Raw genomic sequence first — 69021 nt, forward strand, 5'->3', positions numbered from 1 at the left:
CCCCACATTAAATATTTTTTGATGCTCACATTGTTACATATTTGGCCAGCAGAACCCTTTCAAGATGGTTTACTTCTTTGGACAAGCTTTTATAAATCTCTGAAAGTTTCCTTACTTTCTGACATAACCAGATCTTCCATGGTCACCAGCTCATCATTTTACAAGCTATGCAACCTAGAACAATTTTCTTAAACTTTCCGAGCTTTAGCATCCTCATTTATAAGATGGAAATAGTAGTACCTACGTCATAGTATTAATAGGAAGAATAAATGTGATAGTGTTATTTGCTATAGTAACTGGCATTCAGTAAGTAAAAAAAAACATAGTTATTGTTTTTATTATTGGTCCAAGCTCTGCGTAGTTTGGATAAAACATGTAGCCTCACCTTCTCTTTCTATACAATGGGGGATTTGGCCTATAAACTTCCAATATTCAATGATTCTCTTTTCTAACCAGATCAGTGGTTCTGTACATACCTGGCAAAAACAAAAACAAAAGGAAAAAAAAAAGGGAAGAGCATATATGAAAACCCACAAATAAGGGGTGCCTGGGTGGCACAGTTGGTTAAGTGTCTGCCTTCAGCTCAGGTCATGATCCCAGGGTCCTGGGATGGAGCCTGCATCATGTTCTTGCTCAGTGGAGAGCATGCTTCTCCCTCTCCCTCTACTTGCCGCTCTGCCTACTTGTGCTCTCTCTGTGTCAAATAATAAAATAAAATCTTAAAATAAAAAACCCCACAAATTATACCATATTCAATAGTGAAAGACTAAAATCTCTCCCCTTAAGATTAGAATCAAAATTAAGACTTCTTTCGTCAATGCTATTCAACATCATACTAGAAGTTCCAGCCGGAGCAATTAGGAATTGAAATGAGGTGAAGGAGCAATGAAGGAGTGTCCTAGAACTGAGCCAATGTGCAAAGACTAGGAGAGGTGTCTCTCTTTGTGTCTTCCTCTCATTCAGTTTCTGGGATTCAAGGAAATCTATTAAAACACTACCTAAATATAAGCTAAAGAAAGAGAGACTTTGGAGATCACTTATAACAAAGATCAAAGACTTTACAGAATACTTTAGAAAAGTAGGCAAACAAATAGCTGAAGCTTACAGAAAACAAAAATAACAAACACTAAAGGAGTAAACAATCTGATCTTTTGGAGTTGCCACATTTTAATATTCAAAATGTTCGGTTTTCAAAAAAAAATTATGAAGTATAAAAAGAAACAAAAAAGCATGACCCATTCACAGAAGATATGAATGTACCTAGGGAAGACATTGAACTTATTAGAAAAAACCTTTAAATAAATTGTCTTTAATATTCTCAAAGAACTAAAGGAAACCATGAACAAATGGTAAAGAAACTTTCTCCATACAATATGGAGAAAGAGAATATTAACACAGAAATAGAAATGATAGAAAAAGAGCCAAACTGGATTCTGAAGCTGAGAATACCATAACTGAATGAAAAACCCACTAGAAGGTTTCAATAGGTCTGACCAGGAAGAAGAAAAAAATGGCAAACTTGAAGATACATCAAGTGAAAAAACCCAGTTTGAGGAACAACAACAACAAAAAGAACAAAGAAAACTCAACAGAGCCTGAGAGATGTGTAGGACACTACTATAAGGTTCCAGAAGGAAAGGCCAGAGAAAAAAGTACACAAAGAATATTTGAAGAAATAATGGTATCACACTCCCTAAATTTGATAAAAGACATGGATTTAAACACTCAAGAAGCTCAATACATTTCAAGAAGGATAAACACAAAGAGAGCCACACTGAGACACATAATCAAATTGTCAACAAAGACAAAGAGAACCTTGAAAGTAGCAACAGATAAGTTGACTAAGTATATAAAAAGGAGGCTCGATAAGATTAAAGCAGATTTTACATCAGACACGTGGAGGCCAGAAGTGAGTGACATGACATTTTTTAATGTTCTGAAAGAAAAAACAAATTAACAAACAAACAAACAAAAAACCTTGGCAGCTGAGAATTGTGTTTATGGCAAAATTACCCTTCAAAGATGAAGGAGAAATTAGGACATTTCTGAATAGACAAAAAGGAATTTGTTGCCAGTAAGACTGCCACACAAGAAATACTTAAAGGTGTTCTTTAGGTTGAAATGCACAGACCTAAGCAGTAACTCAAAGCCGTTTGAGAAATATAGCTCTCTAGTAGAAGTATGTAGGTAAATATAAAAGTCAGCATTGCTGTATTTTTGGTTTCTAACTCTACTTTTATATCCTACATGACTAAAAGACAAATGCAGAAAACAATCACTGAGTCTATGTCATGGGTGCACAGCATATAAGGATGTAATTTTTGAGGGGAAAAAAATCTAAGAAGGAAATGGAGCTGTATAGGAGCAGAAGTTTGTATGCTATTAAAGTTAAGTTGAAATCAATTCTAACTAGATTGCCATTTAGGATGTTAATTGTAATCTCCATGGTAACCACTAGGAATATATCTAAAAATTATACCCAAAAGGAAATGAGACAGGAATCACAATGGTGTACTATGAAAAAATTAACGACCACCAAAGAAGGCAGTAATGAAGAAAACAGAAGAACAAAAAAGGTATAAGATATACAGAAAACAAATAGCAAATGAAAAAGTAAATCTTTTATCTATAGTCACTTTAAATGTAAATGAATTAAACTCTCCAACAAAAGGCAGAGATTGGCAGGATGAATTTAAAAAACTATGATCCAAATGTGTGTCGATTATAAGAGACTCACTTTATTTTTTTTTAAATTTTTATTATTTTTTTTAGTTTCTGGTATAGAATTTAGTGATTCATCACAACACTCAGTGCACATCACAACACATGCCCTCCTTAATACCCATCACCCATTTAACCCATCCCCCCACCCATCACCCCTCCAAGAAACCTCAGTTTGTTCTCTATAGTTAAGAGTCTTTTCTGGATTGCCCCTCTTTTTTCTTTTTTTCCCCTATGTTCATCTGTTTTGTTTCTTAAATTCCACATGAGTGAAATCATATGGTTTTTTATCTTTCTCTGACTTATTGCACTTAGCATATACTCTCTACTCCATCCACATCATTGCAAATGGAAAGACTGCATTACTTTTTATGGCTGAGTAATATTCCATTATAGATACAGATATCTATCTATGCCTCTATATATCTATAATGGAAGATATATAGAGAAGATATATATATATATATATATATATATATATATATATTCTTTTTTTTTTTGAAGATTTTATTTATTTGTCAGAGAGAGAGAGGGAGAGAGCTAGCACAGGCAGACAGAATGGCAGGCAGAGGCAGAGGGAGAAGCAGGCTCCCTGCTGAGCAAGGAGCCCGATGTGGGACTCGATCCCAGGACGCTGGGATCATGACCTGAGCCGAAGGCAGCTGCTTAACCAACTGAGCCACCCAGGCGTCCCTACACACATATATTCTTTATCTTCTTTATTCATCAGCTGATGGACACGTGAACTTTTTCCATAATTTGGCTATTATTGATAATGCTACTATAAACATCAGGGTGCATGTATTCCTTCAAATCTGTATTTTTGTATCCTTTGGGTAAATAACTAGTAGTGCGATTGCTGGATTATAGGGTAGTTCTATTTGTAACTTTCTGAGGAAGCTCCATACTATTTTTCCGAAGTGGCTGCAGCAGTTTGCATTCCCACAAATAGTGCCTGACGGTTCCCCTTTCTCTGCATCCTCACCAACACCTGTTATTTACTGTGTTGTCAATTTTAGCCATTCTGACAGGTGTGAAGTGGTGTCTCATTAAGGCTTTGATTTGCATTTTCCTGACGATGAGTGGTGTTGAGCATCTTTACATGTGTCTGTTGGCCATCTGGATGTCTTCTTTGGAAAAATGTCTGTTCCTGTCTTCTGCCCATTTCTTAACTGGATTATTTGGTTTTTGGGTGTTGAGTTAGATAAGCTCTTTATAAATTTTGTATCACTAACCCTTTATCAGCTATGTCATTTGTAAATATCTTCTCCCATTCCACAGGCTGCCTTTTAGTTTTGTTGATTGTTTCCTTCACTGTGCAGAAACTTTTTATCTTGAAGAAGTTACAATAGTTCACTTTTGCTTTTGTTTTCCTTGCCTCTGGTGACATGTCCAGTAAGAAGTTGCTATGGCCAAGGTCAAGGAAGTTGCTACCTCTGTTCTCCTCTAGGATCTTGATGGATTCCTGTTTCACATTTAGGGTCTTCATCCATGTTGAGTTTATTTATGTATGTGGTATAGGAAAAATGGTCCAGTTTCAGTCTTCTGCATGTTGCTGTCCAGTTTTCCCAACATCATTTGTTGAAGAGACTGTCTTTTTCCATTGGATATTCTTCCCTGCTTTGTTAAAGGTTAGTAAACCATATGGTTGTGGGTCCATTTCTGGGTTTTCTATTCTGTTCCATTGATTTATGTGCCTGTTTTTGTGCCAGTACTGTACTGTCTTGATCACTACAGCTTTGTAACATAACATGAAGTCCAGAATCATGATGCCTCCAGCTTTGCTTTCTTTTCCAAGATTGTTTTAGCTATTCAGAGTCTTTTGTGGTTCCATATATATTTTCGGATTGCTTGTTTAGCTCTGTGAAAAATGATATTGCTATTTTGAGAGGGATTGCATTAAATCTGTAGACCACTTTGGGTAGTATAAACATTTTAACAATACTTGTTTTTCCAATCCATGAGCATGGAATGTCTTTCCATTTCTTTGTGTTCAGTTTCTTTTATAAGTGTTTTATAGTTATCAGAGTACAGTTATTTTATCCTTTTGGTTAAGTTTATTCCTAGGTATCTTATGGGTTTTGGTGTAATTATAAATGAGATCAATTCCTTGATTTCTCTTTCTGCTACTTCATTATTGGGAATATAGAAATGCAACAGATTTCTGTGCATTGATTTTGTATCCTACAACTTTACTGAATTCGTGTATCAATTCTAGCAATTTTTGCTAGAAATTGCTGTGTGGGTTTTCTATATATAGTATCATGTCATCTGCTAATAGTATAAGTTTGACTTCTTCCTTGCTGATTTGGATGCCTTTTATTCATCTTGTCATCTGACTGCTGAGATTAGGACATCCAGCACTATGTTAAATAACAGTAGTGAGTGTGGACATCCTGTCTTATTTCTTATCATAGAGGAAAAGCTCTCAGTTTTTCCCCATTGAGGATGATATTAGCTGTGGATTTTTCATCTATGGTCTTTATTTTAATTTAAAAATTTTTTTATAAACATGTAATGTATTTTTAGCCCCACGGGTATAGGTCTGTGAATTGCCAGGTTTACACACTTCACAGCACTCACCATAGCACATACCCTCCCCAATGTCCATAACCCCACCACTCTCTCCTGACCCTCGTCCCCCCAGAAACCCTCAGTTTGTTTTGTGAGATTAAGAGTCTCTGATGGTTTTTCTCCCTCCCAATCCCATCTTGTTTCATTTATTCTTTTCCTACCCTCAAACCCCCCATGTTGCTTCTGCACTTCCTCATATCAGCAAGATCATATGACAGTTGTCTTTCTCCGACTGACTTAATTCACTAAGCATAATACCCTCTAGTTCCATCCATGTCATCGCAAATGGCAAGATTTCATTTCTTTTGATGACTGCATAGTATTCCATTGTACATATATACCACATCTTCTTTATCCATTCATCTGTTGATGGACATCTAGGTTCTTTCCATAGTTTGGCTATTGTGGACATTGCTGCTATAAACATTTGGGTGCACGTGGCCCTTTGGATCACTACATTTGTATCTTTAGGGTAAGTACTCAGTAGTGCAATTGCTGAATCATAGGGTAGCTCTATTTTCAACCTCCATGCTGTTTTCCAGAGTGGTTGCACCAGCTTGCATTCCCACCAACAGTGTAGGAGGGTTCCCCTTTCTCCACATCCTCGCCAGCATCTGTCATTCCCTGACTTGTTAATTTTAGCCATTCCGACTGGTGTGAGGTGGTATCTCCTTGTGGTTTTGATTTGTATTTCCCTGATGCTGAGTTATGTGGAGCACTTTTTCATGTGTCTGTTGGCCATCTGGATGTCTTCTTTGCAGAAATGTCTGTTCATGTTCTCTGCCTATTTCTTGATTGGATTATTTGTTCTTTGGGTTTTGAGTTTGCTAAGTTCTTTATAGATTTTAGGATACTAGCCCTTTATCTGATATATCGTTTGCAAATATCTTCTCCCATTCTGTCAGTTGTCTTTTGGTTTTGTTAACTGTTTCCTTTGCTATACAAAAGCTTTTGATCTTGATGAAATCCCACTACTTCATTTTTGCCCTTGCTTCCCTTGCCTTTGGTGATGTTCCTAGGAAGAAGTTGCTGCGGCTGAGGTCTAAGAGGTTGCTGCCTGTGTTCTCAAGGATTTGGATGGATTCTTTTCTCACATTGAGGTCCTTCATCCATTGAGTCTATTTTCATGTGTGGTGTAAGGAAATGGTCCAATTTCATTCTCTGTATGTGGCTGTCCAATTTTCCCAACACCATTTGTTGAAGAGGCTGTCTTTTTTCCATTGGACATTCTTTTCTGCTTTGTTGAAGATTAGTTGACCACATCTATGGCCTTTATTATGTCGAGGTATGTTCCCTCTAATCCTATTTTGTTGAGGATTTTTATCAAGAATCAATGTTGCACTTTGTCAAATGCTTTTTCTTCATTTATTGATTCATTTATTGATTGATTATTAATTCATTTATTGGTTCTTATCCTTTCTTTTATTAATGTAGTGTAGTACGTTGTTGATTTACAAATATTGAGCCACCCTTGCAGTCCAGGAATAAATCCCACTTGGTCATGGTAAATGATTCTTTCAATGTACTGTTGGATTCAATTTGCTAGTATTTTATTGAGAATTTTTACCTCCATGTTCATCAGGGATATGGGCCTGTAGTTCTCTTTTTTAGTGGAGTCTTGGTCCAGTTTTGGAATCAGGAAAATGCTGGCCTCATCAATGAGTTTGGAAGTTTTCCTTCCATTTCTATTTTTTTTTGGAATTGTTTGAGAAGAATAGTATTAATGCTTAGTATATTCTGCCAAAGCAAGCACAGGTGTTGACTCTTCTTTAAATGTTTGATAGAATTCCCTTGTGAAGCCATCTGGCCCTGCACTTTTGTTTTTGATTATTTATGAAATTTCTTTGCTGGTTATTGGTCTATTCAAGTTTTCTATTTCTTCCTGTTTCAGTTTTGGTAGTTTATATGTTTCCAGGAATTTATCCATTTCTTCCAGTTTGCCCATTTGGTAGCATATAATTTTTCATAATATACTCTTATAATTGTTTGTATTTCTGTAGTGTTGGTTGAGACTTCTCCTCTCTCATTTGTGATTTTATTTATTTGGGTCATTTCTCTTTTCTTTTTGACAAATCTTGCTAGGTATTTATTAATTTTATTAATTTTTTCAAAGAACAAGCTCCCAGATCTTGGTTTCATTGATCTCTTCTGTTTTTGTTTGTTTCTATATCATTTATTTCTGCTCTAATCTTTATTATTTTCCTTCCTCTGCTGGCTTTAGGCTTCATTTGTTATTCTTTTTCTAGCTCTTTTAGTGTAAGTTTAGGCTGTTTGAAATTTTTCTTGCTTCTTGAGGTAGGCCTATATTACTATATGCTTCCTCCTTATGACTGCTTATGCTGCATCCCTAAAGTTTTGGACCATAGTGTTTTCATTTTCATTTGTGTCCATGTAGTTTTTAATTTCTTCTTTAATTTCTTGGTCGACCCATTCGTTCCTTAGTAGCATGTCCTTTAACCTCCATGTATTTGTGGACTTTCCATATTTTTTCTTGTGGTTGACTTCAATCTTCATAGTGCCATGGTCAGAAAATAAGCATGGTATAATCTCAATCTTTTTGTACTGGTTGAGGCCTGATTTGTGACCCCATATGTGGTCTATTCTGGAGAGTGTCCCATGTGCATTTAAAAAGAATGTATTCTGCTGCTTTAGGATGAAATGTTCTGAATATATCTGTTAAGTCCATCTGATCCAGTATGTCATTCAAAGCCATTGTTTCCTTGTTGATTTTTTGCTTAGATAATCTATGTGATGTGAGTTGAGTGTTAAAGTCCCCTACTATTGTATTATTATCAAAGAGTTCATTTATATTTCTTATTCATTATTTTATACAAGTGGGTGCTCCCAAGTTAGGGGCATAAATATTTACAATTGTTAGATTTTCTTGTTGGATAGTTCCCTTTTTTATGATATAGTGCCTTTCTTCATTTCTTGTTACAGTATTTGGTTTAAAAACTACTTTGTCTGATAGAAGTATTGCTACCCTGGCTTTCTTTTGCTGTCCATTTGCATGATAAACGTTTTTCCATCCCCTCACTTTCTGCAGGTGTCTTTAGGTCTAAAATTGTCTCTGGTAGGTAGCACATAGGGTCTTTTTTTTTTTTTAAATCCATTCTGACATTGTATGTCTTTTAATTGGAGTGTTTAGTCCATTTATATTCAGAATAATTATTGATAGATATGTATTTAGTGCCATTTTATTACTTGTTTCATCATTGTTTCTGAAGATTTTCTCTGTTCCTATCTAGTCTTTCTCACTTTTGGTCTTTTCTTCTACTCAAAGAATCCCTTTTAATATTTTTTGCAGGGCTGGCTTAGTGGTCACAAACTCCTTTAGTTTTTGTTTGTCTGGGAAACTCTTTACCTACAAGACAGTCACTTCAGATCTAAGGACATGCATAGGTTGAAAGTGAAAGTTTGTAAAAAGATATTCCCATGCAAATGGTAAGCCAAGCAGAACTTTATGACAATATGAAAATCAGGGGGGAAAATAGATCTTAATTCAAAAACTATTATGAGACAAACAAGGACATAACATATTGGTAGAGGGGTCAATTCATTAAGAAGTTATAATAATTACACACACCAACCAACAAAGCCCCAAAGATATGAAGCAAACAGTGATAGAAGTGGAAAATAGTTCTATGATAGTTGGAGACTGCTATATCCTACTTTCAGTAATGAACAGAACATCTAAACAGAAGACCAATAAGGAAACAGAATAAGGAAATAGAACAACATTGTAAACCAACTAGACTTAACAGATATATAGGATATTCCACCCAATAATAGCAGAATACACATTCTACTGAAGTATACATGGAACATTCTCCAGAAGAGACCATACATTAGGCAATAGAAAAATCTTACCAATTTGTTTAACCATTTATGCATTGAATGACAGCTAAGTTGTTTCCAACTTTTTTGATTATCAATAAAACTGCTATGAAGATTCATGTCCAAGTTTTTATATAAACACAAGTTTTTAATTCTCTTGGACAAGTGCTCAAAATTGCAACTACTGAGTCATAGTTGTTTCATCTGTTTGTTTTTTTTTTAAGATTTTATTTATTTATTTGAAAGACAGAGATCACAAGTAGGCAGAGAGGCAGGCAGAGAGAGAGGAAGGGAAGCAGGCTCCCCGCTGAGCAGAGAGCCCAATGTGGGGCTCTATCCCAGGACCCTGAGATCATGACCTAAGCCAAAGGCAGAGGCTTAACTTATTGAGCCACCCAGGTGCCCCGCTTCTTCAGGTTTTATAAGAAAATGCCAAACTGTCATTCATGATGATTAGAACATTTTTTATCCCACCAGGAATTTATGAGTAATCCTATTTCCCTGCATTAAAAAATTTTTTTATTTATTTAAGTAATCTTTATATCCAACAAGGGGCTCAAACTCACGACCCCCTGATCAAGAGTCATGGGTTCTTCCAACTAAGCCAGTCAGTGTCCCTTTCCCTGCATTCTTGGCAGCATTTTGTGTTGTCAATATTTTTATTTTAGTCATTCTAATATGTATGTAGTGGTACTCACGATGAGTTTAATTTGCAATTCCCTAATGGTTAATGATACTAAACATCTTTTTATATGCAATATTTGCCATCTGTAGATTCTCTTCAATGAAGTGTGTCTTGCCCATTTTTAATTGAATTTTCTTTTCTTCTGAGTTTAAGAACTCTTTATATATTCTGGATACTAGTCCTTTGTTGGATTTGTGTTTCACAGATGTTTAGTCTAAGCCTGTAGCTTATCTTTTCATCTTTTTAATAGGGTCTTTTTTGGAAAAAATTTTATTAATTTTGATGAAGTCCACTTCATTCATTTTTTCCTTGTATAGTCATGCTTTTGGAGTCAAGTGTAAGAATTCTTTGCTCAGTCCTAAGTCCTAAAAATTTTTTTCTATTTTTTTCCCCTAAAGTTTTAGAGTGATCTATTTTGAGTTAATTTTTGTGAAAGGTGTGAGGTTCAGGTTGAGTTATATTTTTTAACCTATGGATGTCCAATTGCTCCAGCTCCATTTCTTGAAAAGGTTACTCTTTTCCCACTGAATTGCTTTTGCATTTTATAAAAAAAAAAATTGGTTGGGTATATATATCTGGGTCTTTTTCTGGATTTTATATCCTGTTCAATTGATCTACATGGCTATCCGTCTGCTGCCAATACCACACAGTCTTGTTTCCTGGTTATTTTTTAAAAGCTCTGTACTAATTCTAATGTGCTGTGAGGACTGAGAACCACTGCTAAAGCCAGAAAAATGGTCTGAAGAGACTGTCTAGTATGATTATCTCTTATACTCTGGAGAAATGCAGTGAAAAGCATGTTGTACTTAGAAGCAAAAAAACATGTGTTTTGTGATCTTTGTAAATGAGGATGTGACTAGGTGATCTGACTGAATCTTTTAGCCCGAGTCTCAATTTTCTTATCAATGGAACTGGGATACTAATACATATTTAGTCTTCCTTTCTGGTACACCTGTGAGTATAAAAGGAAATATAGAGTCTGTAAGGTTTAGACTAAAGCCAGTATTAAAAAACAAAGGCTGAGTATTTGGGGGTGGGGGTGGGGAAGGAAAATGAGATCCAGAGAGATTAAAATCTTTCTTACCCAAGGTCACCTTTTATTTGATTTGGTGGCATTAGCTAGGAAATTTCAAGTTATTCAACAAATACTTAGAGAGCACATTCTGCCAGACACTGTGAAAAGTTCCTGGGACACAAACACAAAAAGACACGGTCCCTGTCCTTAAGATTCTTCCCATTTAGTGAGGACATATACCATTTTTCAAAAGTTAAGTGAATTAAAATTAAATTTGTAGTGAGAACTCCTTTAGAATTCCAGGGACCTTTTAGGTAGAAGAATTCATAGGGCAATAAATCATCGTTCTGACATCTCTGTAAGTGACCAGCTATATTCTCAGACTTTCACAGGATTTTGCATGCTGACTTTGTAGAGACAAAAGGAAAGAGGGAGGGTTTCCCTGGAAAGAACTAAAAACATTCCTAGGCTCACATGCTTGCACCTCCTTCCAAGCTCTTCTCATCCCCATTCCAAAATTTCTTTGCCATCCATTTATTAAAACAAAACAAAAACATTCCATGAAGCCAAGTCAGAGGTCCTGTATTGTGAATAAAAAATACATTTGCCTACCTCAGGTGGTACAGCACCTGCAGAAAAAGGGTAATTCCAAGGGTCAAACTACTACTTCTGTGTGCTTTCAGGTCTCATTTTACAAAGTGATTTCAGCCCAGGTCTGTCTGTAATGCAAATGCATATCGAGTAGCTTTAACAATTAGAGGAAGACTGGATATGCAACATTCCTCCAGACAGCCTAAACTGAAGAAAATCACCCATGGAGAATAAAGGCTAGTATTATAGAATCATTTTTAGAATTATTAAATGCTATTTGGTGTGTTAAGAGTTCAAGGCATGAGAATAAATCAAAATGCATGCTAGCAAAACATCCTCTAGCACAACAAGATCAGAATCCAGTTCCCAGACCCCCAACTGGAGAGATGCTCAGAAGTGCTAGCGAGGTCTAGCCCAGCCATTGGTGAGGCTCTGCTGCCCCCAGGTGGCTGAAGTCATTTTCTGACAAAACCATAGGTGATCTTGCGCTAGTAAGGGCTATGATGAGTTTTAGAGTGGTTGAGTGGATGGATGGGTAGGGAGGTGGGTGGATTCATTCATTTAGTAAATATTGAATTTCAACTATTTTGCCAGGTACTGTGCCAAATGCTCTCAGGAAGTGACATTTAAGATTTGATATCTGAAAATTGCTTTGGCATTAAGTAAACCAGGGCTATGGTCAGAGCTGCCCTATGCATTGGTTTCAGGAGAATAGTGGAGATGGGGGCAGGACTTCCCAAATATGCTTCATTCTTCAGGGAGACAAACATAACTCTGCTAACCTTAGTCTACTAATTCAAATTCACTGGGTTAATAGGAGAAAGAATACAGAGCAGGCAGATCATGATCCCAGGGTCCTGGGATCAAGCCCCATATCAAGCTCCTTGGTCAGTTGGGGAGACTGCTTCTCTCTCTCCCTCTGCTGCTCCTTCTATTTTTGTTCTCTCACTCATGCTCTCTCTCTCAAATTAAAAAAAAAAATACAGAGCAGGTAAGTGTAGGCTTTAGATACACATTAAGAGTATAGAGGAAGTTCTAGGTGGGGGAAGACAGGGAGAGTAAGCAGAAGTCTTTGCATCACTGAAAAACAAAAGGAAACAGATAGAAGAACAAGATACCATGTTTAACATGGTTGATCCTCAAAGATGATGACATCAAGTATTAGTAAGTCATTATGCAATTTATTTTATTTTTTATAATTCTTTTTTTTTTAAGATTTTATTTATTTGAGAGAGAGAGAGAGTGAGAGAGAGTGAATACAAAAGTGGGGAGTGGCAGAGAGAGAAGCAGACTCCCTGCTGAGCAGGGAGCCCAATGAGGGACTTGATCCTGGGACTCTGGGACTATGACCTGAGTCACCCAACCAACTGAGCCACCCAGGTGCCCTACTTTATATTTTGAAAGAGAGAGAAAGAAAGCATGCACAAGCAGGCAGGGGAAAGGGGCAGAGTGAGAGAGAATCTTAAGCAGGCTCCACACCTATCACAGAGCCTGATGTGGGGCTCGATTGCATGACCCTGAGATCATGACCCGAGCTGAAATCAAGAATCAGACACTTCCAACTGAGCTACCCAGGCGCCTCTTAAGTCATTACACTATTGATGGGTATAGGAATTGGTGCATTTCATTTGACAGCAATTCCACAATTAGAAATTTATTGTCCAGAATTACTTGCAGGGATATACAGAGAAAAGAGCAGATGAGACCAGTGCCATTCCTTCCACCTGAGCTTAAATAATGGCCTCAAAGACACGTAAGAGCTGAGGAGTTTCTTGATAATGCAATTTGTGCTGGAAGTTGTCTCTGCAGCTGAATAACTTAGTTCCTTTCAGGATTCTGTAAAAACCTACAAAAAAATTCTCAACCTTTCAATTTCCTTTGAACTCAAACATGCATTTATTGAGCAACCTATGAATGCAATATTTTGCCTGGGGTGGGGAGAGTGCAACGCAGGGATAACTTAAATCTGCTTTTCTGACCTCAAAGACTTTGGTCTAGAGAAGTCTGAATTGTAAAAATAAAATAATAATTAAATGAAAAAAACAGTAATTAAATGAAAAAATAGTATTGTGGGAATATGGGGAAGGGAAAAATACCATACAAGGAAGGGGTGGCTTCCTAGCAGATATGGCATTTGGGCCTTGAAACACAGTGGATTTTAATAGATCTGGGAGATTCAGAGGAAGGACAGGTTGGTGTCTCTTCCTTTAGGCTGGAAGAGCATGAACTGTAAATTTTTACTGAGCACCAACAAGAAGCTGTGTGAAATGGAGAAACATAAGAACCAATATAAAGGGAAGATACAATACATTTCTGAAAAAAAATCATATAATATTAAATGATACTGTGTGATTAAGCATCAGAACAGTGTAAAGACTCCAAAGGCGAAGCAGAGATACAGGCCAAAATACATTTTTTGGGGGTAGTGAATTAGTCACTTTAAAAATATTTCAGTGAAGGGCTCCTGGGTGGCTCAGTCAGCATCTGACTCTTGGATTTCAGCTCAGGTGATAATTTCAGGGTCGTGAGATTGAGCCCCATATGGGCTCCACACTGGGCATGGAATTTACTTAAGATTCTCTCTCTCCCTATCCTATCATATCTCCCTCCCTCCCTCTCCCTCTCTTAAAAAAACATATTTCAGTAAAGCCAATAGGAGAAAGCAGAAGGCATAAGATGCATATTACTTTTACTACTACTTCTCCTCCAAGCTTCTAGATTTTGTAAAAAGTTTTTATTTTAATTACATGATAAATGCATAATATATAATACAATCTTGTTTGAAAAATTCAACAGAGGGGTGCCTGGGTGGCTCAGGCGGTTAAACGGCTGCCTTTGGCTCAGATCATGATCCCAGGGTCCTGGGATTGAGCCTCACATTGGCTCCTTGCTCAGCAGGGAGTCTGCTTCTCCCCTGCCTGCCACTCCCCCTGCTTGTGCTTGCTCTCTCCCTCTCTCTCTGTGTCAAATAAATAAATTTTTAAAAATCTTTAAAGAAGAAGAAGTAGTAGTAGTAGTAGTAGTAGTAGAAGGAGAAAAATTTAAGAGATAAGGGGAAAAAAACAGAGTAAAAAGAAAAATTCTCCCTTTAAAATCTCCACTTTCCCACCCAATCTCATTTCTTTTCCTAGAAGCAAGCACTGCTATCAGCTTGCTGTGTTTTCTTCAGAATGATTTCTGGAGTATTCATGTAAGTATATAACTGTGCTATGGTTTTACATAAATGGACATGTGCTTTTCTGCATTTAAAAAAAATACTCAATACCTTATTTTGGAGGTTTTTCCTATGTTAGTACATAGATCATAAAGTACACAGAGTTAAAAGTCATTCTTGGTAACTAAAATCCCACAGTAAGGATATACTTTGACTATTTCACCATGTCCATTTGTTTTTCTTTCTTTTTTTTTTTAAGTTTATTTAAGTAATCTCTACACCCAATATGGTGCTTGAAGCGACAACCCTGAGATCAAGAGTTACACTTTTCTGACTGAGCCAGACAGATGCCTTTCAACATGTCCATTTGGATGATCCATAAGTTGAAAGCCACTAAGGTCTTACCTGATTTATATAAACATACAAAAAAGCAAAAATCAACCCCAACTCTGGGCCTAACAAACCGACATTTTCTTTGAACCTCTCACTAACAGCCCCTCACTCAATTCGGGAGATGTAAGTTATCTCTGTAAATTGCAATCAGTGGTGGGGAAACAGATTATACATCATCCTGAAACCACCCCCAATCTATGATTTATGCTCTCCTGTCCACCAGTATCCTTGGCTTTTGATATTCAAAGTCAAGCAAGCATGTCCACTAAAAACACAAACAAAACAACAAAAACAAAAATTTTCAGCTAAGCAGCAGTTCCTATAAAAGTGATTTAACTTTCAACCCCATCATGAACTGAAAAAAAAAAAAAAAGAAAGAAAAGAAAAGAAATTCAGCCTGTCTTTTGACTTCTCTGTTCAAGATTCTAGCTGTCCTTCCCTGAAGCACATGCATTAAGGTGACCACAGATATCTCAATGGTAGAATGAAAGGTAGTGGGACAAGGAAGCTCAGGGAAGGTGAAACCTCAATTAATACCTCAAATATAATCCACTACAATGGAAAGATTTCCTCAAATTAGATATACTTTATGAGCACCATTTTATTTATTTATTTTTAAAGATTTTATTTACTTATTTGACAGAGAGACAGAGAGAGAGCGTGAGAGGGGAGAAGGTCAGAGGGAGAAGCAGACTCCCCACAGAGCAGGGAGTCTGATGCAGGACTCCATCCTGGGACTCCGGGATCATGACCTGAGCCCGGGGCAGTCACCCAACCAACTGAGCCACCTAGGTGTCTTATGAGCACCATTTAATAGTTGCCCAGTATTCTAGCCAAATTAGATGTGCCTGATGAACACCATTTATAGTTGCCCAGTATTATAACAATATTTTAGAATGTTTATTTAGAAACAAACTTTACCATTCTCTTATTTTTTTTAATTATATTTTAGATGATTATCCAATATGGCTATCTTAGGACATATCCCCCACTGAATTTATTTTATGTAATTTACATCATAGTATTTATATTATGTTAAGGCTTTTGTTACATATTCCAAATTGCTTTCCAAATAGTTGTAAGTGTTTGATTCTAGAAGAGCTCTGGTAGGGCACAGCCCAGACTCCTGCACCAACCTTGAAAGAGTTGTCTGTATTAGCTGTCATCATTTCCTAGGCTCTTAGTCATTCCTCAACTCCTGTAGTCTGGCTTCTGCCTAAACCACTACACTGAACTGCTTCTGTCAAGGATCCTGCTGCTGAATGAAGTTCTGTTTGACTTCTCAGAAGCATGTGACAGCCTTCAACTCCTCCTTTCCCATAAAGCTTCCATTCTCTCCTGCTTTTCCTCTCTCCACTTTGTTTTCCTTTGCTCGTCCTCCTTCTAGCCTGCCATGTTTTCCAGGGATCTAATGTACCCCTAAAGGCCTTCATCTCTAAAAGCTCTCTTCAGGCAATCCAATCACATATCCCCACTTCTAGGTTCTGATGCCTCCTACACCTCTCTCTTCATCTCAGCTTTTTCTAGGGCCCCACATTCCTCCACTCACTGGACAGGCCCGGCCAGTAGGAGGTCCCAAGCCCATCTCAACAGAACAATGCTGAGAATAAACTTCTCTTCCTCCATCTCCCCCAACTCCTGTATTCCCCATCTCACACCACATGCAAGGTGCTCAAGCCAGAAACATGAGCATGATCTCCTCCCTCAGTCCTCACATTCAGACAATTTCCCAGTCTTGTTGATTCTAACTCTAAATGTCTCTCAACTCTGTCCACGGGCCCCATGTGCTCTGCCAGTATGAGTCCAGGTCTCTGTCAATCCGTGCTTGGAGTACCAGAACAGTCTCCTAACTTGGCTCCCTTCCTTTTAGTCTTGCTTCCTTCCCTCCAACCAGTTCTTGACACAGCAAGGAGAGCTTTCTGATATGCAAACCTAATTACACTTTTCCCAACTCTAAACCTTGCACTATTTCCCCATCACTTTTCCCAGCTCTAAACCTTGCACTATTTCCCCATTGCCTCAGAATAAAACCCATGCCCTTTGCTTCCTGAAGCAGAGATATGGGTGCATATAGATTTTTAAATATTACCCTATAGTAAAACTTAGTCTTGGTGATGTACAGTTCTGTGACTTTTAACACGTGTTTAGATTCTAAGGCCACCACAACTATGTGCCACTCCAAATCACTCCCTTATGCTATCCTTTTATAGCCACACTCTCTCACATCTCTAACCCCAGACAATCACGGATCTATTCACCATAGTTTGTCTCCATAGCTTGTCTTTTAAGGGAGGGAGGGGGATGTTTTGGAAAAACAAAACAAAACAAACCCAAGCCCCTTAAAGTGGCTTTAATGACTACCTAGCTCTTCTACCTCACCTCCAACACCTGCTCCCCACCCCATCGCGGCAATTAGACTGGACTTTTCGGTTCCCCGGGAGCGTCTAGCTTTATTCCCTCTGGGGAGACTCCTCCCAGCCCTTCTGGGTTGGAGGGAACCTCCTCTGTGGTCCACAGTGCCGAGTGCTTCCCCCACTACAGCACTTCCACGCGGCTGTAACTGCCAGGCTATTCGTCTGTGTTTTCCATCAGACAGCTCCATCCGCGCAAGGGCGGTCTTTCAAGCACCACCATACGCCCATCCTTCGCGGAGTCCCCCCCCCCGAAACATCCCAGCACTCACAGCTCCGGGAGTTGCCCGGGCGTCAAGTTCCGAGTACCTCGCGCGGGCAGTTTCCGAAACCCGAGCGAGCAGGCGCACCGGGGCGCGGCTGAGCACTGTCGCCCCGCCTCCTACACGCCTCTCCAGGAGGGGCGGGCCTCGGCCGCTCGCGCTCCCCTCCCCCCACCCCTCGCTGCGCCTGCGCGCTGGGGACAACCGTTGCAGGGCGCCCACGGCCCTGAGTGGGGGACAGTCGCCCTAGGCACCCTCTCTTTTCGGCCCTGAGGTACCCGGCCTGGTGGCCCAGGACGTTCCCGTCGCATGGCGGAGTGCTGCGGACGATGCCCATGAAGTTCTTAGTCCTTCTAGTCGCGCTGTTGCTATGGCCTTCGTTCGTGCCGGCCATTCCGAGTGAGTGACCTACCTGCGGCGGCAGCGACCCAGGGAACAGTCCTGGGGGAAGTCCCAAGTTTCGGGGCCCGTCGGAGACCCGGTCCTGCACTCCTCCCACATCTCAGTGCCCTGGGTCCTGGGCCTCCGTTGCGGAGGTGTGTCCCTCTCTTACTCGCGCCTTCCCCCGCCGCGACCTGCACGCCGCCGCCAGCGAGGCAGGTGGCGGGTCTTAGGCGTGACCCGGGAATGCCAGGACTCGAGGGTGTGACTTCCTCACCTCTGGTGGACACATTCCTTGACGTTAACCCCCACCCCTTTTTGCCGGAGTCTGTGCATGTGGGATAAAGCAGGGGTCTGCCAACTGCGGCCCGCGGGACAAGCCGACATTCTGGCTATCCAAGAATGGTTTTTACGTTTTTAAAGGTGAAAATGAAATATAATCTCCCTGACATGGGGAAAGCTATGAAATTCCAGTTGCATTGTTGATAAACAGCCATGCTCGTTCCTTTATGAGTTGTCCATGGCTGCTTTAGGCATCTGAAAAGCCTGGTTAAGTAGTTGCCACAGAGACCGTTATGGGCTGTGAAGCCTAACATATTGACTGTCTGGCCCTTTACAGGAAAAGTTTGACCCCTGTGGTGAAACATGGAGAGCATGGGGATTGTGGTTCCTGTCTGGAACACTTGCGATCCGATCCCCCCAGTGTACTCCCACAGTGCATCCCACAGGATTCACAACCTTATTTAAACAGAATTGAAACTTTCCACTTGTTCCTGTCCCTCCCCAATAGCTGAAAATCAAACCTGCTAAGACTACCATATTAACATGTGGACACTTTGAGATATTTAACTGGAGTATTCAATGTCTGATATTCTGCGTAAGACTATGAGGCTTGTCCATCTAGTCTAACAAGTTCATTGTAACATTAGCGATGTTGAGGTTGGTTTAGCCAAATAAAGCTTAACAGGTAGGTGTGAAAAAAAAGTACCAAGAAGCATGCCAGTTATGAAGAGCTATATTTCAGAATTGTTAAAAGGTCTTAGTTAAAAATTAGATTTAAAAAATGAAAATACAGCACAACCTAAATCATGAGTGGTAGTGAGAAAAATTCTGGATAAAGTGTCATAGATAACCAAAGTTAGCCCTGTAAATGCTAGCTGGCACTTATGATTGTTAGCTATTTTAAAAGAGATCTTTGTAAAATGTTTCTTCTTTGCCGTAAGGAAACAGACACCCTGAAGATATATCTTTTCTTGATTTCTGATGTTCATTATTACTCACATCAGTTATTTCGTTTTGGTAGCTATAGGTCAGTAAGTCACAACTTACTGACATGCGTGGAGACTTTAGTTGAAGTGACATCAATACAGTCAGAGAGTACACTCTGGGATTGCTGGATCCTCGCTTAACTCAGTGCAAGCTCCTGCCTAACTGCATCATTTTGTGGCCTGTTCTCTTTATGCACTCTTCCCTAAGCTTTCTTAAGGCTTGTACGAAAAGAAAAGATAATTTTCTAGGAAAAGAGCTGTTTTGTGTTAAATGTATAGATGACACAAGGCATAAGGAAAATATATACAGATCATAGAAGATATCTTGAAAATGTAATTTACTTTTCCACAGAAGTGGATTAAGGGAATGCGGATCAGTGTTAACATGGCTACTTTCTCTCTCTCATTCTTTTTCTCTAAGTAATTTTAATTTTCTTTATTAATTTTTTTTTGAATAAGTACACCAAAAGAAATCAGGCTTATCCTTGTGTTTGATTTAAATAAGATTTGTATTTATTTTACATGGCCGGTATTTCAACATTTGTTGGTGAGAGAATCATATAAAAAATGCTGTCATGCCAAAGAAAAGGCACACAGGTTTTTATAATGAAAAGTGCAGCACTGACTTTTTTTTCTAGAATACAAGACAGGGTGCCTGGGTGGCTCAGTTGTTAAGCATCTGCCTTCAGCTCAGATCATGATCCCAGTGTCCTCGGATCAAGCCCTACAACCAGCTCTCTGCTAGGTAGGAAGCCTGCTTCTGCCTTTCCCACTCTCCCTGCTTGTGGTACACACACACTCTCTCTCTCTCTCTCTGTTAAGTAAATAAATAAATAAAATCTTAAAAAAAAATAGAATACTAAGACAGTTTTGAGGTCATCTTATACAGACATCATGGGTATTGTATTAAGTAATTACATTTATTGAAAACCTCAGTATTCTTTTAACTGTCCACACCATTCTAATATGCCCAACCCAAGTTTAGCTAGTACCGGTTTAATCTAAATTCAGTTTGACATGAATAAGGCTTGGGTATACAGCAGTCTGTGTTCCTGTACATGCATAAACATCCTGACGGTGCAGGATAAACACCTTTTTACTATATACTTAAATTTATATACATTCAATTTTCTTCTCTCTGATTTTTCCATAGTTTTAGTTTTAAATATTTTCCAAATTTAAAAGTCATACCTCTTTATTGTATTTATAGTATATAACTAGCTTTACTTCTTTTTTTTTAAAGATTTTATTTATTTATTTGACACAGAGAAATCACAAGTAGGCAGAAAGGCAGGCAGAGAGAGAGGGAAGCTCCCCACTAGCAGAGAGACCGATGCACGGTCAGGGGGCAGTCCCCAGACCCTGAGACCACCACCTGAGCCAAAGGCAGAGGCCTAACCCACTGAGCCACCCAGGCGCCCCATAACTTGATTCACTTCTTAATGAGAATGCTTGTTGCTTTAAAAAAATTATAACTTCTAAAGTATCATTTATATAATAGTTATGTATTAAAATATTATTCAATTATGTTATTTGCCTTTTATAATTTTAAGTCACCAAATCTTCATGAGTTACAAACACAAGAATGTGAAATACTAGCTTTTGGGCTCTTTTTTATATCTCATGGATAAATTGTTTTTTCCTGGCTATCTCTTTGGATCAGTCAGCAAAAGTAGAGTTAATGATCCAGGATTGTTTTAAGCTCGGGTAAGAAAACCTCTTAACTTGCTTCTCTAGGTTGGTGTTTAAAGAGAGCTCAATATGTGCATTTTTGGCATATATCTTTGTCCTTAGGAAGACCTTTGTCCTAGTACACCACAGAAGGCAAGGGAAGTAGTAAAGCAGCAAACAGCAATAACTGTTGAAATGTATTGGCAAGTGCATTAAAAAGAAAAGCAGATTCCTTTTATCTCAAGTACATTCAAAAGATAAAATTCACTTCTGATGCTGCATGTTTACTTTACAGTGTTTCAAGGCCCAAGGCTATAGCACTGGGAGGGTCTCTCAGACCTATAGATGGAAGGCCATGACACACTTCATTAATGTTTTAGGTAATGAGGAGCATGTCACCTAACATGTGAATGTCCAGAGAGCTGCCTTTAGGGGTGTTGCAGTGGTTGCATTAGACTTTCCTTTAATGTTTTATCAGAAAAAAAAGCCATCTTTCCGTACTTTTGAGCTGCTTTTTGTGTTCTTTTGATAGGATCTCATGTGTTTTTAAAGACTTGTTTTCTGATGTTAGCTGGTTGTCCCAAGACCACTTTGTATTTTCCCTACTCTGAATGGGTTCAGCCATCCTTCTGAGGAGACAGTAGAACATGGTGTTAGAAACCAAAGTACCTGGGAGATGTATCAGACTTATGTGCTCAGGTGATAGTTATTTAGGTCATTTTATTGAGCAGAACTAGAAGAGATGTATTTCAAAGATGTGTTGTGAATTTGTTTGGGTTCCAATTCAATTTTAACATTACTCCTGGGATAACCCGGTTTTTAACTCTTTACTGGAACTAATTTGTATCCCTTTTTAAAAATATAATTTGGCATGCATGGTTGGCTAAGTTGGTGGAGCATGTGACTCTTGATCTTGGGGTTATGAGTTTGAGTCCCATCTTGGGTGTAGAGATTACTCAAAAATAAAATCTTAAAATAAATAAATAAAAATATAACTTAATGAAGCTGTTTTGGTTATGTATTGCAGCATACAGACCACCCCCCAGATTTATTATTTCTCATGGTCAATGGACTGACTGGGCTCAGCAGGGCAGTTTTGTCTATATGGTGGATTTGAGGTCACTCATTCAGCTCTATTCAGCTAGAAGCTCAAGTGGGACGAGAACATCCCACGTGGCCTCTTATCTTCCAAGGTCTTTCTCTGCACGACTTCTCATCTTTTAGTAGTCTTGCCCAAGTGTTTTTTTTACCATGGCGCCTTGCTTCTTAGAGGGAGCTTTACAAGCCCTCAGTATGCAAGCTCTTATCAAGCTTATGCTGTGTCAGACTTTCTAATGTCTCCATAGGCCAAGACAATCACATTAGGCAAGCCCAGATTCACTATGGGAATACACTAACCAAGAACATAAATACCAAGAAGTGCAAGGTCATAAACTTTTTTTTTTCTTCACTCCCCACCCCCAGCTTTATTGAGCTATAATTGAAAAAATGTAATATATTTAAAGTATATGATATGATCATTTAGGGGCTTCTGGGTGGCTCAGTTGGTTAAGGGTCTGCCTTCAGATCAGATCATGGGTTCTGGAATCGAGCCCTTTATGGAGCTCCCTGTTCAGTGGAGAGCCTGCTTCTCCCTCTCCCTCTGCTGCTCCCCATGCTGTTCTCTCTCTCTTTTTTTTTTTTTTTTTTAAGATTTTATTTATTATTTGACAGAGAGAGACCACAAGTAGACAGAGAGGCAGGCAGAGAGAGAGAGTGAAGCAGGCTCCCTGCTGAGCAGAGAGCCCGATGCGGGACTCAATTCCAGGACCCCAAGATCATGACCTGAGCCGAAGGCAGCGGCTTAACCCACTGAGCCACTCAGGCACCCTCTGCTGTTCTCTCTTTCTGTTAAATAAATAAAAATCTTCAAAAATATATATACAGTGTGATGATTTGATGTATGTCTACATTGTGAAAGGATTCCCACCATTGAATTAATTAGTCTGTCGCTTCACATAATTACCTTTTGGGTGTATGATCAACAGTAGTCACCATGTTATACATTAGATCCTCAGGCCTTACGCATCCTGTAACTGAAAATTTGTACCCTTTTACCAGACTCCTTCTATTTCTTCCACCCCCAACCCTAAAGTTATATTTCTTTATCTGGAACACTTAAATAATATGAACAAAATTACTTGTTTTGTCTGTCAGCAAAAATTTAAATTAACAAATTATAGGGAAACTGCTAGATGAATAACAAGATAAAATGTTTCCCTTTGTGTCCAATCTTTGCGTGTACCCCACTAATGAAGCACAGTTATTAGAATTTTTTTTTTTTAAAAAGATTTTATTTATTTATTTGTCAGAGAGAGAGCATGAGCAAGAGCGAGCACAGGCAGACAGAGTGGAAGGCAGAGTCAGAGGGAGAAGCAGGCTCCCTGCGGAGCAAGGAACCTGATGTGGGACTCGATCCCAGGACGCTGGGATCATGACCTGAGCCGAAGGCAGCTGCTTACCAACTGAGCCACCCAGGTGTCCCAGTTATTAGAACTTTGATTTAAGTTGCAAGTACCTCATCTTATTTATGTTCATTTTAATTTGAACATGTTGGTGTGTTAGCTGGCAGTTCTTACATGATGACAGATTTCAGGTATTCTTATTTGTATCACTTCTGTAGACTAAGGGATGTCTATTTGTGTTTCCCCTTAATGACATGGGTGGAAAATACAAAGAATTTGTTCTCCAAATTAAGGATATTCAGCCAGTCTGGTCCACCTGTACATATGCTTGGATATATGTTAAGCTTTATGTATATGAGGTTTTTTTTTTTTTATCAATAAAGCCATTCCATTTTTTCATTCTTGTAGTAATAAAAATCCTAGTTATATTCGGATCTTTAAAAAAATGGAGCATCTATGGTTCTTGGCTAAATTTTGATTGTAATCACCAGATGCCATAGCAAGCTTATAGGCCAAGGGCAAAGTAAAAACACATTTCTTAAAGAACAGAGACCAGAGGCATTCTGTTGAGCTTTTACTTCTTTGTCTTCATGTGAAAGTTAAAAAATTTATCTTTTCCTCCTTACTGAGCTACCAACTTTCCTCCAATGATATGGAACATTTTACTACTACCTTTAACTTACCACACATTTGAAAATTAACAGTATTATTGGGCTTTAAAGTCTTTGTTTTTTAAAACATAAGTTGTATATTAAGCACATGATCAGATAGCACCCATCTTACATTGAGAGATGCAGATTTTTTTAGAATTTCCTCTAATTTGTGCTGTTTTTGCGTGTATGTCCTTGAATAGCCTACATATTACTTTATGTATATGTAAGTTATTACAGTCTATTGGTATCAGTATTTTACCAGTTTGAATGAAATATAGAAACCTTACCTTTCTTTAGGTCCTTTACCCTCTCCCATTCACAGTATGATTGCCTTAAGTATTTCCTTTACATACACTGAGAACCACATCAGAGTATTATAAATTTTGCTTTAACTGTCAAACATAATTTGAAAAACTCAAGAGAAGGAAAGTCTGTTGCATTTACCCATACTTTTGCACTTCAATGCATTTACCCATACTTTTGCACTTCAATTTTATTCGTTCTTTCTTCCCAGTGTTCCAGCATTCCTTCTTGTATCAATTTCTTTTTGTTTAATGAAAGCCATTTAGCCATTATAGGGTAGGTCTTTTGGCAACAACTTCTCTTAATTTCCCTTCATCTGAGAGGTGTTGATCATTCTTATATTCCTGAGGGATACTTTCCCTTAATAGAGAATTCTAGGTTGACAGTCTTTTTTTTTTTTTTAAGCACTTAACAAATACGCCATTTTTCTTCTGACCTCCATGGTTGTTTGTTTGTTTGTTTTAGAACAACTCAGCAAAATAAAATTCCGGTTTATTGTTGGACAACATTGTTTCACACATACATCAAACAGGCCAAAAAAAATAAACAGCAACTTCATAGACAAAAAAGGAAAAAAAGAAACCTTTTATCTTTGGCCTTTTTAACCATCTCATACAAACCAACTACTTATAGTACAGCTAAATACATACAGAAAAAAAGTTACTGGAATTCTCGGAATAAGATTGTTTTCTTGTTGTTTTTGCTTTTTTTACAAGGGTTTTTTTCTCCTTTGAGATTATAATGAACATGGTCGCACCACAAGTAAAGTCAGAAGTAGGACAGAGAACACTCCTCCGAAGGCTGATTTGGTCATCCGAGATCATTAAAAATGGCTGACCCCTAACAATATGTACAAAAATATAAAATGTAAATAAAAAATACAAACAAATTTTCCTTTTTAAAGTACTTTTAAGAAAAAAAGCAGGGCCTTGGGAGTTTTGGTTCTTTTTTCCTCCCCTGTTGCAAATTCACGTTGTGGTTTTGGTTGGGTGGCGGAGAGCGTGTGTCATCTGCAGGTGGCACTGCCCGCTTTGGGCAGGCGGGCGGGACTCTCTACTAGAAGGTGAACACGTTTAGATTCTGAGACGGGAAGTGGAGGGTGAATAGGTCACGGTGGCCTTTTTTTTTTGTTGTTAAGTTTAACTTTTCCTTTTTTGCTGTCTAGTCATCCTCATCAGTCTTCTGCTTCTTGGTGTCAACATCATCATCCTCATCATCTTCAGCTGCCCGTTTGCCCGTAGCTGCCTCAGCCTCCTCATCTTCATCTCCATCCTCTTCTTCACCATCACCTTCCTCTTCTTCCTCCTCCTCTTCCCCACCTTCTTCCTCTTCTTCATCTACCTCATTGTCGGCCTCCTGCTCCCCATTTTCCTCATTCTCAGCGTTCCCATTAACAGGTGCATCTCTTCCATTCTCTGCCTCCTCCACAACTTCCTTCTTCTCCTTTAAGTCCTTGGTGGTGATCTCGGAGCTGGTGTCCACGGCCACGTCTGACATCATGGGGCACGCCGGTGATCCGATGCAGCGGATTAAAAAGAAAGCAAGTGTTGGAGGACTCTGGCGAGAAAGCTACCGGAGTCCGCGGTGGCCGAGGTGGTTGCGGTGAACGAAGAGCCGGACACAGGAACAATGCAAAGATGGCTTTTCAGAGCAGCCAGTAGGCTGACTTCCATGGTTTTGCCTGAGAATTCAAATTGTCATTCAAATTTTTTTCCACTATAGATAAGGTGTTATTTCTCTCTTCATTCAAGATTTTTTTCTTTGTCTTTAGTTTTCAGAAGTTTGATAGTATGTCTTGGCATGGATTTCTTTTGGGTTATTCTGAGTTTCACTTAGCTTTTTGAATCTGTAAATTCATGATCTTTGCCAAACTTGGGATTTTTTTCAGCCATTATTATGTCTTTGAGTACTTTTCTAGACTCACCTTCTTTCTTCTTTCCTTCCAAGACATGGATGACATGAATGTTAGGTCTTTTTGTTATAGTCTCACACATCCCCAAAGCTCTGTTCATTTCTTTTTCAGTCTGTTTTGTTTTTCACATTGAGCATTTGCCATTGTTCTGTCTTCATTTCACAGATTCTTACCTCTGTCCCCTCCATTCTGTTGTTGAGCCTACCCATTAAGTTTTTTTTCATTTCAGTCTTTGTGTTTTTCAGTTCTAAAATTTCAGTTTGGTTTTTCTTTATATATTCTTTTTCTTCCCCCCTTTATTTATTTATTTATTTATTTATTTATTTATTTATTTTTCTTTATACAATTTCTTTGCTGAGAATTTCTATTTTTCTTTTTCTTTAAGATTTATTTATTTATTTTAGAGAGAAAGAGTGTGTGTGAGCCAGGGGGAGGGGCAGAGGAAAAGGGAGAGAAAAAGGGAGGGAAGCAGACTCCCCGCTGAGCAGAGGGCGGGAGGCAGGACTTGATCCCATGACCCTGAGATCATGACCTAAGCTGAAATCAAGAGTTGGAAAGGGGCCTACTGAGCCACCCAGGCATCCCAAGACTTTCTATTTTTCATTTGTGTCAGGAATGTCCATAATTGCTTGTTGAAGCATTTCTCTGATGCTGCTTTTAAACCCCTGTCAGATGATAGTAACATCTGTGTCATCTTTGTGTTGTTGTCTGTTGACTGTTTTTTCTCATTCAAATGGAATTTTCTTGGCTCATGTTGTGACCAGTGGCTTTTGATTAAAACCTAGACATTTTAGGTATTACGTTGTAAGACTCTGGATCTTACTGATTTATTACAGATTTAAATAGGCCTCTGAGCCTTTAACATCACTTGAGTGGTGGAAGACAACTGTTGTCTTGTTACCACAGATCCCAGCTCCTCATACAGCCTTCTCTACTGGAAGAGAATGTATTAATTCACACTTGGTAGCAACATTTCTACGGGATAAGGGCAGAGAGGTTGAAGCATGTTGCTGCAGCCTGATGAGGGTAAAAGTCTGGGCTCTATACTCAGTGTTTGCTAGTGGCTATAGGGCTACAAAGTTTTCTGTGGTGTTTGACTGGAATAGAGTGGTTATTGCCTAAAAGTTTTCTTTCTTTCTAGGCTACCCTTTTACTTGTCCTTCGGCTCTAGAAAGCTGTATTTTCTTGGAGATTTTTTTGGCTATGTCCATTGGTGCATTGGTGTTTCTGGGTTGCTGGCTTCTCCAGTCTGGAGTATTTGTGGCAAAAAGAAAACCCAGAGAACTCTCTGCTGTATCATTCTTTGGATCTTGAAGTTCCTAGTTGGTGTGTCTTTTCTGTGCCTTTCAGAATGCACGTTTTGAATCTGACTAGTGATTCATAATACTCCACCTAAATAACTTACAGAGATTGTAAATAAATTCAATGTTTTGAGTTTGTTTGACGTTCTTTAAGTTTTCAATTTTATAGGCAATTAACCAGTGTACATTACTTTCCTAGCAACACTCCTTTTAATTTACAAGCAGTTTGATGCCAAACCTTAGTGTTTTTCTTATAAGTCTTTAGCTAAATACATGTTATTAGTTTAATGTTAGCTTATAGGGTCATAATTAAAAATGGCATGAAATATAACCAAGTTAATGTCAAAATAAAATATAATTCATATTCAATATTGTCAGAGAATTATAACACTTAAAAAACTCTACATAGGACATTTTAATTGAAAAATTCTAATCATTATAATCTTATAATATGTAGGTTTCATAATAACTAATTTTTAAGACACCAGATACTTGGTCTATAGCACATTTCAAGTGAAATTGCATATTCACATTATAATTATTATATGTTTTTCACTATATTTCTCAAAAAGTTTAGATACATTAGCTTAAGTGCAAAAATCTAAATTCTGCATAGATTTAGATATGCCCTGTTTATTTTCTGGTTTTGTGTTCTGTAATAACAACATGATCACCACACAAATGAAACACATAAAAAATGCTTTGTTAAAAAGTAAAGTTTTTTATAAGACCCAAATTTTACCAATATTCTTCTGGAATTTTAAATTGTAGCAGTAAGTAAGAAACTCCCTGAGGAAATATTAAAATTACCTAGTTTTATTGTAGACCTGTATTTTATTATTCTTTAAAGTAAAGATATTTCATATGAAAGTTCCCAAATTTGAATTACATATAAATTTTTTAAAAAATTATATTCCCCCTCCTTTTTTATTGCTTCTTTGCCCAAGATATAAGGTGACATGTTTTTCTTTCTTAAAACTTTCGTTTCAAAGAAACTAGGTATGCTACCGTATAAGATTTTTAATATTAGCATTTTATTACTATCATTACATTTTATTGTAATTTTTGGCATGCTGTTACTTCTTAGGAACATAGTCTTTTTTCTTTTTTTTTTTTTTTTTCATTTTTGAGTGAAAGGTTTTTCTGGAAAAAAAAATTGTTAGTTAAAACAGTTAATGCAGGGACCCCTGGGTGGCTTAGTGGGTTAAAGCCTCTGCCTTCGGCTCAGGTCATGATCCCAGGGTCCTGGGATCGAGCCCCACATTGGGCTCTCTGCTCAGCAGGGAGCCTGCTTCCTCCCCTCTCTCTCTCTGCCTGCCTCTCTGCCTACTTGTGATCTCTGTCTGTCAAGTAAATAAATAAAATCTTAAAAAAAAAAAAAACAGTTAATGCATAATACCATTTTAACTTTACCAATTAGGAAACTTCTCCAGAAACAAAAGTGTAGTTTTTTGCATTTTTACAAAAAAACACATCTATGTATAGCCACTCTTTTAAATAGACACTGTAGAAGAAATTATTTGGTTTGTTACACCTGTTACCAATTGAAGTTTCACATATGCTACTAGACATTTTAATTGATGCTTGATCGTATATTTTTAAGAACTTGAGACTTCCAAACATCATTTTTAAAACTTAATTAATGGGCACCTGGGTGACTAAGTCAGGTAAGCTTCTGCTTTCAGCTCAAGGCATGATCCTGGGGTCCTGGGATCCAACCCCATCTGGGACTCCCTGCTCAGTGGGGATTCTGCTTCTCCCATTTGCTCTCCCTCTGTGTGCTCTGTCTCTTTCTCTCTCAAATAAGTAAATACATAAATCTTTAAAAATACAATAAAATAAATCTCAGTATGCAATATATCTGCATAGATAATAGAACACAAGGTTTTCTTGGGATGGTTTGTTATACAGTTTCATTAAAAAAGAAAATAAGCCATGTAATTTACACGTGTTAAAACCATTATTTGTTCTTTAAAATGACTGACTAGAGCTAAAAATCACATTTTTTAATTTTTAAAACTTTGTAATATCTCTGGCCATAGAAATCATAGTTTCTCTGCTGAGACAGGAGACCCAAATCACTTCTAACTCTTTGGGAGAAGAAAAAGTCTTAAGAGCTGTACCATTATATCTATAATCTTAAATTTAAGAGATATTATATTAATTTTGTCTTAGTTCAAAGTAATAAAATTTATGGCATAACAAAACTGGGAACTCTAGCTTAGTTTCTAGAATGTCGTCAATTAGTTCTACTAACTGAATGAAAATAACATCTATTGATAAAATCAAATTTTTGTAAACTAGTTCTTTAAAAATGATTTTTTGTTTTATCTTTATGTTAATGTCCATAACTATAATGCAGAACAGAGTGATAAGCATGATATTTTAAATATATACATACAATGAAGTACACAAATCAGAGGCTTAATGAATTTTTATGGTTAATGCCCCTGTGAAACCAATGCCTGAACTAAGTGACAATATATTACCAGCCTAGACTAGTTTATAAGTATTATGCACACAACTATTTAAAATCTTGCACAGAGGGGTACCTGGGTGGCTCAGTTGGTTAAGTGACAGACTCTTGATTTTGGCTTAGGTCATGATCTCAAGGTTATGAGATTGAGCTCCATGTCAGGCTGAGCCCATAGTCTGCTTGAGATTCCTCTCCTTCTGTCCCACCCACTACTCACTTATGCTGTTTGCTTTCTCTCTTTCTCAAATAAATAAAATGTTTATAAAAATTAAAAGTAGATAAATACAATATTGCATAAAATTTAGGTGACTGGACTTTCCTAAGTTTCTTGAAAATTCAACTAAGGAGCAGGAGAAACTGTTTTCAGTCATATAGATGACAAAGGACTGGTCTCCAGAATACATACAGAATACTTAAAACTCAATAATAAAGATAACCCAATTAAAAAATAGGGAAAGTATCAGAATACTGATTTCTCCAAAGAAGATATACAGATGGCCAACAGGCCTGTGTAAAGATGTTCAGTATCATTGGCTATTAAAGAAATACAAGTTGAAACTACAATGAGTTATGTCAACACCAACAAGGATGGCTATGATTAAAAATACAGATAGTAAGTACTGGGATGATACAGAGAAATTGGAACCCTCATATATTGATGCCAATGCAGTTGCTTTGGCAGTTCCTCAAAGGTTAAACATAATATTACCAAATGACCTAGTAATTTTGCTCCTGGATACTTGTTCAAGAGAAATGAAAGCATACATCCACACCAAAACTTGTACATGAACATAGCAGCATTACCCATTATCACTAAAAAGTAGAAACAAGCCAAATGTGTAGCAACTGATGAATTCATAAACAAAATGTGGTATATCCATAAAATGGAATATTATTTGGCCACAAAAAAGGAATGAAATACTGACATGTGCTACAATATGGATGAGTTTTAAAAACATTATACTAAATGAAAAAAGACAGTCACAAAAGAATGCATATTATATGATTCCATTTATATAAAACATCAAGAATAAGCGAATCCATAGAGACAGAAAGTAGTTTAGTATTTGCCTAGGGCTGAGGGAATTGGGGAACGGGTTTATTTTGGGGATGATGAAACTGTTTTAAACTAAGATCATGGTGGTGGTTGCACAACTGTGAATATACTAAATACCATTTACAATATACTAAATACCAAATTGTATACTTTAAAATATGTAAAAGATAAGTTATGAAGGTATTTTAATCCTAGTAACCCTTAGGGATTTTAATTCCTAAGATTATAATTTACTGATCTAAATTTATATTAGGCTATTTAGTAAGGGCCAGTTAGAAGAAGTGCAGAACCTTTCTGAAAATTGGAGCTATTTAACTACAATAATTATGATGTTGTTGTTGATAAACTTCAGACTTAGAAATTAAAAAAAAAAAATGAAAACTGCCTTCTTAGCCTAAAATAAGGGAACTTTTGTCTTAATGCCCAGATTTTCTCCCTAATAATTATTAGACTATTATTTAAGAAATAAAACCAAACAAAAAACTTAACAAAACCAAAACAAGACAGTTTTTATACAAGCAGATTTATTTTAAACATAACATGACATTTAGTTTTCTTCTACTGCATTCTTACAGAATTTTATAGAAAATTTTCTTACCTGTGATTATTTCCTTAAGATAAATTAGTGGAGGTACAATTAATTTACATACCTGCCAGACTTTGGTTCACTCATTCAGTCATTCAGCTAACAAACGCTTTTTGACTGTCTGCTATGGCTGTAGGCATTGAGTAGAACAGAGGATTTAGAGAGCAAAGCAGACATGGTCACAGCTTTCAAAGAGCTTACAATATGTAGTCGTTAAAAAACATTAAACAAATATATATAGTTAAGTGCTACTGAGAAACTAATGAAGAATGTGAGGATCAGGGGCACCTGGGTGGCTCAGTGGGTTAAGCCGCTGCCTTCGGCTCAGGTCATGATCTCAGGGTCCTGGGATTGAGTCCCGCATCGGGGCTCTCTGCTCTGCAGGGGGCCTGCTTCCTCCTCTCCCTCTCTCTGCCTGCCTGTCTGCCTGCTTGTGATCTCTGTCTGTCAAATAAATAAATAAAATCTTTAAAAAAAAAAAAAAAAAGAATGTGAGGATCATAAAAGAAGAAAAATGACCTCTTTTTTTTTTTTTTTAAAGTAGGCTCCATATGCAGCAGAGTCCAACATGGGCTTGAATTTATGACCCTGAGATTGAGACTTGAGCTGAGATCAAGAGTCAGATGTTTAGTAGACTGAGGTGTCCCAGGAAGTTACTTTCCTTTTACCAAGGAAGTAATTATATAGCCAATCCTAGGTTTTATTGTTTTAATTTTTTTTTTTTTACCTTGTCTGGCAAAGATTGTTTTTAACTTGCATTTCTTTTATGAACAGTGAACTTCAGCAACTTTTCATGATAAGTGGCTTTTTTATTTCTTGTACTCTATTCCATCTTTAATTGGCCATTCCATGACAAGGAAATGATGTTTTGAAAGTATTGTTTATTGATTGAAGTTTTGTATTGCATTGCTCATTTTAAATCAGATTTTATTATTTTCTTCAAGATCAACTCTAAACTTACTTTTTGCTTCTGTGTGAAGTGAATGTATTCTTTTATATGTCATTGACTGTCAGTTCCTACCCATACTTTGTAGTAACAAAAACATAAAATTCGGATTAGTTTTAGACATTTTTCCAAAGAAGACGTACAGATAGCCAAAAGACATATGAAAAAATGCTCATCATCACTAATCATCAAGAAAATGCAAATCAAAAGTACCATGAGCTATCACTTCACACCTGTCAGAATGGCTAAAATCAACATAAGAAATAACAGGTGTTGGTGAGGATGTGAAGAAAGGAGAATCCTCTTGCACTGTTGCTGAGATTGCAAACTGGTGCAGCCACTGTGAAAAACAGTATGGAGGAGGTTCCTGCAAAGTTAAAAATAGAGCTACTCTACAATTCAGCAATTGCACTACTAGGTATTTACCCAAAGAATACAAAAGTACTAATTCAATGGGTACGTGCACCTTAATGTTTATAGCAGCATTATCTACAATAGCCAAATTATGGAAACAGCCCAACTGTCCATCAACTGATGAATTGATAAAGAAGATGTGGTATATGGGGGCGCCTGGGTGGCTCAGTGGGTTAAAGCCTCTGCCTTCGGCTCAGGTCATGATCCCAGGGTCCTGGGATCAAGCCCCGCATCGGGCTCTCTGTTCGGTGGGAAGCCTGCTTCCTCCTCTCTCTCTGCCTGCCTCTCTGCCTACTTGTGATCTCTGTCTGTCAAATAAATAAATAAAATATTTAAAAAAAAAAAAAAAAGAAGAGATGTGGTATATGTCCACAATCGAATATTATTCAGCTGTGAAAAAGAATGAAATCTTACCATTTGCAGTGACATGGATGGAGCTAGAGTATTATGCTCAATGAAATAAATCAATCTGAGAAAGACAAATACCATATGATATTATTTATATGTGGAATTTCAGAAACAAAACAAACAAGCAAAGGGAAAAAAGAGAGAGAGAGAGGCAAACTAAGAAACAGATTCTTAACTATAGAGAACAAACTGATGGTTACCAGAGGGGAGGTGGCTGGGGAGGATGGGTGAAATAGGTGATGGGGATTAAGGAGGGCACTTGTCATCATGAGCACTGGGTATTGTATGGAGTGTCGAATCACTATATTGTATACCTGAAACTAATGTGGCACTGTATGTTAATTAACTGGAATTTAAATAAAAATTAAAAAATAAAAAGCGTGAAAAAGGTTTTTGGATCAGTTTTAAAAAATATTTCTAAATACATCTGAATGTATGAAAGGGATATATTTTTGCCCAGTTGACAGTAGAGCACAATTTTGTGTATTTTACTTATGGATTGATTGATTATATCTTAGTATTTACATGTATTTCAAAAGAGAGTCTTATTTCTCCAGGAAAATTTTATTATCATACTTCTGTTTTACCAGCATCCTTGTGGCATCTTTTTCTGACAATATTGTGTAGTTGTTATGTGTACCTGCTTGGAAGTAAGACAGCCTCTTTTGAATGCCATTATTACCACCTACAAATCAAATATAATCTTAGGCAAATTACTTATCATTTCTAAGTGTCATTATTTTCCTCTCTGTAAAAACACTCCTCACATTCAAAGTCTTTAGCATAGTGTTTGGCACATAGCAATTGCTCAGTCTGTTGAGCTATTATGGTCTTTTCAATCACTGTCTTCCAATTTTCCCCTTCAGATTTCACACCACTTTTGTCCCTACAGTTGTTTTCCCATTTTTTTTTCACTTTCCTATCATTTCTGTCATGTAACTAATTCTCCCTGTACTATTTCAAGAAGAGAAGGGCAGACAGTCTGAAGCACAGCTATGACATCTGTATCTGTGATTCCTGTTAAACCTTAAGCCTGCTTAGGAAGGAGCTGTCCTGCTTACTAGAGGCACTGGAAAACAGCATTATGGTTTCTAAAGGTGGAAGAGATTCTTACCTTACCCACATTCTGAGACATTGCTATGTCTGGTTGGATCACTAACTGGTAAAAAAGATAGAGGAGGATATTATAAAGTACACCCATGTAAACTACACATATCAAATGTGTAAAAAAAACTCAACTTATAGCAGAATTGTCTGGTCTTTGTAGGAATTTGAATTTTGTTTAGTTCATCTTTCTAGGAACTTCTGAAGAATGGGGAAAGCAGGTTTTCATAGTGGCCAGGGCCATTTGTCAGGATGTTTGAGGCTTAACTATATTTTACCACCTTGCCTACAAACATTTGTATAAAGATCAAATTGATTTGCAAGAACAGTTCTGATTAGTGGAACTGAGAAATCAATATGAAGTATGTAGATGTTTTAGAGATACAAAAGTAGGAGGTGGGATGTATGTGGGGGAGAGGATAGATTTAACAATAAAACAGTATGGAAAGAAAGGGTTCATGAAGAAGAGAAGTAAAGCAAGGTAGAAGATAGGGTGTTGAACAGGTTTTTTAATGTTGCCTAAGTAACAGTGTAAAGGGATAATGAGTACTTTAATTTTTTTTAGGAATCAGCTAGCAGTAAGGATCTCCTTTTCCTATCCTTTGACAATCTAATTCACCTAATAGTAACCTGGGTGTCCTGTTTACTTCTTTGAGAAGGGAGAAGTTAAATGATTAAAAATGGAATGTTTAGGGTGCCTGGGTGACTCAGTTGGTTAAGCATCTGCCTTCAGCTCAGGTCATGATCACAGGGTCCTTGGACTGAGTCCCACATAGAGCTTTCTGCTCAGAGGAGAGTCTGCTTCTCCCTCTACCCCTCCCCTCTGCTCTTGCTCTCGCTCTCTCTCATATAAATAAAATCTTTTAAAAAATAAGAATAAAAATGGAATGTTCAGCAGCCTACAAATTGATGGCAACATCTTTTTGAAAGCATTTAAGCCTTTGTTGGCTGTACATTTTGATTTGCATGTGAATAATGGCCCAAAATTAAAATATTTACAGAACATATACAGAAAAATTTATTATGGAAGAACTTAAATATATACACAAGTAGAAATAATGGTATAATAAATCTCCATATATCTATAACCAGCTTCAACTACTAACCCATAATTAATTTTGTTTCATTGATATGTCCACCCATATTCCTTTCCCCCTCATCTTTCTTTTCCCTCTCCCCAACTTCTCAGACTTGAATTTTTTAGAAGCAAATTTGATACTTCATATAATTTTATCAGTATTTTAATATGAAGCACTAAAATATAAATAAGCACAATAATAATGTGAATTTCATACCTAAAAAGGTAATTCCTTAGTATTATCAAATATCTGGCCAATGTTTAAACTTCTCTGACTCTCTTTTTTCTAGTTTGTTTGGTTGAATTGGGATTCGGAAAAGATTCATACATGTAATTCATTGATATATCTTTTAATTCCATTTTAATGTTTTCCTCCTCCATCTCTATTTTTGTCCTTGCAATATAATTGTTGAAACTGGATCATACGTTCTATAGTTTCCCATAGTTTAGATTTTGCTGATTATATCCTATAGTCTAGTTTATATCTTTCTTTCTTGTCCCATGTATTTTCAGCATATTGTTAGATTTTGAGAGACCTGTTAGATACAGGTTTTGACCATCTTTTCAAGATTGCTTCATAGGTGGTATTACATTCCTTTACCAGGAAATTCATAATGTCTGATTGTGTGTCTTTTTGTGATACAAGTAATCATTGATATTGATAATCATTGCAAAATGTCATAATTATAAGTGGCTTCTTCATCTGTTAGCTAAATATATTTGTAAATTGAACTTCACTCACTTATAGCTATTTTTCCATATGCAGTGGTTTTCTGTATTTTCTGTTCTGTTCCAGTCATCTGTACATTCATGTACAATGCTATATGATTTTTATAATAGAGATTTTATAATATATTTCAGTATCTATTGGGGCTGGCCTCTACTTTTCTGGCTATTCTTACTCCTTTTTCGTTCCAGATGAACTTTATAATCCATTTTCCTAACTCCAGAAAACAAGTAATGGTATTTCGTTAGAAGCATATTAAATGTGTACATTAACAGAGAGAATATGACATCTAAGCATCTTTATGATATTGAATCTTCTTGTCTAGGAACATGGTATATCGGGTGTCTTTGTGGCTCAGTCGGTTGAGCATCTGTCTTTGGGTCAGCTCACAATCCCAGGGTCCTGGGATTGAGTCCCACATCAGGCTCCCTGCTCAGTGGGGAGTCTGCTTCTCTCCCTCTCCCTCTGCCTCTCCCCACTGCTTATGCTCTCTCTCTCAAATAAATAGTCTTTAAAAAAAAAAAAAAGGCTTAAAAAACAGAACATGGTATACCTTTCTAATTGCTGAAGCTTACATTATATTTTTTTGGAAGGTTTTGTTACATTCCTATATCAGTTTTCTGTGGCTGCTATAACAAATTACTATAAACTTGGTATCTAAAACTAACAGAGATTTATTCTCTCACAGTTTTAGAAGCTAAGTCTAAAATCAGTTTCACTGAGCCAAAATCAAGGTGTAAGGCAGAGCTGCATTCCCTCTACAAGCTCTAAGACAGTATTTATTTTATTTATTTTTTTAAAGATTTTATTTATTTGATGAACAGAGATCACAAATAGGCAGAGAGGGACGCAGAAGAGAGAGGGGAAAGCAGGCTCCCCACAGAACAGAGAGCCCAATATGCGGCTCTATCCCAGGACCCTGGGATCATGACCTGAGCTGAAGGCAGAGGCTTTAATCCACTGAGCCACCCAGGTGCCCCTAAGAGACAGTATTTTAATTGGCTCTTCTAGCTTCTGGTAACTGCTAGCATTCCAAGTGTTCTGACCACTTCATTCTAATCTCTGCCTCTTCCATATTACACCCTCCTCTTTTATGTATCAAAACTCTTAAAAACATTTGTGATTGGATTTAGAGTCTACCCAGATAATCTAGGATGATCCCCTGTCAAGATTCTTAATTTAATCACATCTGCAAAGACCTTTTTTTTGGTAAGGTAATATTTACAGGTTCCAGGGAGGATTTAGCCTAATATAATTACTCCTATAGATTTTGGACATGTCTTTTTAAATTTATGATTAGATATTTTCTTTCATTATTTGTTATCAAAATAGCATCTTCTTTCTCACCTTTTAACTGGTTTACATTGGTGTAGTGATTTCTGCATGTTGATTTCACAATTTGCTACTTTTCTAAATTATCTTACTCCTTGCAGTATCTTTTCAAAGGAACTCTTTTGTATTGTCTAGATGTCTAATTATATCATCTACATATAAACATAGTTTAACCTTTTTCTTCCCAATTCTCATGCTTCCAGTTACTTTCCATTGTCTAATTACATTGACTGATACCTCCAACATGATGTTAAATAGTAATGGAAATATTAGTATCCTGATCTTATTTCTGTCTTTAGCAGAAACCTTCTAGTGTTTTTTACAGACAGGATCCAAGGCATATTTTAAATTTTTTTTTTTTTTTTTTAGGGATTTAACTTTATATTTTAAGATGAGAAATGTCATCAGTTATCTTTACAGAGCTTTTATTTATTTTTCTTTATATGGCTTTTATTTATTTTTTTTTAAAGATTTTATTTATTTATTTGACGGAGATCACAAGTAGGCAGAGAGGCAGGCTGGGGCGGGGGAGCAGGCCCCCCACCGGGCAGAGAGCCCCTCGCAGGCTGGATCCCAGAACCCTGAGACCATGAACAGAGCCGAAGGCAGAGACTTTAGAGGCTTTAACCCATTGAGCTACCCAGGGGCCTATTTATAGGGCTTTTAAAGCATTTTTCAAGTATCTAATTTATTTGGTTTTGTGAAATAAAAGGACAAATAGAGTATCTTAATTTTATAGTGAAGTAAATGTTAAGAAACGTTAAGTAATTGCCCAAGGTCATTATGCTTGGAAAGTGGTACAAGCAGGACCAGAGTTTAAAAAAAAAAAATTTTTTTTTTCACTGCTCTATGCTCCGTACTCATTTTACTTAATATTTTCCTCCAGGAAAACCGTAGATTCGGGACAATGTGTTAAATGCCTATGAGAATATTTAAATAAGTTATTTTCCTTTTTAAAATGTGAGTTTTTAATTGTTTACTATATTGAGTGATTGGGTACGTGTGCTTGTGTGTTTTTAGGGAGTAAAATATTACATATAGATAAGTGTAAAGTCCCCTTTGATGACCTGACTTCAGTCCCCTTTCCTTTCCTCAGGGGCAACGTAGTATAAACTGACAGTTGTTTTTTTTTTTCTTTGTAATGCAAGTGCCAGACTTAAGCTTTGATTTTAGAGGCATCCATTTCAAAGAGCCAATGCATTTCAAAGACTGCTATCTTAAATATGCGCATTGCCAGCCAAAAGCCTAGATAAAGAGCCAGGCCACCTCCCTCTACTGAGGCTCCTTTGTTTTGGAGATCTTAATTGCTTTTGAGAACTGTCCTTTTGGGCCAGTTGTTTTTCCTCTTCCGGAGCTTCAAATTCATGCTCTTATGTTTTAAATTCATTAATAATGAGTGAACCCTAGAGCCCGGACATTTGATCCCAATACAAGGAGAACCCCTGGCCTATTTGCACTCTAAGCACCCCCTACCCTCCAGCTACCTTCTCTTTGGCACTATCTCTAGCTCCCTCGCTTTCCTGGGCTCCCGCGCGCTCTCGTTTCCCTCTCTCTGTTTTCCTCTCTCCATCCCCCTCCACCTCCCGCTGTGTGGTCCCAAGTGTGCTATGTAATTTCCAGTTCTAACCCTTTATTTTATCAAAGTTTCGTGATGATGGTTGTTGCTGAAGGATGTCTTGCAATCATATTAAGAACCACAAGGGTCAGTCCAGTCATATAACACTGATTTGGAAAGGGGAAATGTTAATGGGTAGCTCACTCCAGGGCCCCGGTGAGCACTACCAGGCTTTTCTAGTCTACAGCCTTACTGTGGATAGGCTGAGACTGGCTCAAAACAGGCAACGACCCACAGGAGTTAGGTATGTTAGCTTGCTAGTCCATTTTTTATAAAATCCACAATTCACAGACAAAATGCATGATACGGGGTCAGCGATTTTAAGAAAATTATCAGAGGGATAATATCAAAATCTACCTCCCTTTTTTCACCTATCTTCGTCATATGGATCTTGAAGTAAGCAAAGCTTTTCAAAACATTACATAAAATGCAGAATCTGCTTTTAGAATCTAGATCTCCAGACAACTCTTGTATTGATGGGTCCATGATCAAAGGAGCGAGACTGATACAAAGCGAAGGTCAAAGCTTTATTTCGCACCAAGCATCGAGAATCAAACCGAGAATCAAACCGAGGGTTGGGGCCACCTCTTACAGAGAGGGTGACCCCTCCCAGCCTCACAGACTAACTTTTATAGAGCAAAGGCCATGTGGTTGAGCCTGGCCACACACAGATGGCCAATGAGATTGCAATACAGAGAAAGCTGCTCATGCTAGGTCACACATGGGTGGCCAATTGAATTACAGTTCACCCCATAGTAGCTATTTGAACTAGCCTATCACCTTGGTCAGAATTGGCACCCAAAAGACGGGGCTCACACTCCTTGGTAGCTAGGGAGACAGTGTGCTCGCTCCACTGACTGGATGTCTCCACCTGGCCTGACTCACCCCTGCATCAGGGCTCGTAATCTCCACCTGACCTGACCCGCCCTTGTATTTGGGCTCTGTTACCTGGGACTGGCCAACCATATTTTACTAGTTTCCCAGACTTGCTTTTAAGTAAGTTCCCCCCGGAGTGGGGGGGGGGGCGAGGGCGGTGCAGGGTCACCTCAATATAACCACTCAATTGGCAAGTCCTTGATATGGGCAGAGTGACCTTCCTCTAGGAACTCAAGTTACCTTGATGTTGACACTTCGCTAAGAGCAAGTTTTACTGCATAAACAACAAAATGGCTGTTCAACCAAGATGGAGCTGCTCTGGCTAAATAGGCCCTTAGAGTATCTTTTGCTGATCATTTTGCCTTACTAAACTCTTCTCATTAAGAAATTATTTTAAAATTTAGGGGCATCTGGGTGGCTCAGTTATTAAGTGTCTGCCTTTGACTCAGGTCATGATCCCAGGGTCCGGGATTGAGCCCTGCATCAGGCTTCCTGCTCAGTGGGAGGCTTGTTTCTCCCTCTCCCACTCTCCCTGCTTGTATTCCCTCTCTGCTCTCTCTCTCTGTCAAATAAATAAAACCTTAAAAAGAAGAAAAAAGAAAGAAAATTTTAAAATTTAGAAATATACTTTCAGTTTTGATTAAATCTCCATCTGGTATTTCTAAGTTGTAAGAAGAGTTAAGGAAGAGAGGAAAAACATATAAACATAAAGTGTTGTTTTTTTTTACCGTTTTGTGCTTGTGAAAGTGCTGAATAGAAGTACCTGCTGAACAGAAAGTTTGGTATTTCATTTGGCCTGCAGAGGGAGGATTTAGGTAGGAGTTATGCATTAGAGTTTGGTAAAAAGTGTCTTACTCTCTTGAACTAAGTCAATTTATATCCTTGATAGTGTCAAAATCATTTCAAAATGACATGTAGTATAAAATTCCAGCACGTAATATGAAAAACCGTCTTGGGAGTAGGGGAGTTGAGGAGAATTTCAGAATATCTTATCCAATAATAATTTTTGTTTTCTATGTTGGAAATGAGAGGCTTGACCAACCACTCAGATGCTGCAAAATACCATTACAAATAGAACTGCCATTTTCTTTTGAGAGTGAAATGTTGTTGGTTTAGACTGGGAGCTGGCAAACTTTTTCTGTAAAGGACCAGATAGTGTTTTCAGCTTTGTACCCCATGTGATCTCTGTTGTAACTACTCAATTCTATTGTTGCAACCAAGAGCAGCCATAGATAATATATAAACAAATGGGCAAGACTGGCTGGGTTCCAGTAAAACTTTATGTACAAAGATGGATATTAATGTAGGAAACAAAGGCAAAAGAAAAAAATAAATTTCCTCACAACATAAAGCCAATTGGCAACTCCTTGATATGGGCAGAGTGACCTTCCTCTAGGAACTCAAGTTACCTCGATGTTGACACTTCGCTAAGAGCAAAAGGCAATCTTCACTTAACATTATTCCAATTACCAGGATCCTGTAATGCTCCTTTAACATATAAAAATCCCTTTGGAAACTTCCTTTTTCTGTAACCTCCAGGATATATTTTAGCAGTCATCCTTCAAGCAGGTGGCCCACAGATACACATTTGAAGAGTTTCATGAATAAGGTTTTACTAGACAGTAATAAATGACCTTTGCCTAACAATAGTTAGCCCCTCAAGGTCCTGGAAAATTTGCTTCCAGATTCCTTAGAGACTTACACTGTCCTTAACCCCCTCCCAACTTGAAAATATATAATTGGCCACCCCCCACAGTCCCAGTGCAACCCTTTCTGTCCATGGGTACTGTCTCCTTGCTTTAATAATATCATCCTTTTACACCAAAGATGTCTCAAGAGTTCTTTCTTGACCATTTGCTCTAAACCTTAACATTTCCACATCAGAAATGACCCACAGGTGTAGTTAGATCTTTGCCACGTTGAAGGCAGTGGTATACTGGTAAACGTTCAACAACTGGCTCTTTGGAGAGACTGGTAAGCTGAGATTTACAGCATTTGCCCATCACAGTTGATTTCAGACTATGTATTTGGTGTTACTAAGCAGGGACATAGAAAGAGATACAGAGTGGTACACCATTACATAGCATTTCTACCATACAGCTACCCTAGATGTAAATAACAAGACCATAGATAATAGTAAAATGACATAAAATAATAAGAAGTGATAAATTTTGAATACTAATTACCTTTATTTTGAATACAATTTATTTAATTGCAAATTAAAATAATTTTTAATAATGTTTGTGTTTAACGTTTGGTTCACAGCATTCCTAAAGACTGAATAATTGATTCTGGTGAGGCAGTGGGAACCAATTCCAGTACACTGCTGTGGGGAACGAAATGATCAGGATTTTGGTTTAATGAGCTACCTACTTAATCATATGGGAGAGTAAAAGCAAAAAATTATAAAGAATTGTGTTGATATGCAAACTTTGTACTAATCTTGTTCATGTGTTTTGTTAAGAATCTGAAAATATATTTATATGTTTTATTTAAGTGAAAATCAACCAAGTCAAAGGTGCTTTATTTCTTGGTTCTTTCTCTCAACTTTTAAGTGCTAACATCTGAAGGAAATTTAGGTCAGTAGATTCTGTTGATATGTCATATATAATGTTAAGTGTTACTTATTGTTTGATTTTTTTTTTTCCTTTAAGGCATAACCGTGACGCCTGACGAAGAACAAAACTTAAATCATTATGTAGAAGTTTTACAGAACCTAATACTAAGTGTTCCTACTAGGGAGCCAGGTCGTGAGAAAAAATCAAAGTCTCCAAATAATGTTCATTCTATAGGACCGAAGGTATCAAGATTAAAGGAGATAATCACACATGGAGACGTTTCAACTGAAAATGATGTTTTAATCAATCCTCTTGGTGAAGAAACCACAGCTTCCCCAACTGGAGGCTTCACACTGGAAGTACAGAAGAAAAAACCTACCGAAAGCACAGCATTCTGGTCGATTAAACCAAATAATGTTTCTATTGTTTTACACACAGATGAACCTTATATTGTAAAAGAGCCAGAGCCAGAGCCAGAGCCAGAGCCAGAACCAGAAATATCACAAACAAATCCATGGCTAAGCTTTACTGAGACATCCCCAAGCCCAGAGGTCACCTCAGGCCAACCGTCTGTCACTCCTTTAAGTATAAACACTGACATGAATACCGTCACAGAGCTAGAAGATGTTCCTCAGCTCTCAGGCGAATATGAAATGGGAACACCTGACACAGTAAAATTTGAAAAACACCCACAGATTCTGAATAATGAAGACATTTTGAAAAAAATTTCAGATATTCATTCACAGGTACAACGGGTACCTCTTGCTGAAAGCCTCAAGCCAGAATACAGAGAGGACATTCGAGCCTCTAGAGAGCACCTAAAACGGAGCCTTGCTTTAGCAGAAGCAGCAGAACATAAACTACAAAAGATGTATAGATCCCAGCTATTACCACTAGCACGAAGCAGTAGTGGAATTGATGACATTGAAACTGTTATTAACACGCTGTACAATTCCAGATCTAAATTAGCTGCATATTTAGATATTAGATATGTTCCACCAGAGATGAGACAGAAAGCTACTACAGTATTCAATACATTGAAAAAAATATTATGTGTAAATCAACAAGAAACTCAAAATCTTATTAGGAAGTTATTAAACAATAATATAAAAATTTTAAACCTACTTGATGTTCCATGACAAAGTTGATTTAAGCAAACTGTGCATTCATTTTACTGGAGAAATAAACATTAGTGATTCACCAGTTGTATGAAAATATTTTCTATTCAATGTGCTAACATCTTTACATGTCATGTTATAAAAAACTTTCATATGCACAAAAGCCTAATAATTTAAAATAAAATTTTGGTTCAGGAGTTTGTAGTTTTTTTCTCATTAATTAAAAGTTATGAAGATCTAACCTTTAAAATGTTTAAGCTTTGATTTTACTTGAATAGATTAGTTAAGTTCACCCATTTTATAAAAGTTAAGAGACTGTGCAATCTGTATGTAGCCTGTTTTAAATAATTGAATATAAATGTAAAATTTTAGTATATATGGTCTTTATTACTCTTTCAGAGAATCTGAGTTTTCTGTCTGAATAGCAAAGTTGGAACTTGAATCAGCTGCTTTATTGAAGATCTGTCTGCCTCCTTTAAAAGGTGGATGGTATATGGAGATATGTCCCTGTTTCTTTGTTGTTAAATACTTTTGGAGTATCAGTGAGTTACTGTAACTTGGACTTGTAATGTAGTCATTCTCACCTAATTCCTATTTGTCTGTTTCTATACATATACTTTGAAGTTTTGCAAGTCTTTTGTGAGGAATATGACTAACACGATTAAGGTTAACTGTGTAATATTGTGCTTATGGTGCATGTAATTCTCTTTCATGATTTGACCAGTATTGTGTTTAAATTTGTTTGTTCATTCATTCATCAAACCAGTCATTTATAGTTTAGTAGAGATTTATTGTCCTTTTATACTATATGCAGAAAAAATGCTAGGTTTTGGGGATATAGTAAGACCTGTTTCTTTTCTCTATGAGATTGTTTTACAGGAGGAAAGACAGACATTAAATAAATAACTTCGCTAATTTTTAAATTTCAGTTGTGACAAGTTGTTATGAAGCTGTGAGAAGCTTGACCTCACCTAGACGGAAAACAATGGGAAAGCTGTCCCGAGAAGGCAGCATTTCTGGTAGTATCTGAAGGATCAGGGTGCATGTAGGGGAAGGTGGCATTCCCAGCAGAGGGAACAGCAAGTGTGATGCTCTGAGTTGGGAATGAGTATGGCAAGTTCAAAAAGTAGGAAGTAGTTGGAGTGTAGAAACGTATGGTAGAACATCTCAAGATGGAGCTGGTGAGGTACCCAGGATTGGAATAGATTGTGCAAGGCCTTAAAATGTATATATATTGACGGTGCTAGCTGTTATCCTATCTATGATTGGTGAGAAGCGTTTGTGGATTTTAAGCAAAATATGGGAATGATCAAATTGGTGTTTTTAAAAAAAACACTTTGGCTGCAGTTTTGGAGGCAGACAAAAGTAACAGCGTACTAGGCAAAGGCCAAATTTAGCTTGGACTAGTTCGAAGGAAGTGTTAGTTTAGAGGTAGAATCAGCAGTATTTGGTAATTGCTTGGACATGGAGACTGAAAGAGTAGCAGGGATTGAAGACAATTCTTCCACAATTAACTATATCATGAAAAAGACCACATAGTTTTTGTTTCACAATAGCACTCTTCACTGTTTCCTGTGGGTTTGTTTTTTTTTTCATTTTGTATGTGTGTGTCCTATTTTTTTAAATCAATTTTACTATGGAAGATTTCAAACGTGAAAAAGTAAACAGATTAATGTAATAGATCTATGTACCTAATGTCCAGTTTCAACAATGATCTACTAATGACCTGTCTTGTTTCACCTAAACCCTCATCCTTTCCCCTCTTCCCTATTTCACGTTGAATTAAATCCCAGATACTTTTTCATTTCATTTATAAAGATTACAGTGTGAAGCTTTTAAGTTTTTTTAAAAAACAACCCCCATATCACCACACATACAAATTTAATTATTCTTTGTCATCAAATGTCCAGTCATTGTTCAAATTTCCAGCTGTCTACTATTGAGTATGTATGAAGCAAAGATCCAAATAAAATTCACACATTGAGATTTATTGATTTGACACATAAGTTTTTTAATCTAAAGAGTTTCTTCCACCTTTTCTCCCCCTTGAAACTTATTTATCCAAAAAATTGGTCATTTGACCTATAGTTTTACACCTATGAATTTTGCTGATTGTATCTCCATAATGCGATTTAGTATGGTTTCCTGTCCTCCATATTTTCTGTAAATTGATAGTTGGATCTGGAGAGCCTTTATCAGACTCAAGTTTATCTCATTTTTTGGTCAAGATAGTGTAGATCATCTGGTTGTGTTTATTTTTGTATTTATAGAGCAGCCTTTGATGTTCATTACCTAGATAGATTATTGATCAGGTGTTGCAAAATGGACATATCATTCCTTTTTTTTTTTAAGATTTTATTTATTTATTTGACAGAGAGATCACAAGTAGGCAGAGAGGTAAGCAGAGGGAGAGGGAAGCAGGCTCCCCGCTGAGCAGAGAGCCTGATGCGGGACTCAATCCCAGGACCCTGAGATCATGACCTGAGCTGAAGGCAGAGGCTTCAACCCACTGAGCCACCCAGGCGCCCCGTATCATTCCTTTCTTATTAGCTGGAACATCTATAATGAGAAACTTCCTCTCCCTATTATTCAGTTCCCTAGGGGTCCAGTGTGTCCTGGAAAAACATAAAATTTTACTCTTTTTTAACAATTTTCAAAATAATTAGTTCGATTATCCACACATTACATACACAAACTTTTATATTTTGGCCAATCTGTTAGATGAAAAGTATTACCTAGTTATTTTAATGTATATTTCTTTAATTATGAGTGAGGTTTGGACAGCTTTTTTTTTTAAAGATTCTTTTTTAATTTAATTAAAACTAAAACAAGAGCATGAATGTGGAGTTGTCATAGGTCCAGGGTTCAAGTTCTGATTGTACAGTTAGTTGAATGAATATGAGCAAGTCACTTAATGCCTTTATTCAAAATAAATTATATAGGCATATTTTCTTTTTCTTTTTCTTTTCTTTTTTTTTTTTTTTTAAAGATTTTATTTATTTATTTGACAGAGAGAGATCACAAGTAGACAGAGAGGCAGGCAGAGAGAGAGGAAGGGAAGCAGGCTCCCTGCTGAGCAGAGAGCCCTACGTGGGGCTGGATCCCAGGGCTAAAGGCAGAGGCTTTAACCCACTGAGCCACCCAGGCACCATGGACATCTTTTTATATTTATATTTTTATTTCTGGAAATGGCTTCTTCATGTTTATTTCTTTACTGGTTGCTTTTCCTTGGTAATACATACAACCTTTTAATGTAACAAGGAAATTGGAATTTTGTGTCATAGTTTTACAAATATTCTGTCTAGTTTATTATTTGTATTTTGCTTTTTCCATGTAGAAATCAAAAACCTTTATAAATCAAATTTACACATTTTTTTTCTTTGGGTGCCTTTGTGTTTTATGTCTGACCTTTCTCAGATTTTACAAAATTCCTCTTTTTTATTCTAGTGCTTTAATGGTTTTACCTTTTTAAAAATAAACTGTATTTTTTAGAGCAGTTTTAGACAAAATTAAGGAGAAAGGTGCAGTTTCCATATATACCCACATATGTATGGTCTTCCCCACTATCAATTTCCCCCACCAAAATAGTACATTTGTTAAAATCAATAAATTTTCATTGATGTATCATTATGACCTCCAAGTCCATAGTTTACATTAGGATTCATTCTTGGTGGCATACATTCTGTAGGTTTGGACAAGTGCATGATGATAGGTTTTCACTATTAAAGTGTCATAAAGAGTAGTTTCATTGCCCTAAAAGTCCTCTGTGTTCTGCCTACTCTTTCCTCCCTCCCCTCAATCTCTGGCAACCACTGGTCTTTTCTGTCTCCATAGTTTTGTCTTCTCCTAGAATGTCATATAGTTGGAATCATATCGTATGAAGCTTTTCCAGGTTGGCTTCGCTCACTTAATCACATTTAAGTTTCCTCTGTCTTTTCATGGCTTTATAGCTCATTTAATTTTAGCTCCGAATAATGTCTGTTTATTTGTCCATTCACCAATAAAGAACTTTTTAGTTGCTTCCAAGCTTTGGCAATTATGAATAAAGCTGCTATAACATTTATGTGCAGGTGTCTGTATGGACATCAGTTTTCAATTCCTTGGGGTAGATACCAAGGAGCCCAGTTGCTGGGTTGTATAGTAAGAGTATTTTTGGTTCTGTAGAAGCCATTAAACTATCTTCCAAAGTGTGCCATTTTGTATTCCCACCAGCAATGAATGAGAGTTCTGTTCCTCCACATCCTCACCCAGCACTTGGTGGTGTCAGTGTTCTGGATTTTTACCATTCTAATAGGTTTGTAGTGGTCTTATTGTTGTGCTCTATTATTTTTAATTAAATTTTTAAAGTATTTGATAATTGTAGATAAACATGCCGTTTTTAGAAATAATACAAAGAGATCTAGTTAATGTACTCTTTACTCAATTCATCATTTAAGAAATAATACAAAGAAATCTAGGTAATGTACTCTACTCATTTCATCTAATGGTAATATCTTCAAAACTATAGTGCAATATCACAAGCAAGATAAATATGTTGGTATAAGATATAAAACATTAACAATACTGTAGGGTTCCTTCATGTTGCCCTTTTATAGCTACACCTACTTCCCTCCTGTTTTCACACCTTCCTATCTCTGCTAACCACCATTCTCTTCTCCCTTTCCATATTTTTGTCTTTTCAAGAATGTTCTGTAAGTAGAATCATACAGCACGTAATCTTTGGGGATTGGCTTATTTTCCTGCAGCTCAATTCTCCCGAGCTTGAGCAAGCTTGCGGCATGTGTCAGTCCCTTCCTTTTTACTTGAATGGTGCCACACAGTTTGCTTAGCCATTCACCCGCTTAACAACCTCTGGGCTATTTCCAGGTTTGGGCTATTATAAGCTCCTATAAACATTCATTTACAGGTTTTTACAGGTTTTTGTGTGAATGTAAGTTTTCGTTTATCCTAGGGATTTCATTTACCCTAGGGATAAATGCCTAGGAATGACATTGCTGTGATGTATGGTAGTTACATATTCAGTGTTATAAGAAACTGCCCACCGTTCTTCAGAGTGGCTGCACCATATCCTAAAACCACCAATGTACGAGTTTCTCTGAAACTTCACCAGCATTTGGGGTCATCACTATTATTTAAACATTATTTTATTTTAAAGTACACAATAGCTCTAGTGTATTTATAAAATTTTACAACCGCCGTAACTATCTAATTCCAGGATACTTCAGCACCACCCCCAAAAAGAACCCCTTATCTGTTAGCAGTCTCCCCATTCCTTTTCCCCCAGCCCCTAGCAACTATGTTCTCTCTCTATGGATTTGCTTATTTGGATACTTCATATGACAATCTTACAATATGTGTTCTTTTGTGACTGGCTTCTTTTTACTTAACAGTGTTTTCAAATTTTATCCGTATTCTAGCATATATTCGTACCTCATTACTTATGGCTGAATAGTATTCCATTTTATGGATATATTGAATTTTGCTTATACATGCCTCAGTTGATAGACTTTGGGTTTTCCCCACTTTTTGGCTATTAGGAATTATGCTACTACAGATGTACACATTTTAGTGTGCACATAACTTTTAAATTCTCTTGGGTATATACGTAGGAGCAGAATTATTGGGTCATATGTGAACTTTCTGTATAACTTTGGGACACTGCCAGACTTTTCTAAAGGGCTTGAACAATTTTTTACATTCTCCCTAGCAATATATGAGGATTTCAATTTCTTCACATCCTCCCCAACACCTTTCAAGGTCTTTTTAAAATTACAGCCACCCCTGTGGGAGCGAAGTGGTTTTGACCTGTATTTCTCTGATAGCTAACGCTATTGTGCGCTATTGCATACCTTTTTTCATGGGCCTGTTTGCTATTTGTCTATCTTCTTTGGAGAAAATCTGTTCAGATCCTTTGCCATTTCTTAATTGGGTTCTTTGTCATATTATTATTGAGTTGTAATTCTTTATATATTCTGGACACTGGCCCCTTATTAGATATACAATCGAAAAATATTTTCTCCCATTCTGTCAGTTGTCTTTTCACTCTCTTAATGGTATTGTTTTCAGCAAAGAAATTTTAAACCTCAGTACAGTCCAGTGTTTATTTATTTCCCTTTGCTGCTTTTGCTTTTGTGTCACATCTAAGAAACAAGTTCCAAATGCAAGTTCCCTTATTCAGTATGACTGGTGTCCTCATTAGAAGATTAAAAAGCCACATGAAGACTGAGACACATAGAACACTGTGTGATGACAGAGACATGGATTGGAAAGACAAGGATCACGGCCATCACCAAAAGCCAAGAAGAGGAAAGGCAAGATTCTGCCCAGAGTTTCAGAGGGAGAATGACCTTGCTGACACCTTGAGTCTGGAATGTTAGCCTCCAAAACCATGAGAGTAAATTTCTGTTGTTTAAAACCATCCAGTTTATGGTACTCTCGTTATGACAGTCCTAGTACACTAAAATAGTTACGACGCTTATTTTTTTAATTTATTTTTAAAGATTTTATTTATGTATGACAGAGAGAGATAGCAAGCACAGGGGAGCTAGAGAAGGAGAAGCAGGCTCTCCGCTGAGCATGGAGCCTGATTTGGGGCTTGATCCCAGGACACTGGAATCATGACCTGAGGCAAAGGTAGACGTTTAATGACTGGGCCACCCAAGTACCCCATTTATGGTATTTAATTCTTTTGTATATATTGCTTAATTCCTTATGCTAGTATTATTAAGGATGTTGTACTAATGAGAAATATTGGTCTGTAGTTTTCCTTTTTTGCATTTTTTGGGTCTGGTTTTGGCATCAGAATAATATTACTTTCATCAAATGAATTGGGGAGTGTTCCTCCCTCTTCCATTTTCTGGAAAAGATTGTGTAAACTTTAATCTTAATTCTTCTTTCAGCAGTTGATAGAATTCTCTAGTGTACCCTAATGTTCCCGTTACCTGAAATATCTTCATTTTCCCCTCATTCCTGAAGAGTAATTTTGCCAGATATTGGCTTTTGGGTTGATAGTTCTTAATTTTCATCACTTTAAAAATGTTGTACTAATTCCTTCTTATCTCCATGGTTTTTCTTGAGAAACCCATTGCCATTTGCATTTTTTTTTCTTATTGGTAAAATGTAATTTCTCTTTCACTGTATTCTAGAGTTTGTCTGTTTTTCTTTAATATGACCTTTCAGATATTTAACTATAATATGTCTTGGTGTAGGTTATTGTCGACTTATTCTGTTTGGAATTGTTCAGCTTCTTGATTCTATGGGCTTATGCTTTTTGTCAAATTTGGAAAATTTTTGTCCATTATTTTTTTGAGTACTTTATCTATCTTTATTTTTTTTTTTTTTAAGATCTTATTTATTTATTTGGGAGAGAGAGTGAGTGAGTGAGAGCTAGCATGAATGGGGTGGGACTAGAAGAGAAGGAGAAGCAGACTTCCCACTTAGCAGGGAGCCTGATGCAGGGAGCCTGATCCTGGGACTCAGGGATCATGACCTGAGCTGAAAGTAAACACTTAACCTGGTGAGCCACCCAGGTGCCTCTCTTTGAGTACTTTTTCAACCCCACCTTCTTCTTTCTTTTTGGAACCGCAGTGATGGGAACACTAGATCTTTTATTATAGTCCCATGGATCCTGGGGCTCTAGTCATTTATATTTTTTCAGCTCACTTTCTTTTTATTGTTCAGATTGGGTAATTTCTATTATTCTGTCTTCAAGTTTACTTATTATCACCTCCCGTTCCCTCTGTTCTTCTGTTGAGCCCATCCACTGAGCTTTTTGTTTCAGTTATTTTATTTTTCGGTTCCAAAATTTCCACTTGGTCCTTCTTTATATCTTCTAGTTCTTTGCTAAGACTGTCTTTCTTTGGGGGAGATTTTAAACTTTTTTCATTTATATGAAGCATGTTTGTAAGGTTCACTGAAGCAATTTTATGATGGCTGCTTTAACATCTTTGTCATATAGTTGTGAAATTGCTGTTATATTGGTCTTGACATCTCTTGACTATTGTATCTGCTGGATAGTGGTGAAACTCCTGACTCTCTACGAGGCCTCCTCTGACACCATTCTAGTGGTGAGGAGGAGGAGGGATGACTCATTACTGCTGAATGGGGTGGAAGTTCAGGCTACCCATATACTGTTCACTAATATGAAGTGGGGGATTAAGTACATCCATTGGGGAAGAAAGTCCTGTATTCCTACTGAGTCTTCTCTAATACCACCCTGGTGAGGGGAGGGTCCCTATTTGGCTTTTGCCAATGGGGATGGGGATTGGGTCAGAGGTTACAGTTTTTAATGTTATGTTTGGCTATAACAGAGTGGTTACTGTCTAAAAGTTTTGTGTGTTGCTAGCCTGCCCCTTTCCAATCCTTTGGCTACAGATAATGGCTTTTGTTAGGGTTTTTATCTCGGTGCCTGCTCATGTTTCTGGTTTGTCAGGTTTTTAAGCTCTAAGTCTGGGATATATGAAAGAGGGAAAAAGGCTGGAGAATGCACCACCATGTCATTTCTTGGATTCAGAGTTCTCTAGACAGTATGCCTTCTTTTTCGCCACCACTTGGAGTCTTCTTATGTTTATTTTATATGTAATATCCGAAGTTTTTAGTTGTGCTTAGGAGTTTGTTCTTTATCCTAAAGACAGTGAAAATATTTTGAAATATTTTAAGTATTTTTAAAAAGATTTTTACTTATTTATTTGAGACAGAGAAAGCACGAGCAGGAGGGGAGGATAGAGAGAGAAGCAGGCTTCCCACTGAGCAGGGAGCCTGATGCAGGACTCGATCCCCGGACCCTGGGATCATGACCTGAGTATTTTAAGCATTTTTAAAACAAGTCATTTTCGTGACTGCAGGATAAGGATAAGAGAGAACAAGACTGGAAATAGAAGCCAGCTACAAAACTGTGATAGGAATCTTAAAGACAATGATGTCCTGCACTTGGAAGGTAATAGAGGAAATGGAAATAGGTAGTTGAATTTCAGAAATATTTAGGAATTGGGGTGCCTGGGTGGCTCAGTGGGCTAAAGCCTCTGCCTTTGGCTCAGGTCATGGTCTCAGGGTCCTGGGATCGAGCCCTGCATCGGGCTCTCTGCTCAGCAGGGAGTCTGCTTCCCTTGCTCTCTCTGCCTGCCTCTCTGCCTACTTGTGATCTCTCTCTGTCAAATAAATAAATAGTTGTTTTTTTGTTTTTTTTTTAAAGTCCCATTTACCAATTGCACCAAAAATAGTAAGACATCAAGGAATAAATCTAACCAAGATGTGAAAGATCTATACTCTGCAAACTATAAAATATTGAGGAAAGAAATTGAAGATGATGAAATGGAAAAACATCCCCTGCTCATGGATCAGAAGAACAAATATTGTTAAAATGTCTATACAACCCAAAGCAATCTACACATTTAATGCAATCCCTATCAAAATACCAAGAGCATTTTACTTTAGACAGAAGGAGTAACATTTCCTTTGTTGCAATGGGGTGGGAGGGTGAGGAGAAAGAATGGATTCAGATAAAGATAGGTTTATAGGTTTGGTAGCAAAAGTTGAGGTAATTCCAGATTGTAGCTGCTGCTGCTGCTCTCCGTCTCCTCCTCTTGTTCCTTTCTAGTGATGTAGAAATTGAGGATATCTTCTGAGATCGAGAGAGTTGGAAGGTTTAAAAGGGATAGCATAGATGACGGGTCTAGAACATAGCAGGTGTTAATGAGTGGTTGTTTTATATTACTTATAGCTTTAGATAGTTTGATAATATAAGACCAGTGCAGTATAATGTGATTTGAGAGCATTCAAATATCTTCCCTATAGTCCGACAATGTGCTTGAAACTCTTTTTTTTTTTTTTTTAAGATTTTATTTATTTATTTGACAGACAGAGATCACAAGTAGGCAGAGAGGGAGGCAGAGAGAGAAGAGAAAGCAGGCTCCCTGCTGGCAGAGAGCCCGATGCGGGGCTTGATCCCAGGACCCTGAGACGATGACCTGAGCCAAAGGCAGAGGCTTTAACCCACTGAGCCACCCAGGTGCCCCTCCATTAAAATAGATTTTGATGTTTCCTGCAGATTGACACTTGACCCCAGGACCAGCTTTGACTTTAATCAGGAATAATGTAACTCAACTCTTTTGAATTTAGCATTAACTCACTTTGAGTATTAAACTAGACTTGATCTGGTGCAGTAGTACTAAGATCCCTGTCTCTTCCTTATTCCTGAGACTTCATCCCCACGTCACACCCCAGGTTTAATAATCAGAACCTTGTCCCTGAATCCCAAATTTAGCAATCATTCCTTTTGTACTGCTCTAAACTAATCCTTGTTCAGGGACTAGAATTCTACCCACTGAGTTGGCATTAGCTGGACTTACCTGATGCTTCCTGCCTTCATGAGTATTCTCTTGTTCTATATTACTAGTTGTCAAACTGCGCTCCTCAAACCAACAGCATGCACATTGCCTAAGAACTTATTAGAAATGCACACTATTGGGCCACACACCTCCCACCTCGGGTTTCTAATTCAGTGGTTCTGGGAGTGGCGCTGAACAATGTGTGTTGCAGTGAGCCCTCCAAATGACTCGGACACATGCTTAAATTGGAAACACCTGCCGCTTTCTAGAGCATCCATCATCCTGTGATAATCACTGAAAGCACATCAGTATTCCATAATCTCATCTATGTGCTCTGCCTGATAGACTGTATTCTCAGTGTGGATGTCTGATCCTCATCGCCTACGACATCTTTGTGAACTCAGTCCAGTATTTGTTCCTGCCAGCCTGCTCATCCTGTTTGTCTTTCCGTAGAATTAGGAAAGCTGTAATATGTAGTCAGAGGTTTGATAGACAAAATTCCTCACTATGTCTTAATTCCCAAAGAATAGAGTCACAAATCGGTATATATAAGTTTCATTAAATTAGTAATACAATACATATTTATTGTTATTTGAGGAATAGCATTTAGTAGACAACTATTGGGCAGAACTTTGTATTTGCTTTGTAATAGACACTGGATAAAGATGATAATTTCTGATTCAAACATGATATAAAACAATGAAATGTGTTCTGCACAAAAAAATACACTAATGACTTTGCTAACATTTCCTATGAGAATTTACTAGCACTTATTTTACAAAATGGAAATTTGTTTTCCATAAATTATTTTATACTTTTCTTGTTGTCATATTTCTTATTTTAAAATTTTTCCAGCTTTATTAAGTTACAACTGATAAAGTTATAGTATGTTTGAAGTATGTAATATGATAATTTGATATGTCTACATTGTGAAAGGATTCCCACAATCAAGTTAATTAACATATCCGTAACCTCACATAGTTACCTTGTCTTGTCTTGTTTTGGTAACAACACTTAAGATCTACTTTCTTAGAAAATTTCAATTATATGATACAGTATTATCAATTAGAGTTAGCACACTATACATTAGATCCTCATACCTTTACTGATCTTATAATGGAAAGTTTGTATCTTTTTAACAGCCTCTCCCCATCTCCTCCATCCCCTTTCCCCTGGCAACCACCATTCTCCTCTGCGTTTGTTTTAGACACCATATATAAGAGATACCAGGTAGTTATTTGTCTTTCTCTAACCTATTCAATTAGCATAATGCCTTCAAGATTCATTCATGTTGTCATAAATGGCAGAGTTTCCTTCTTTTTTAAGGCTGAAAAATATTCCATCTCTCTCTCTCTCTCTCTCTCTCACACACACACACACACACACACACACACACACACACCCCACATTTTCTTTATCTATTCATCCACTGACAGACACTTGGGTCGTTTCATATTTTGGCTGTCATGAACAATGCAATGAATGTGGAAGTCCAGATAACTCTTTGAGGTCATGACTTCATTTCCTTTGGAGATATACCAAGGAGTAGGACTGTCGAATCATATGGTAGCTCAGAGATTTTTAGTCTCTTGAGGGAAACTCCATACTTTTTTTTTTTATATAATGGCTGTATCAGTTTACATTTACCATTAGTGTATAGGGGTTCCCATTTCTCCGCATCCTTACTACTTGTAAGAATGGAGTAGTCGTTGTCTTCTTTCTTCCTGTTAATAGACATCTAACAGGTTTGAGGTGGATTTTTATTTGCATTTCCTTGATGACTGGTGTGTTGAGCACCTTTTCATCTACCTATTGACCATTTCTAAGTCTTCTTTGAAGAAGTGTCTGTTCAGGTCCAGTGTCCATTTTTAGATTGGGTTATTTGTTTTTGCTTTTATTTTTGATATTGCGTTACATGACTTTCTTATATACTTCGGATATTAACCACTTTTCAGATATGTGGTTTGTAGATATTTTCTCTTATTCCATGGATTGCCTTTTGTTTTGTTGATAGTTTCCTTTACTGTGCAGAAGGTTTTTAGTTTGCTATAGTCCCAATTGTTTGTTTTTATTTTGTTGCCTTTGCTTTTGGTGTTAAATCCAAAATCATTGCCAAGATATCAAGGAGTTTATCCTCTATGTTGTTGTTTTTCCCCCAAGAGTTTTACATTTTCAGGTCTTACATTCAAATATCAAACATTTTGAGTTGATTTGTATGTAGGGTGTAAGATAAGGATCAAATTCAATTCTTTAGCATATGAATGTTCAGTTTTCCCAGCACCACTTATTGAAGACACTGTCCTTTCCCCATTATATATTTTTTGACATCTGTGTTGAAAATTAATTGACCATATATGAATGGGTTTATTTCTGGGCTCTCTATTCTATTCCATCGACCTATGGGTCTGTTTTTATGCTAATACCATACTGTTTTGATTACTATAGCTTTGCAATGTAGTTTGAAATCAGAAAGTGTGATGCTTTCAGCTTTGCTTTTCTTGGTCAAGATTGCTTTGGTTATTTACAGTCTCTTGTCATTCGATATGGATTTTAGAATTGCTTTTACATTTCTGTGAAAAATGTCATTGGAATTTTGATAGAGATTGCATTAAATCTGGGTATTGCTTTGGAGACTATGCACATTTTAACAATACTAGTTTTTCCAATCCAGCAGCATGAAATATTTTTAAATTTATTTTACCTTTTTCAGTTTCTTTCACTAATGTTTTATAGTTTTCAGATTACAGATCTTTCACCTTGGCTTACATTTGTCTTGAGTATTTTATTTTATTTTTTCAGAGAGAGGGATAGAGCAAATAAAAATAAAAGGTGAATGCAAAATTAAAAATTTGTGAAGAAAATAACATAAAACCTCTTGCAACCCTGCCCTTATTTTGGTAATATCACTGAATGACTTCCATCAGAGAATCCTAATGAAATAGGCATATCTCACTTGCTAACCTATGAACACTTTGGCCTAGAAAATGTTATTATACTGACAGTCAACATAACTTCCAGGACCTAATAATATGAAATTTATATATTGACAATGTCTCTAGGTAAATCCAACATTGGGCCGCAGACTGAATTTCTTTTTAAGATTTTATTTTATTTAGAGATCGTGCATGTGTCCGTGCACAAGCAGGGGGAAGGGACAAAAAGAGGGAGAATCTCAAGCAGACTCTGAGCTGTATGAAGTCCAACATGGGGCTTGATCTCAAGACCCTGAGATCATGACCTGAGCCAAAATCGAGAGTTAGATGTGCAACCTACTGAGGCAGCCAAGTATCCCAGCCATGGGATGAATTTTTAAACAAGTATTAAAATAATTTTTTTATTGGTCAGTTTTTAAAATCTTCAACAATGACAATATTTATATTCAGATTTCATGGAAAAAGGAGATAACACATGCATTTGAAATAATAGTATTAAAGTGATACTAAGTAAAATATCTCCTTTTGATTATATTATTTACTGAGGTGGAATTCACATAAAGTTAACCATTTAAAAAGAATTTTTTTAGAGAGAAAGAGAGTGATGGGGAGACACAGAGTAAGAGGGAAAGAATCTTAAGCAGGCTCCACACTTGGGACCCTGAGATCATGACCTGAGCCAAATCAAGAATCAGTGCTTAACTTACTGAGCCACCCAGACACCCCTAAAATTAACTATTTTAAATTGAACAATTCAGCAGCATTTAGTACATTCACAATGTTGTGTAACCACAGTCTCTATCTAGGTCCAAAATATTTCCATCACGTAGAGTCTAACTCTACCTATTAAGTAGTTTCTTCCCATGTCCCCTCCCTTCAACCCCTGGCAGCCACCAGTCTGTGTTTGGTCTCCATAGTTTTATCTGCTCGGGGTATTTCATCTAGCATAATGTTTTCAAGCTTCATCTACATTGTAGCATGTATCAGTACTTCTTTCCTTTTGATCACTCAATAATACCATTGCATGCATACACAACAGTTCATTTATTCTTTCATCTGTTGATGGACATTTGAACAGTCTCCACTTTTTAGCTATTATGAATAACTGTTATGAACATATGTGTATATGTTATGTTATATGTTATATGTTATGTATATGTTATGAACATATGTGTATATGTTTGAGTGCTTATTTTCAGTTCCTTGGGGTATAGACCTAGAAGTGGAATTATGGGGTCATATGGTAATTTTTCTTTAAAGATTTTATTTATTTATTTGACAGAGATCACAAGTAGGTAGAGAAGTAGGCAGAGAGAGAGGGGGAGAAGCAGACTCCCTGCTGAGCAAAGAACCTAATGTGGGGCTCGATCCCAGAACCCTAAGATCATGACCTGAGCTGAAGACAGAGGCTTTAACCCACTGAGCTACCCAGGCATCCCTCATATGGTAATTTTTACATTTTTGTAGGAATGCCAAACTGTTTTCCACAATGGCTGGAGATGACTGGACCATTTCCACCAGGAATGTATGAGGGTTCCAACCTCTGCAAATCCTTGCTAACACTTATTATTTTCCATTTTAAAAAATTATGCCATCTTAGTGGGTTTGAAGTGACATCTCACTGTGATTTTGATTTACATTTCCCTAATGACTAATGAGGTTGAGCATCTTTTTACAAACTTATTGGCCACTTATACAACTTATTTGGAGGTATGTCTGTTCATCCTTTGCCTATTTTTTGATTGAGCTGTCTTTTGTTGTTGATTTGTAAAAGTTCTTTATATACTCTGAATACTAGACCCTTCCTTAGCAGATGAGTGGTTTGCAAATATTTTCTTCTAATCTGTGGGTTATCTTCTTGCTTTCTTGATAGTGGCCTTCAAGATACAAAAGTTTTTAATTTTGATGTACTCCAGTATATCTCCTTTTTTCTGTTGTGCTTTCGGTGTCCTATTGAAAAATCCATTGCCTAATCCAAGGCCATGAAGATTTACCCCTATGTTTTCTTTAAGGGTTTATAGTGATAGGTCTTTTTATTTGTTCTTTTGAAAATTTTTTCTTTAGTCCTTGTTTTTCTAGATACATATAATCATGTACGCTTTGTAAGTGGTCTTATAGTATTAGCTCTTACATTTAGGTCATCAGTCCATTTGGAGTTAATTTTTGTATTCAGTGTGGAATTGGAGTCCAATTTTATTCTTTTACATGTGACCATCTGTTTGTTGAGCACCATTTGTTGAAGAGACTATTTTTCCTCCAATGAGTTGGCTTGTACCAGTGTTGAAAATCAAATGGCAATAGATAAATGAGTTTATTTGGGGGTTTTCAGTTCTATTCAATTGGTGTATATGTTTATCTCTATGCTATTACCACACTGTTTTGGTTACTGTATCTTTGTAGTAAGTTTTGAAATTGGAAAGTATAAGTTCTCAGCTTTGTTTTTCTTTTTCAAGATTCTTTTGGCTACTCAGGGCCCCTATAATTACATATGAATTTACAAACTGGTTTTTCCATTCCTGCCAAAACCAAACAGCTGTTTTGAAAGTTGTTAGGGATTGCATTTAATTTGTAGGTCTCTTTGGGTTGTTTTGCTATCTTAAAATAGCAGTACTTCACGAACAAAGGAATTTTTTTTTAAATTTAGCTTTTCTTAATGACTCTCAGCAATATTTTGTATTTTTCAGTATATATATCTTTCACTTCCTTTGTTAAATTTATTCCTAGTATTTTATCCTTTTGGATGCTATTGTAGATAGAATTGTTTTGAGCTTGTTCATTGCTGGTATATAGAAACACAACTGACTTTTTGTGTTGATCTTGTACTTTACAGCTTTCCTGAATTTGTGTCTTAGTTATAGTAGCTTTTTTGGTGAATTATTTGGGATTTCTATATATAGAATCATGTATCTGCAAGGAGAGGTGGAAAGTTTATTTCTTCCTTTCCTTGTGAATGCATTTAATTTCTTCTTCCCTAATTGCTCTGGCTAGAACTTCTGTGACAGTGGTGAATAACAATGGTGAAAGTGAGCATCTTTATGTAGTTCCTGATCTTAGAGAGAAATCTTTCAATCTTTCACCATTGAGTATGATCCTAATTGTGTGTTTTTCATAAATGCCCTTTATCGTATTGAGAAAGTTCCCTTCTATTTCTAGTTTTCTCAATGTTTTTATCGTAAAACATTGTTGAATCTTTTCAAAAGCCTTTGTTGTTCAGTTGCGATGATTATGTGGGTTTTTTCCTTTTATTCTATTAATGTGGTGTATTATACTGATTGACTTTCTTATGTTGATCACCCTTGCATTCCTGGGATAAATCCTGTTGGGTCATGGTGTAGACTATATTAAACATGCTTCTGGATTCTGTTTCCTAGTATTTTTTTTTTGAGAAATTTTCATCTATATTCATAAGGAATATTAAGCTATAATTTTTTCTTGTATTTATTTGACTTTCCTGGCCTCATAGAATGAATTAGGAAGTATTCCTTCCTCTGCTGTTTTTGAAAGGGTTTGTGAAGGATTGGCATTAATTTTTTGTTAAATGTTCAGTAAAATTCACCAGTAAAGCCATCTGGTCCTGAATTTTCTTTCTTAAAAGGCTTTTGGGATTGTTGATTCAGTATCTCTGTTTGTTATAGTTCTGTATAGATCTTTTTCTTCTTTTTAAAAAAAGATTATTTTTTAAAAAATTTTAAGTAATTTCTACACCCAACTTGGAGCTCAAACTCACAACCCCGAGATCAAGAGTCACACACTCCATCAATGAACCAGTCAGGTGCCCCAAGATTTTCTGTTTCTTCTTGAGTCAGTTTGGTATCTGTGTTTTAGGAACTTGTCCATTTCATCTAGGTCTAATTTGTTGGCATACAATAGTTCATAATATTTTTATTTTGTAAAATAAGTAGTTAATATTCTCATTTTCATTTCTGATTTTAGTTATTTGAAATTCTCATTCTCTTTCTTTGTCATTCTAGCTGAAGATTGTTAATTTTGTTGGTTTTTCTCAAAGAACTGAATTTTGTTTTCATTAATTATACTGTTTTCTTATTCCCTATTTTATTTATCTCCACTCTGATATTTACTATTTCCTTCCTTTTTCTAGGTTTGGGGTTAATGTGCTCTTCTTTTCTAACTCCTTAAGGTGTGAGATTGGATTTTATGAAGATATATATATATATATGATATATAAGATATAGATCATGATATATAAACATATGTATCATGATATATATTTATTTAAGATATATATTTATTTAATATATAAAATCTTTAAAAGGTATACATATCTTTTAAAGATTTAATATATTTATTTGAGAGAGGAGAATGTCAGAGAGAGAAGCAGACTCCCTGTAGAAGTGGGAGCCTGATGTGGGACTTGATTCCAGGACTCCAGGATCATGACCTGAGCTGAAGGCAGTTGCTTAACCAACTGAGCCACCAAGGCACCCAAGATATATATATTTTTTTAGTGTAGGCATTTATTGCTATAAACTTCCCTCTGAGCACTGCTTTTACTACACCCAGTAGTTTTGGTATATTGTGTTTCCTTTTCATTCACCCTTAAGGGTTTTCTGATTTTCCTGTGATTTCTTCTTTAACCCATTGATTGTTTGAGAGAGGGTTGTTTAATCTTCTACATACTTGTGAATTTTCTTGTTTTTCTTATGGTATCAACTTCTAATCTTTTCCATTGTGTTTGAAGAGAATACTTTGAATCATTTCAACTTCTAAAAATTTATTGAGACTTTTTTTGGTAGCCTAATGTATGGTTTATTTTGGTAAATGTTTGTTTTGCAAATGTTTGAAAGATTTGCGGTCATCTGGTGGGATGTCCTATATATCTCGGCTAGGTCTAGTTTGCTTACAGCGTTGTTCAATTGTCTAAATATTTAAAATATAAAAATATTTATAAATCAAGTTTTAAAAAGTTAAATTTGTCCTCCTACCTCAAAATATACAATAATAGAGAAGATTAAGATTTAGAATTTTCTAAGACTCCTTGGAATTCCACTCTGGAGCATGGTGGCCCTGCTCCATGGGTAACAGCCTGGAAGAAGAGCAGGTCTAAGGACAGTACTGGCCACTATTGAAGTCAGGCTTCATTTAGACCATCTAGCAGACTGTTAGTGCCACCTCCAACACCCCCACCCAGGGCTTAAGCCACCACATTAAGTCCTGACTTTGGGTGAGTGCATTCAAGTGAATAAACTCAGTTACTTCTTGGCATATTAGGACCAATGAAGTTCTCTGGTCCCATGCCCATTTCATACTTCCTGTACCATAAAATGGGTACCTTAGTACCAGTTTGACAGTCACTTGATATGCCATGGTTATGTGCTCAGTCTCTACCAAGATTCACTTCAAGACCTCCTTTCCAAAAGGAAAGTTGTTTACTGCTGCAGAAGGCATGGCTTTGCTCCAAACCCTTATAGGTTTGTATTATAGGCTTCTTATCAAGGCTTTCCAGAGACTCCTCATAGTGTGTTTATCTGCCATGGATATCTCTAGTGCCTTGGATAGGCTGGGTCTTGGGGTCAAAATGTCAGGGCTGCTCACATCCTGGACCTGTAATAGTCCTTTCTTATTCTGGGCCTCACTCAAAATTGTTAACTTCTGAGTCACCCAATTAGTGAGTTGAAGCAATATTCCCAGATGAAGTATATGTTGCCTCCAAAATCCAGAGACCCATCAGGTACTGTGTCTCTTTCCTAAAGATAAGGGGTAACAGGTACAAAAAATTGGTCTTATGAAAGGATGAACTGGCATGGCCAGATTATTCACTGATACGACAGGCTTCCAAATTTTGTTAGGGTTTATGTCCTACCCTCTGGAATATTTCCTCAGAACCTCCTACTTCTTTTTCACTGAATCTGATTAACATGATATTTTACCAATATAGTGGATCAGCACTATATTCTGTGAAATGTTAAAATTATCAAAGTCTCCGTGGACTCTTATGACAGAGAACAGAAGCATTAACATAGCTCTGGGGCAAGACAATGTGTACTTCTGTCCTTTCCATGTAAATATTATCCTCATTTGCTCTTCTTTATTGATGGAGATTGAAAATATTCCATTTACCAAGACGTTTGTTACTTACTATTAGGTGTGTTGTAGCAAACCAGTAATACCTGGTACAGCAGCTATAACTAGAACTACCACTTGGCTGACGTTTTGGTAGCATACCACTTAATGCCACAATCTCTCTGGTTTCTGCAGGGGCCATAAAAGTGAATTGAATGGGAAATACCACCCAGCATCCTTTAAATTTTTGAGAGTGACTCCCTTAGCAAATGCACCCTCATCCATGGAGAAAATCAGTGGAGGAGCCTTGGTGCTAAATTGGAAGTGAAAAGACTCCCTTCTGATCTCGATCAGTCCCAGACTAGAGTTTACTTTTCTTCTTCTTTTTTAAGATTTTATTTATTTATTTGACAGTGAGAGAGAGTACAAGCAGGGGGAGCGGCAGTGAGAGGGACTTCGAGTTATATTTCAAGGCTGCAGTGATCAGGACAGTATGACACCGGCAAAAAAAAAAAAAAAGAAAATCGATTAATGGAATAGAAGAGAAAGCCCAGAAATGTACCCATAATTATATCATCAATTAATCTTTCACAAAGCAGGAAAGACTACACAATGGGAAATGATGATGGGAAAACCGGACAGCTACATGCAAAAGCACCTGGTGGCTCAGTTGGTTAAGCATCTGACTTGGGCTCGGATCATGATCCCAGAGTCCTGGGATTGAACCCCATGCAGGGCTCTCTGCTCAGCAAAAGTGTGAAACTCTGCACTGGAAGTCCCGAGTCCTGCAAAACCCCTGACTCCAGGCAGACCAGGTGATCTCTGCTCCTCAAGCTCTTTCCCAGGACTCCTGGGGGTGACCCTCAGGGAGCAGAGCCTCTCTGTTGGGACCTGCTGGATCACTTCCTTACACCAGACGCAAAAATAAATTCAAAATGTGACTCTCTGTCAAAAAAAAAAAAAATGTGCAGAAAATGTGAGTGGTCTGGGTAGGAGCTCAAACCAGCCACAACATTTCCTTGAACCAAAGCCTAACCTAGAAAAAGGCTCTAACTCAATTCTATGAAGCTGAGAGGTAAGGAAGCTGCAGAAGAAAAATCTGAAGCTAGCAGAGGTTAGTTCATGAAGTTTAAGGAAAGAATTGATGGATTTGAAGGGCCCTGGAGTAACCCTTGCCTAGAATTCTCTGTCCAGTGATCCATCTCCAACCATTCTCTTTCACCCATCTGTCATTTGAGGTTTTAGGTTATGAGTAACTTCAGCAACACTTGATTAGACTATCAGGGTGTTCACAAATTGATGGAGAAGTTGAAAAGCCAGGGGCAGAGTCTTCACACACAAGTGAACTCCTTACTCCCCATCATCTATGTCACCCATCCCCACCCACCCACTTCCGCTCTGCAACCATCAGTTTGTTCTCTAGAGTTAAGAGTCTGTTTCTTGGTTTGCCTCTCTACCCCTCCACCCCACTTTCCTTATTTGTTTTGTTTCTTAAATTCCACATATGAGTGAAATCATGTGGTATTTGTCTTTCTCTGACTGACTTATTTCACTTAGCATTATACTTTCTAGATCCATCCATGTCATTGCAAATGGCAAGATTTCATTCTTTTTTATGGCTGAATAATATTCCATTATATATAAACTCACACATACACACACATATATATATGCACACCACTTTTTAAAAAAAATATTTTTATTAACATATAATGTGTTATTTGCCCCAGGGGTACAGGTCTGTGAATCATCAGGCTTACACATCTCATAGCACTCACCATAGCATATACCCTCCCCAATGTCCATCACCCAGCCATCCTCTCCATACCCCATCTCCTCCCAGCAACCCTCAGTTTGTTTTGTGAGATTGAGAGTCTCTTATGGATTGTCTCCTTCCCGATCCCATCTTGTTTCACTTTTTTACATACCACTTCTTTATCCATTCATCAGTTGATGGATACTTGTGCTATTTCCATAGTTTGGCTATCGTAGATGATGCTGCTATAAACATCGGGAGGCATGTAACCCTTTGAATTAGTGTTTTTGTATTCTTTGGGTAAATACTTAGTAGTGTGATTTCTGGATCATAGGGTAGTTCTATTTTTAATTTTTTGAGGAACCTCCATATTGTCTCCTACAGTGACCGTACCAATTTGCATTGCCACCAACAGTACGTGAAGATTCCCCTTTCTCCACATCCTTGCCAAAAACTGTTGTTTCCTGTGTTGTTGATCTGACAGGTGTGATGTGATATTGTAGTCTTGATTTGCATTTCTCTGATAATAAACAATGTTGAGCATCTTTTCATGTCTCTATTAGCCATCTGTATGTCTTCTTTGGAAAAATGTCTATCCATGACTTCTGCCAATTTTTTAATTGGATTATTCATTTTTGGGGTGTTGAGTTTCATAAGTTCTTTATTTCTTTTGGATAGCAACCCTTTATTGAATATGTCATTTGCAAATATCTTCTACCATTCCACAGGTTGCCTTTTAGTTCTGTTGACTGTTTCCTTCACTGTGCAGGAGCTTTTTATTTTGATGAAGGCCAATAGCTATTTTTGCTTTTTGTTTCCTGTGCCTTGGGGAACATATCAAAAAAGAAGTTGCTATGGCCAATGTCAGAGAAATTACAGCCTGTACTTTCTTCAAGGACTCTTCTGGTTTCAGGTCTCATATTTGGGTCTTTAATCCACTTTGAATTTATTTTTAGATATAGTGTAAGAAAGGGGTCCAGTTTCATTCTTTTGCATGTAGCTGTATAGTTTTCCCATCACCATTTGTTGGAGAAACAGTATTCTTCCCATTGTATATTCTTTCCTGCTTTGGGAAAGATTAATTGACCATATAATTATGGGTACATTTCTGGGCTTTCTCTTCTATTCCATTAATCAAAGTTGTCTATTTTTTGCCTGTATCATATTGTCTTATCACTACAGCTTTGAAATATAACTTGAAGTCTGGAATTGTGATGTCTCCATCTTTTCTTTTTTCTTTCTTTCTTCCTTTCTTCTTCTTCTTCTTCTTCTTCTTCTTCTTCTTCTTTTTTTTTTTTTTTGAGATTTAATTTATTTATTGGACAGTGAGAGAGAGTACAAGCAGGGGGAGTAGCAGGGAGAGGGAGAACCAGGTTCCTGCTGAGTAAAGAGCCCTACATGGGGCTCCATCCCAGGACTCTGGGATCATGACCTGAGCCCAAGTCAGATGCTTAACTGACTGAGCCACCCAGGCACTCCTTTACTTTTCTTTTTCAAGATTGTTCAGCTATTTCAGGTCTTTCATGGTTCCATACAAATTTAGGATTGTTTGTTCTAGTCTTGTGAAGAATGTTGTTGGTATTTTGATAGGGATTGCTTTAAATCTATCCATTGCTCTGAGTAGTATAGCCATTTTAACAATATTTTTTTTTCCAATCCATGAGCATGGAATGTCTTTCCATTTCTTAGTGTCATCTTCAATTTCTTTCATCAGTGTTTTATAGTTTTCAGAGCACAGATCTTTCACCTTTTTGGTTGGGGTTTATTCCTAGGTACCTTATTATTTTGGGCACATTTTAAAGTGGGATTGGTTCCTTACTTTCTTTTTCTGCTGTTCCATTATTGGTGCAAAGAAATGCAACAGATTTCTGTACATTGATTTTTGTATCCTGCGATTTCACTGAATTTGTGTTTTGTTTCTAACAGTTTTTTGGCCAGTCTTAAGGGTTTTCTACAGAGTATCATGTCATCTGCAAATAATGAAAGTTTTACTTTTCATGCTGACTTAAATGTGCTTTAATTCTTTTCATCGTCTGATTGCTGAGGCTAGGACTTTCAGTACTATGTTAAATGACAGTGGTGAGAGTGGCCATCCCTGTCCTGTTCCAGACTGTAGCGCAAAAGCTCTCAATTCCCCACCCCACCCCACCCCTACCTGGAGGATGGTATTCACTGTAGGTTTTTTTTGTATAGGGCCTTTATCATGTTGAAATAAGGTCTCTCTATTCCTCCTTTGCTGAGGGTTTTTTTTTTTTTTTTATCATGAACGAATGTTGTACTTTGTTAAATGCTTTTTCTGCATTTGCTGAAAGCATCATATGGTTCTTATCCTTTCTTTTATTAATGTAGTGTATCACATTGCTCGATTTGTAAACTTTGAACCAGGAATAAATCCCAGTTGATCTTGGTGAACTTTTTTCTTTTTTCTTTTCTTTCTTTTTTATTTTTTTTTTTTGGTGGGTGGTAGAGCAAAGTTTATTGAGTGATAGCAAAGTGATACTACCAAGCTCCCAAGGAGGGATTGCCTGTGAAAGATTTTTTAATGTGTTGTTGGATTTGGTTTGCTAATATTTTATTGAGGGTTTCTGCATCAATGTTCATCAGAGATATTAGCCTATAGTTCTCTTTTTTGTATGTGTCTTTTTCTGGTTTTGGTATCAGGATAATGCTGGCCTCATAGAATGAATTTGGAAGTTTTCCTTCCTTTTCTATCTTTTGGAGTAGTTTGAGGAGAGTAAGTATTAACTCTTCTCTAAATGTCTTGTGAATTCCCCTGGGAAGACATCTGGTCTTGGACTTCGGCCTGTTGGGAGATTTTTGATTATTGATTCTATTTCTTTGCTGGTTATCAGTCTGTTCAAGTTTTCTATTTCTTCCTGTTTTGGTTTTGGTAAGTTTTATGTTTCTGGGAATTTATCCATTTCTTGTAGGTTGTCCAATTTGTTGGCATATAATCTTCATAATATTCTCTCATAGTTGTTTGTATTTCTGTGGTGTTGGTTGTGATTTCTCCTCTCTCATTTGTGATTTCATTTATTTGGGTCCTCTTTCTTGTTGCCTTGATAAGTCCGACTATGGGTTTATCACTTTCATTAATTTTTTCAAAGAACCAGCTTCTGGTTTGATTGTTCTGTTGGTGGTGGTGGGGATGGGAGGTTTAAATTATTATTAATTTCTGCTCTATTCTTTATTATTTCCCTACTTCTGCTGGCATTAGGCTTTGTTTGTTGTTCTTTTTCTAGCTTCTTTAAAGTTAAAAGTAGGCTGTTTATTTGAGATTTTTCCTACTTCTTGAGGAAATCCTGTGTTGCTACACACTTGCCTCTCAGAACTACTTTTGTGGCATTCCAGTGGTTTTGGATCATTGTGTTTTCGCTTTCATTTGTTTACATATGCTTTTTAATTTCTTCTTTGATTTCCCGAGGGACTGACTCATTGTTTAGCTGCATGTTATCTAAACTCTATATATTTGTGGTCTTTTCGGATTTTTTTCTTGGTTGACTTCTGGTTTCAGCATTGTGGCCAGGAAAGGAGCTCAGTGTGATATCAATCTTCTTGAATTTGTTGAGACCTGTTTTGCAGCCTAATATGTGATCTATTCTGGAGACTGTCCCATGTGCATTTGAAAAGAATGTGTATTCTGCTATTTTAGGATGGAATGTTCTGAATATACTTGTGAAATCCATCTGGTTCAGTGTGTCATTCAAAGCCCCTATTTCCATGTAGACTTTTTCTCAGCTCCTATTCGAATCAACTTTTCTGATTGCCCCCTGAGAGGTGCTCACCAAGCCTGTCTGGGAGGGGGACTCTCCATGATGACACCCACCCTTTAGGAATGGCATTGAGACAAATGATGGCTCGAGGATACCATTGCTCAAATGCATTCCCCAGAAGCAGATGCTGAGATGTGAATTTCTAGGCAAATCATTTATTAAGCTCCTAGCAAACACCAGTTAAGGGGACTGGGATGCAGAATGGGGAAGGGGAGAAGCCGAGCCAGAGCAGCCTCAGACAAAAGACCTCATTGTCTCCTGGGAGTGCTCCCACAGGGGGGGTCCACAGTGTAAGGGACACCTCAGATGTCCCAATCTGGGGCCAGGGCACTGGGCTCCCA

General features: G+C 37.2%; 2 protein-coding genes across 2 annotated transcripts; one reads left to right on the top strand and one right to left on the bottom strand.

The window, feature by feature from the left end:
• The first annotated feature begins 17831 nt into the window (after nucleotides 1-17831).
• On the top strand, nucleotides 17832-45153 carry SPESP1 (sperm equatorial segment protein 1). The gene is made up of 2 exons (XM_032343014.1): nucleotides 17832-18043; nucleotides 42851-45153. Exons 1-2 carry the CDS (start codon nucleotides 17974-17976, stop codon nucleotides 43891-43893), a joined length of 1113 nt encoding a protein of 370 aa, XP_032198905.1. The 5' UTR covers nucleotides 17832-17973; the 3' UTR covers nucleotides 43894-45153.
• Nucleotides 24844-25897, bottom strand: LOC116590762 (prothymosin alpha-like). Its single transcript, XM_032343016.1, has one exon. The coding sequence runs from the start codon at nucleotides 25862-25864 to the stop codon at nucleotides 25526-25528; it is 339 nt and encodes a 112-aa protein (XP_032198907.1). The 5' UTR covers nucleotides 25865-25897; the 3' UTR covers nucleotides 24844-25525.
• Nucleotides 45154-69021: the final 23868 nt, after the last annotated feature.

The sequence above is a fragment of the Mustela erminea genome, chromosome 5 (genome assembly GCF_009829155.1).
Source record: "Mustela erminea isolate mMusErm1 chromosome 5, mMusErm1.Pri, whole genome shotgun sequence".
NCBI lineage: Eukaryota > Metazoa > Chordata > Mammalia > Carnivora > Mustelidae > Mustela > Mustela erminea.

Coding starts and splice junctions, on each gene's coding strand:
- SPESP1 (XM_032343014.1), top strand. CDS start 17,974: ATGCCCATGAAGTTCTTAGTCCTTCTAGTCGCGCTGTTGCTATGGCCT. Junction 18,044..42,850: donor GTTCGTGCCGGCCATTCCGA/GTGAGTGACCTA, acceptor TTTTCCTTTAAG/GCATAACCGTGACGCCTGAC.
- LOC116590762 (XM_032343016.1), bottom strand. CDS start 25,864: ATGATGTCAGACGTGGCCGTGGACACCAGCTCCGAGATCACCACCAAG.